Below are 72089 nucleotides of genomic sequence, written 5' to 3'. Positions count from 1 at the left end.
ACTTTGTAAACCTATTGTCAGAGTGGCCTGTGATCTATGTTTAGCACTCACTATACTTGGTACTCCCATCACAAACTTAGCTTGATTTTGATGGAGGGGACACATCCTTGTATATCTGGAGCCAAGTACAAGGTCCGTACATAGTGGATGAATGTTAAATGTAATGAGATAAAAAGAAAGACTTCAACTGTGTTCTGTGGATAGAGTGAGTACCTCTCATCCTTCATGCTCTGTATGTGTAGTTAGCTTTTGTTAGTTCTTATTTGGGTTGCAATCATCTGACAAGGACCTAAGGTCCAGGAATTCTCCAATAGCTGGCTAATGCCCCCATCCATTCAAGAATGCGTTATTCCATAGTCTAGGAAAAATCATTTTGTTTATTTTTTAAAGACTTTCCAACAAGTCTCAATATAGTCTTCTTATCATGCCATGAGAAAGTCTTTTAGCATGCGCTCTACTCAGGAGGACAGCTCCTCTCCTTGGCCTCATTTCTCTAGGTTTACATCCTAACCTGAACTTTACATCTGAATACCGTGATGATGAGTAAAACATCCCGAAGAAAAGGAAGGAGACCAGCTATCTATTTAGACTAACAATCCAGCGATATGGCCTGAATCATTGTTGGACTTGATCTCTGCAAAGCGGCAAATCTCTTTTGTGGGTCCGATGTATAAAGATGAGCCCTGAACACAAAACACTATTTCCTCACAGTTGCCGTCATGGATTGAAACAGTGCCGGCCCCACCACATTTTTCTTTCCCAAATGAATATACACAGGTCTTCACTTCCTAAACTGATCATCTCGATACAGTCATTTATTCCTGAGTATTAATTTGTTTATCTAGAAATGACGGTATCTCACTTCAGCGCTGTTTGTGGGTGGAGGGAAAAAAGGATTATAGCAGACATTTCTGGACCTTAGCCAGTATTCAGAAAGTGTTAATTCTCTTCTCCTAGGAAGCCTTCCCCCCCGCCCCCCGGATTAATTTGCTTTTCCTATTAGATTAATTTGCTTTTTCTATTTATTGGTCACCTTGACCTTAAAAATTTTTTGATATAAACGAAAGGCAGGGGTTAATGGGGAAAATAGGGAAATCAAAAGATCAAAAAGTAATGTTAACTGGATACCTGCCCCAATGACCAGTCATCATCCTTTCCTGTCCAGTCATTCTCCTCTCCTTCTGGAAATCGTTTCTTCATTCTCACTCACTTCCTCTGGGAAACGGTCCTTCTCTTATTTTAGCCACCTAGTCTGAGAGGGAGCTGCCACTTCTTGTAAATCCCAGCTGCACTGAATTATCTGCGGTCAGTAAATAAATCCAGGGACACAACTCATTCCTGACCTTAGCTGAATGGTCTGGGCATGAACCCTTCATTCAAACTGGACAAACTGGAGATCTCCTTCCTGATTGTTTACTTTGAGGAAAGAGACAGCAGGGGTCAGTCATTTTCTGGTGATGGTAATGGGAGATTGAAGATGGAGGTGCTGCCAGATTCTATTTTTCCTGCTAGTGGGAAAACCTTTTTTAAGAAAATAAAGCTGATATGTGGATAGAAGACATGTAATACATTCTGGAGACATGAAGGTTTCTATTCTCAATTGGCCCCTGGGCCATATTTGCTCTTTTTGTGGTTACAAGTCTTCCAATAAGTTTTTATTTGGGGGGCTCAACTAGTTTCTTTATGGCTTGCTGTCATTTTTAATCATGCTTGGTTTAGCCTGCTGTAGATGACATGTAAGTTCAAATATTGAACATAAACCCATCTCCAAATGTGTCATGTTTACTATTTTAACAGTTTTCAGATATTGTCTATATGGTGATTCACTCATACCTACAATCAAGAGGAAAAGGTTGTAGGGTTTTTCAATGGATCTTTAGAACTCAGCATCCAGGGTTATAAATTCACTAATACCATGGTAAGGACTATTGTGTGGAGAATAATAACCATCGTCTTTTAGACGATTAGCCCTTTGGAACAGAAAACACTTTCCAACTTATAATCTTATATAAGTCTTATTGCAATCCTTCGAAGCAGGTAGTATAGCCTTTTTAAGGGTAATAAAATTGAGACTGGAACATTTAATGACTTACCCAAGATTATACATGGGAGTCGTACATAGGAAAGCCAAGATTCATTTCTATTTCTTGTGACTCTTTTGCTTTTCAGTACAATACGACTGCTTCACAGCAAACTGCCTTATCTGCCCTTGGATGAGCTGTCTGGATATCTTACAAATGACAGTAACAACTTCCTCTTAAGGTAGTTTCCTGTTTTCCAATCGTGGTACTGCGTAACTGTCCCAGGACTGAACTTCTTGAAAATAGTTCAGAAATCAAAGACTGAAATGAATTGGGGTGATTTTTCAATTACTTGGTACCAAACTTTTCTTGGTTATGATTCTGTTGTCTAATAATTGATAAACATGACCTAATTTCTATCTGGCAATTTAACTACGTAGTGCTATTTGTCTATGTTAAACTGAGTTAGCCAAATATGTTTATTCTACAACTAGCCAAAGTGTATGCTAAAGTATAGAACTTTTGTAGTTAATTTTGCATGGATAAGGTGGAGGAGAATTTTAAAAATTTGAATCTGTATTGAACTATTTGGATATTTTATTATATTTTAAGAGGTTTTATTTCATTTTTAGACATTATATATTCACCATGAATATATATTTATGTGAATCTGAACAATCTATAGTCATTATTTTTATAGTGATGTGTTTACTTTATTGAACAAATGTCAGGCTAAAAATTCATTAGAGGCTAAAGATAGTCATGTAGGATAATTAGATTGCTTTGTTTTAATTGATCGATAAATTCAGGAAAGAACAAAATATTATAACCTTTATAGGAATAAAACACTTTGCTGATTTAATCAAAGGCATTAGAGAAAGTTAGAATATGCTTATAATTTCAGTCAAGAAAAAAAAATGGGAAATAGAAAAATCGTTGTTTAGCTAGGTTACTTAATAAATAACAAGAAAAAAAGTGAATCTTCTGTATTCATCCAGTGTTATATTACTTCAATTCTCTAAATGGAAATTTTAAATTATGTGTTAAAACACTGTTTGTACCAGGGAATGAATATCATTAGGCTTAACACTTTCTCATTACAGTTTTACATACACATTTATAAGTTAAAAAAAAATAAAAGGAAGCACTTAATCACTTCACACTAGAGAATTTTGAGGAGAGGGGAGCATTAGATAACAACGATTCAACTTAAAAATCTATGACAACTCAATCATTTTAATGTTGGTGCCATTCAGACAGTCCCTTATGGATATGTTCGATCTTCAGCTAATTTGAATTTGTAAAAAGATAAAGGTTTATTGGAAATAATCCTGTTGCAATAGCTGCTTCCTCTGTGACATCGTTATCTGGGAAGGTTATTTGCTAGGGCCTTTTTCTTCAGTCGAGTATGCACAAGACATTTGATTTATTACTTCATTTACATTTGTTATTTACAGGACAAATCTTATAGCAAGGATTTTATGCTTGTAAAGGTCCTCTTGAAATAACTGTTTTGCTAAATTTATAATATTGCAATATACAGTCAGTTTTTCAAATAAAGGCTATGTTAACAGGATAATTATTTACATATGGACTTCATTTATACAGTAGGAAAATTCAAGCCTTTCACATGTTGTATTAGACACAATGACTATGTTACATAATTAAGTCAATAAAACACTGTGCCTATGTATGCTTAAAGTAGAGGTAGTTATAAAAATCTCTTCACAGACATTTGGCCCATATTCAGGGCCTTGGGGAGAGTATCTCAAGGGAAACCAACTACTTTTGGCCTTTTATCCTGTCTTGGAGTGAGTGAGTTATTTGTGGGTTGGATTCCAAATGTTATTGAAGTTGCCTAGCTACCACATTTCAATAGATGGAGAAACTGAGAATTTTGACAGCAATTGGCCGTGTAGCAAATCATCAGCGCCTTTTTTTTTTTTTTTGACAGCTGGGTGGTAGGGAGTTTTCTGTTTCTACCTACAGTATCTCCTCTGAGTAGGCCTGACTGTGTGCAAATGCTGGGGTGAACAGTTCTTCACTGCTCCTGATTCACATTAGGTTTTAGCTTCCAGGCCTTTATGAACCGAGAGTGAGTTACAATGTCAGTGAACAAATATTTTTGAGCCCTAGTGATGCACCAAGATACAGTATGGGGGTATATAATTCCTACTTGATTAGTTAGGTTGCTTAATAAATGGCTCCCTGATCTGAGGGAGTAGGTATAGCAAGGAAAAACTTCTCTGAGGAGGAAATTATTAATCCGAAACATGAAGAGGGTGTTGGCTGTGAGAAGAGGATAAGGCTTGTAGGCAGGAGCAGCTACCAGTATGAGGACTCAAGAGCATCGTATGTTCAAATCCTCCAGAAAGCTAAAAAGGGTTGAAAGACAATGATATTAGAGGAGCAAGAAGTTAGTCTGGGCCAATTCTTACAATTCTTGCAATTATTAAGGATTTAGGGCTTTATTCTAAAATAATAGGAAGGTATCAAAGGGCCTTAACAGAGGAACTTCATTAATCATAATTATGGTTTTAAAGAGATCCTACTGGCCACTATGATGACAGTGGGTCAGTGGTGGCACCAGAGTGGCAATAGTAGATGCAGGAGACCAATTAGAAGGACATTATATTTTCATTATCTTATTCCAGATAGAGGACGATGGAGACATGTATCAAGAAAGAGCAACCAGGGATGGAGAGGAGAATACGGATTCAGTGGATATTTTAGAGGTAGGATGGGCAGCCCTGGCTGACTGGCTGTGCGGAATGGCGAAGGGAAGGTAGGAGTCAAGGATGAAAACATATTCTCGTGAAGGCCCACGAGAAACAGAGGAAGGGCAAGAATTCTTTTGGGGGAAGGTATGGTTGCAGGTGCTTGTGAGAAATCCCATTGGAAAGGCTGAATGGACATTCGGATCAATAATTCATGAACTCATACACAGGTTTAGGTAGGAGATATACATAGTAATGGAAGCTTTGAAAATATTAGTGATTGCCTAAGAAGAGACTACTGGACAAAGTCCCAAGGAACTCCAGGGTCACATTGCTGCTTAGAGGACTGTGGCCCAATAGCAAACAGTAGTGAAATTGAAGAAAGATGGAAAAAATAGAAGAAAAAAGCAAGCGCAGAGGCATCAGGGAAGCCGATTGAAATTCTTGTTTCAATTAAAAAGAAGAAGAAAACCCTCTCCATCGAGTGGAGCTAAGAGATAAGATGAGGACTGAAGAGTATACGTTACTAATGTTTACTCTGAAAAATATACTTTTGGTAATGTTTAAATTATTAGCGACCTGGCAGGAACAATTTTAGTGTAATGGTAAAAGCAGAATAAAAAGTAGAGAATGAGAAGTGAGAAACTACAGGGAGTGAATATAGATAACTCGGAAATTTTGCTATGGAAAGGAAGAGTATAGTAACCAGAAGGGTAGTTAGTCTTGAGGAAGAATAATACACACACACACACACAGACATACATATACACATATACACATACACATACATACATACATGAATGTTTGTGCCCCCAGTCACCCCAGTTCATATGTTGAATCCTAATCCTTATTGTGATGGTTTTGGAAGTGGGCCTTTGTGAGGTGACTGGGTCATGAGGATGTGGCCCTCCTGAACGGGATTAGTGTGCTTTTAAAAGAGACACCAGGGGGCTCTCTTGTCCCTTCTGCCAGGTGAAGATGCAAAAAGACAGTTGTCTATGAACCAGGAAGTGGACATTCATCAGATGCCGAATCTGCTGGTGACTTGATCTTGGACTTCCTAGCCTTTAGACTGTGAGAAATAAACTTTGTTGTTTATATCTACTCAGCTCATAGTGTTTTTGTTGTAATAGCCTGAACAGCCTAAGACAGAATCCATGGAGATAAAGTGAGCAGTGCATCAAAATAGCAATAGAAAATAAACTGGAAATGCTAGGAAAAGCCTCATCATTCAGGGTATTATAGACAAGGGTTAGAAATTTGGATTTTGTTCCAAGTGCAACAGAAAACCATTGTAGGACTTTGAAACAGGTACATATAGTAAGTGACCCAAATGTATGTTTTAAGGATACTTTTTATGTTGTATGGATTTATCGTGGGCAATAGTGGAGAGCGCATGGTTAGGAAGCTCTTGCAGTGATCCAGGAAAGTAATGATGGTCTCTTGGTATGAGGTGGTGGGAGTGGAGATGGAGAGAAGGACATCAATTCCGGATATATTTAAAACGGAATAAGGAAGACTTGATGGCAATGAGTGTGAAGGAATAAAAGGGAAAAAGTGGGAATCGTGATTGCATCCTAGGCTTCATGATAATTCATTCACTGGGTAGGGGAGTTATGCCATTGACTGACCCAAGGATGAGAAAGGAGGAGGCCGGGGGACTGATCTGGGAAGTAATCAAATCAAGTCAGCAGTTCTTTTTAAGACATGCTTAATTTGAGATGTCTACGAGATAATCAGGTATGGACACTCTATCTCAGTGTGGGAACAAATCAGTGTTATTTTTATTATTAATAATAAAAACTTTAATATCTTTTGTTTAGAATGTTTCCTTAGGAATTCTTCATTGAGAACTTAAGATAATCATAAGCGACTTTTCAAAGATCTGGTGATTTCATTTTGGCTAAATATTATTTTACCAAGATTAAATTTCATGTGCTAAATACTTTCTAATCTGTTAACTTTTGAAAACCATGATTTAAAAGAAAATATACAAATAGAAAAAAAAAACATGAATATGAAATCCTGAGTGACCAAATTGAAATGGAGACCTCATTTCATTCAGTCAATAAATCAGTCAATAAAATTGTGCAATTTTGAAAACCAAATGATAGCACACCAGTTTTCATTTTCGTGAATGTATCCCATACTTGAACTGAGTCAATGCGTTTGTGTGAGGATCTCAAATTACTTTAACCGCAGCAAATGGTATAATACCTTTCCCTCACGTCCTAAAACATTTCACCTAAATCAGGATAGAAACAGATCCATTCATTCACACTGTCTCTTAAAAATATAGATACAAGGCCCCAAAGCGAAATCATTCAAAGCTATTGTTCCCTCAGCAATTATAAATTAAGTGTGTTCAGCTGACATTTCTAGAGCGATTGGGCTAGAACGTGGTGCTGCAGAGTCACGTGGCTGCCGCAGGGACTGTAACTGAGAACTAGACGATTCGAAGGTTTGAATTTATTATACCAACAGTACAAGGTGTTGAATTTTTAAAAAAATTTTTTCAAGTAAAGAGATCAAAACTAAAACATACTATTGAACTATATGCGTTACTTTGTCAAAAGATCAAACGCTTGGTTTGACCAATAATGGGTTCATATCCTATTCCCTAGAGGGTGCTAGGCATACATGAGAAAACCGATGAGTACTTTTAAAATTAAATTTACTTAAATCTGCTCATGTATAAGCAGGGGGACAATCTATCCCAGTTCGCTTGGGACTAAGTGGGGTTTTGGCATGTGAGATTCAAGTCTCGGAACTGGGCCTTTCTTGGGCAAACCTATAGGAGTTGTTCACCCTTTAAGGAGTCTGGTTAATGATAATCCTCGAGTGGGGAGAGTGTTGATTTTACATATGTGTATTTTTTAAATTTGTAAGTTCCCCCTCAAAGTCATTCAAAATTGATTCTATTGTTTGTTTATTTATTTCCAGCTTTATTGAACTATAATCGACATAGAACATTGCATAAGTTTAAGGTGTATAATGTGATGATTTGATATATGTATATATCGCAGAATGATTCCTGTAATAATGTTAGTTAACACATCCATCATCTCACACAATTATAACTTTTTGTGTGGTAAGAACTTTTAGAATCTACTCTCGGCAACTTTCAAATATGTAATACTGTCTTGTTAACTCTGATCCCCATATTGTACATTACATCTGTTGATTTTGAGATCTTTAAAAATATTTAATCAACTTTATTGCCCTTTTAAGGCATGTTTCAAGCTGGGGCTGTGTTTTATGCTCTTTATATATGCTTGGTATGTCAGAATAATGCCCACGATAAGCATTTTATACATAATGGTTTAACAGGATGGTGATTCATCAAGAAAATAAGAAAAGGAGACCGATACCACAATGTAAGAGCTGCTTTTCCTTTCTCCAGGCCCCTGACTCTCAGATATACATGGAAATGGAAAATTACTACAATCTTCCCTTTGTAAAATTTATCTTGAGGAAAAAATAGTATGAGAAATTTTTAGTTCCAGGACTGAAGCAGAAAGTTTTATGAACCAGGATACAAGACCTTGGTCATAAAATTATTTTCTTGATCAGAGCCGCAGTCGGTTATGTTTTTGTAAGAAGGCCAATTTGCAGTCCTTCTTTCCTTTTTTTCCCTATTCGATGAAATCACTGTGCTTTAATATATTTTTCAATGTTTAACAGATGCATTAGATACACAGTTTTTAAAGAAACCAAAACGGTTCCTTCTTTTTAATTTTTTTAAAATACATAAAACTAATCAAACCAGTTAGTCGACATTCTTGGTAAAGCATTGTCTGTTTCTTGACATAAGGAAGTAAAAATACATTATATATGTGTTGGATCAACACCACGTACTTTAGTTCTTATGTCGTTACTTGAGACCAAAGATCAGAAAACTCCTACTTTCAGCCTCCATATTCTCATTCAGCCATACATGAAGGAGATGCTATTTTCACCAGTGACGACAGGTAAAGTTTTAGTGTAAATAGGAAAGGGAGCAATGCAGAAATTTTAGTGGGTGGCCTCTCACGTCGTTTGAGAGTGCGGACAGAGTAAAGCTGTTGCATGAGAGAATTAGGTGGGAGATGCCAAGCAAACAGAAAGGTGTGTATTGCCAGTGGAAGGAAAGGCTTCTGCTGCCACTTAGACTTCCCTTGAGAGCAGTGGAATAACAAGACAGTTCTCTCACCATCCATTATATCCTAATTTTTGTAAAATTGAATATGTTTAATAATGGCAGATAATCTCAGATCTTTGGAAATCTTTATATCAAGAATAAGTTACTGGATTTCATTAACCAATGTCATCATAATAAGGAAAGAAAAAAAAATAATGTGCAGGGACCTCATAGTTACTATTTAAAATGTAAAAAAGAAAAAAAGTTTATTTTAAAGTAAAAATCTACTTGCTGGTAGTTTTTCATGCCTACCGCCCAACAAATACACATCTTCCTCCCTACCCTTCCTTTATTTAAGAACTTTGCCTTTAAAAGAGATGTCTGACTTAAAGTATCTTGTATTTGGAGATTATAGTTAAATTAATATGAATTTCTGTGGCAATTTGAAATGCGTTTAGGGAGGCTTTGATGTGTTGTGTCTACCCACGGGCTATTAGAATAAGCCAATTCTGAAAATAATACAATAAAATGTATTAGTTTCCTATTGCTGCTGTAACAAATTAAATTCAGTGACATGAGCAACATAAATTATTTCACAGTTCTGAAAGGCAGGAGTAGTGAAACCATATGTCTGTGTCAATAAACTATGTGAAAACCTTTCCCTCATGTCCTGAAACAGACCTAGAAGGTTGTTTCCTATTATAATAGCCCAAACTGAAATGACATCAGATATTTTTCAGTAGGCGAATGGATAAGCAAATTGTGATACTACCTAGCAATGTAAACTACTGAAACATGTAACTCCATGGATGAATCTCCAAAACATTATGCAGATCAAAAGAAGCAGGACAGAAAAGAGTGTATCCTGTATGCTTGCAGAATAGGCAAAAAAGTTCTAGAATAGGCAAAGCTAATCTATGGCCATCAAAATCAAAATAAGGGTCTCCACAGGTTGGGGCTATTGATTGGAAAGGGATAGAAGGAAACTTTCTGAGGTAATGGAGCAATTTCATATCCTGATTTCTAAAATGGGTGACGTTTAGTGTGTACTAATTGTATTTTAATAAGCAAATAAAAATAATAACACAAACTAAATATACAGTATTATTTTTATTTTATTTTAAATACTATAAGTATATTTTATGTTTTCCACAAATTACTGGAATTAAATAATTTGTGAACAAGATTTATCTTCAAGTGGTAAAATAATCGATATTTTCTGTTTCTTTATACTTTCAATATTTTCTACAATTCATATTTTCTAATAAAGTCACTTAACAAATAATCACACAAATGTCAGGTCTATGATAAAGCATTCTGTAATTTTTTATATCTTGTTTTATACTTACTGGTTTATGTTATTTATTGATAGTATTACATTAAATTTATTTATTATATTATTTTACATTCACATATCTATAATATATTTTTATTTGTTGTATTATATTTATTTTATACATTTATGATATATTAGTTTAAAATTTTTATTACATTTATTTATTATTTTATTCAAATAATGTTTATTGGAATGCAAAGATAATTTATTAGTATAAGGGCTGTTTAATAATTAAGACGAAATAGTGAAGAATGTCTTGAGGAAATCATGCCTTGATGGTGGGAAGCATGGCAGAGCTCCTTAAATGCTCTTATTTCTAGCATTCCCCTCTTTAGGTCCCCGTCTTTTTTCCCACTCTATGTGTACACTTTTGAGTGACTTTAATCACATTCAATACCCACCTCACCCCCAACCTGAAAACGCTCCATATCTTCTTCTACAGGTTTCTATAGGTAGGGGTAATCTCTCTGAGTTTTACTCTTACATATTTACCTGCTTTCTGGGTATCTACAACTGAATGGCATTTACCTCAAATTCAACATTTTCCTACTGGAAACCACTTTCCTAAATCTTGATGCATTTTTAAGGCACACGCTCACTCATGACTTAGCCAGGAACCTGAGTTCCCTTGTTTTTCCCTTGAACCACCTCTGTGCAGCTAATGGATGCTAAATTCTGACCATTCAGTCTCCTAAATAGCTCTGTGTCTGCCTCTCCCTTTTCAGCCCTGCTGCTACACACAGCCACAGATGGACCTCTTATTAGCTCAAGTCCGACCAATGTCAGTCATAACCTGCTGCCTTATTTCTCTGCTCCCCACCTCAGCTTTTACGGTAACTGCATTTGGGCCAGCCGCCAGCATGCCCTCATCTCGTGCAACTTGGCTTCTGAAGAGGATATGGAGCCATCAAACAGTGTGGGCAGCAGAGTCAGCTCGCCTCTGTGCAGGTGAAGATGTACCACTTACGACGTGTAACCTGGGTTGGCTATTAACTTCCACTTCCTCGTCTCCCCAGTGTGGAAATAATAACAGCATCAAAATGCAGTTAGGAACCTTGAGATGGAGCCTCCACATGGCTCCTGCCTTATGTGAAGAGATCAATAAATTACATTTTGCTTAAATATGAATTTATAATGTACATTATATAAACATACATTTAAATATATATATGTGTAAGTTGCATTTATTACCTAAATGTCACTCTGTACTGAAGGTGGCATACAAAGCTGTTCCTGACAGACTTGCTCCATTGGCTGAATTTTCTTGGCTTCTATGTTTGTCACCTTTAGGACTTGATTGCCATTTAATATCAGGAAAGACTTTTGAGTTTTCACTCCATAAAGGACGATGGATGGCTCCACCTTGCTTTATCGTTTCCTGTGTTAGGATCTTCTACTCCCACCTGTTATCCCTAAATTTAGTTTGACTCTGGAATTCTTTAGCATATCTGAAATCTTGGAATAATTTAGTGCCATTTGCTGTTTTTGGTTTATAGAAAGTCATTTCTGGCCATTCTGTACAAGAAACAAGCCTGAAATGAAAAAGAATCAGTGATCAATGGAATGTACTGCGGTGCATATACTGCAGAACCACGCCCAATTAAACCGCCTCTTCCTGCAACAGATGGCGTAACCTAATTTCTAACAGAGTGTTCTGTACTAATGTGTGTTTAACTGGTTCTGGTCAGGAATTAATTAATTAGTGAAATTAATTAATCTCTCCTTCCTCCTCTCTCTCTCTCCCCTTCCCTCCCTATCTCTCACTCTTTCTCTCTTTTTCCGTAAAGATGAAATAGCTTTCCATTTATTTTATAGTACCTATAGAACTAGGCTGTTTCCTTCTCTGTGAAATAGGAATAAAATTGTGTTTATGTAGTAAGGCGATTGTGAGAATGATATAAATTATTACATGTAAAACTCATAGTTCCTGGCACATAGTGAGGACTCAGATGTTTATCTACATTTTATTATCGCTTTGATTGATTGATTGATTGATTGATTTACTTTATGCCTACAGCACCTGGTCTTCCTAGGTGGTCTCCTATCCAAGTATTACCCAGGCCTGACCCTGCTTAGCTTCTGAGATCATACAAACTTGTTCAGGGTGGCATGGCCGTAGACTATTATTGATATTATTATTATTATATTACAAACTCTGAAAATCTAGAGATGGCATCAAAATATACACATGCATACATATTTATATATCAGTATCTGTATATATATATGTACATCATATATATACGCATAACACATATATAAAATATATCAAGGATTTTAGTTAATTTTTTGATGTAGTTTTAATCTCCTTTGCATGTAAAAATTTCTCATATTTTTCATAAATGATTGTAAGGACTTTCATACTGCTTTCTTGTTCATTTTTATTTCATCCATCTGATATTTATTGGGTTGGCTATTATGTGTCAGACATTTTTTTTGTAGTATTGGACATCAAATGGCAAATGATACCATTACATTCCTGCTTTTGTGTGGTTTAGAATCTAGCAGTGAATATAAATATTGGACAAGAGATTACAAGTTTGATTAATGTTATGTTTGGAGAAATGAATGGTACTTTGGGAAAGTAAAACTATTATGTGTTGATTTATAAGTTTCTAGGCAATGCAAAATGTCAGTTGCTTAATTCATTTTAATAGTAGTTTCTCAGACTATATATCCTAAACAGGTACACTTCTGCACTTCTTGCCTAAGTTGTTTTAAAACCAAAATCTTTTGAGCAGTGGACTTATCCTGGTAATCAGACATTTAATTGCTTATAATTAAAGAAAAAGGTTTTGAACCAAACTATTCACAAAGTCATAATATACAGAATTAATGGAAGAAATTTGGATATAAATTCTTCATCACTAAATAATACTTTACTTCCTCAGCACTTAATGAAAGAATAAATGAATTTAGCAAGCAGAATGGAAGTTTAATTTTAAATGTAAAATCCTGAAATATAATTTTTAATTTTAGATTTACCACACATTGACTTTATAACCTTTGAAAAGTCATGTTTTATGTCTTTTACTAAAGTTTTGCTCTTTTAAACCAAAAATAAAAATTAGGAGGAATTAAAATTCTATACTTTAGAGTTTACAAACTGCATCAACTGTTTTGAATGAAAGTAGGTAATATATTATATTATTTATATTATAATAATATAATATATTATATTATATTATTTATATATTATTTAATTTTATGAATTTTAGTTTTATTGCTATTTAAAATACCTATGCTGCCAAATGTTGCAGAAATAAGCAAGCCTTAGATGTCATAATGTATATCACATTCTTCAAAGGAACTACAAAACTCTTCAAGGCAGAAACTGTCTTATTGATCAATTTAACTTAAAGACATTAAATATCTTTGCAAGGAATAAAGTGATTTTGTTATAATTAATTGGGTAACCAACAAAGGATTTTTCCCAATACATTTATCTATATATCTATGCTTATGTTCATCTATATAGCCAGGCAGCCAGCTATGTGTTTTGAGTTTTTATAAGGCTGACAAACGTTCTTTCAATAAGCATTTTTCAAGCATCTGCTATGTACAATGCTAGACTATGTGTAGATGAGAGACAAAGATGAACAAAATTGATCCCTGGTTTCAAACCTTTCATGATTATTATATAAAGATCATTCTCTAAATATCATAAATTGTATTGGTAATTTGCTTGCTAAAAGGCACTAAATTTTTATGGCCAAAAGGTCTTAGTTCATGTAATTTGGAAATACTATAGAATATAGTGTGGGTCAAATATTTCTTCAAATCATTTTCAATGTTTACATTGAAATTCTTTTATAGTTGAAATTTCAGAATATGAACTTTATTACTGCCATCAGTCTAGAATTTCTGAATTGAATTTTTGTTTTGATTTCTTATTCCCATTTTCTTTGTCACATCAAGTATATAAATGTAATTATAATATTCTGTTACAAAATCATAAACTAACAGCCCCTTTATGCTACATGTTTTATACTTTATGCCATGTGTGTGTGGAGTGTGCACACATACACATGCGCACACACTAGTACATATTTCAACATCAAGCACGAGGCTACTTTTGTATGCAGGACACAGAGAGATGCGCAAACATGAGTAAGAGCAAATAAGCAAGCAAGATAGACAGAGAGAAATTAGATTTGCTGAGAATCTTAAGCAGTCGGCAAATAGCACACCTTAGAAAGCCAATGAATTTTACTAAAAGGTGGCTTTAAATTTTCGCTCATTAACTTCAGCTGACACAATTCCTCTTTCCTCCTAAATAAGTCATTGAAATGTAGTGATCAGCCATTGAGATACTAAAGGCATTCAAATAATTGGGAGAAGCTAAGTGGCAACTCAAGAGGAAGAAAGCTAAACAAACAAACAGTCCAGACACCAAAATTCTGGAAGCATGGACATCTGGGTTAGTAAAAAGCTCCAAACACCTTATAAGTTCTCAAGGGATTCTTACTTTGTAATATAATACCATAATTCACATTTATAAAAACCACTTCAACTATCAAAAATTTTTTTACATTTTATATGTGTTTTTTTTTAAGAAAAAATGCAATTATAATAACTCAGTGTATAAAATTTTCCTCTAAAATAGTTAAATTTGTCACTCACTTTTCCTGGGAGATAATCCTATCCATTTTTTTTCTTTCTAAATTTTGTCTATATAATTGCTTCCTCTTGGTAATGAGATTTCCTTAAACAAATGCACTAAGTATCAATAAACAGAAAGATTTACCTCAACTGTGTATTAGGGTGTCACTTTGAGTTTGCCATACTTTGTCATCTTTGGTGACAAAGTCTTTAGAAGTTCTTACCATAGATATTGTATGTTCAAAGTTATTCCACCATTGAGAATATGAGTAGATCATATGATATTCCATTTGCAGTGTGCAATTCCAATTACTTGAGGCTTTTTTGTTAATTCGTTCAATTTCTCTGACTGACTACAGTATTTCTTGGCCGTTGATATCATCAGCCCTTCTGGAAACCTGAAATTTATAAACATGAGACTTTATAAGTTTTTTAAAAATATTATCTACTGTCTGTCTTTCACCTATGTTAATTCTCTAAGCAACCACCAAATTTGATTACGATTTGGTTTTCTATCCATGTTTGGTAGCTAATTGTTTATAGGTTTTAATTTTGTTTTTTCTTTCTTCTTCTTTTGTGTTTCTTCCAGGTCGTTCCCATTCATTGCTCTTTTTCTGTTAACCCCAATTTTCCTCCCCTACTGAATACTATGTTGGTGGGAAGCCCACTAGGGTTTCCTGGCCCTCTAAGCTAACAGATGTCTAAAGCCTCAAAGTCTGAAGTCTAAATTAACATAAATGAGTCATAGGAAATCAGGAAGAGTCTGTATTTTATAATATCCACATGTCGAAGGATTTGCAACAGAGTGTTTATTTCTTCATGTGCTAAATTAGATGATTATCTTTATGAATTATTCTCGTTCTGTTGTAGTGCGGTGGATTCCTCCATGTGAAACGGAAAGGTGTCTGCGACAGCTCAGGTTTCCATCGCCTTTATCGTTTGTACTCTTAGAAGAAGATAGACACAAAATCTCTTCCATCATTCATATTTAAACCTTGGAAAGAAGTGATCGGCCTTGTGCTTGAGTCGCATGTGCGTTCCTGAACCAATCGCAGTGGTTGGGTAAAGCAGTTTATCCGATTGGCCAGCCTAGAGCAAGGCCCCACCCACGCAGAAACAGAGGCAGAGGATCATGCTGGCCAGCCCCTCACAGCTACATGGAAAAAGAAGTTGTTGAGCAAAAACCAAAATCCATTATAGGAGGTGTTTCAGGGCACTATTTTAGTACAAACGTGGCTCTATTTGTAATAGTAAATGTATAAATTCTACATTAAAGAAGTGCTATATTGTGTTAAATGACCATCACCTAGACCTATAACTTTCTAAATGGAACATGGTAAATTGTCACCCTGAACGTAGATTGACTTAAAAAAAAAAAAAAAAGGTAAGTCTGTTCATGGTGCCTAACAATTACAAGCAACAACACATAAACAAGGAACATGAAAATCAAGATTACATAAGAGCAGAATCATTTTAACAGTAGTGCAATCTATTTTAAATCCATTAGAAAAGCTTCAATAGGTACCGGTAATGAGTTTTAAAATACCTAGGTCAGAAACACCAAACAAGCTGCTAGTTCACCACACAGGATTCATTAATCATTCATGTTTCCTACAAAACTGGTTTGCGAAAATGAGCCAAGCACGCACGCCGTGAAAGAGATGCTGACCCGTGAAATTTTCAGACATGAAGTCCGCACCGCTGTTAACCACCAATGATGGCTTCGATAAGAAATTGAAGATTGTTGATACTATGAGGAAGAAAAGATAAAGAAAAATGACTTAGAATAATTCTAGTCAGACGAATGTTTCTCTGTTTAAGGAACCAAGAAAAATGGCCAGATGCTCAGCACAGGACTTCACTAGAAGCCCTTCACTGCCCTTTAAATCTGATTTACTGTTTTCACTGATATACTTTGTCACTTGGTAAATCGCAATGACGTTTTTCCACTGGCCACTGAATTCTTGCAGAGAGCAGACATCATCCTGCATGCCTCAGCTATCACCTGTTGATGTGTGTGCTTACTCAGAGCCAAGAATGTTTGTTCCCAAATCTGTGTTTGCCAGTTTGTTTATTACTATGACAAAATAATTAAATACTAAAAAACTGGGGTAATCATTATAGTAAAAGAGAGTTGTTTCAATGAAAATTAAGTTAAATCCATTGTAAACCCTTGACTAATATAATTTTTGTAATGCTGTATAGTCACGTGAGTGCACCATTTTTAAAGTGGTTGTGATGGCTACCTTGTTTGCCACCTTGGACACATTCTCCTCCGTGTTCCACCTTAGATACCTTCTGATGCCCACCCCCCCCCCCTAAAATTTACTCTTCTTTCTCCTTTCCCCACCTTCTTCTCTTCTTCCGGAAGCTAAACTATAAGAACTTATTCATCAGTGGGCTCTCTTGCTGTCCCGCTTCTACTAGTGTCAGCCAGTGAGATTCACTGGCAGGAGATGGGAGACTTTACTGAGCCTGTATTGCCCCAGTTCCCTCCCCATGGGATCACATCGAGCTGGCTTCAGCCCTGGACCACAATTCTTCTGCCAGGCAGCCTTCTCACTCTGGCTTCTGGTAACCAGCACCTTGTCTTTTTTTTTCAGTCCGACAGGAATGTACAGTGCTCAATGGTTTCCAGCCCTTATGTACTATGTTCTCTCCCGTGTTTTCCCCTATTTTGCCCACATGTTTCATTCATTGTCCCTTTTCAGGACTCGCCTTGACTTATCCATTTTCTGGGCACCAGCTGTTTCTTGTCAGCACCTTGACTAACAGTCTGGAGGAAGAAAAAGAATGTGGGTGCCGGCATGAGACAGTCCCGGATGCAAGTCATGGCTCTACCGAGACGGGGAAAGCAGAGAAAATGTCAAGTGGAGAAAGTAGAGCATCTTTGGTATCTTTTCAAATTCCAATTTCTTCTTTATAAAAATGTGGATAATAATAAATTCTACTTGATAGGCGCACAATCTGCTTCTGCCGCCCCAGGGAGAATCATTTATTTATAGCTTTTTTGTTTAATGCAGTGCCTGGCACATACTAAATGCTTATTATGTTTTGGTAAATGAATAAATTATTTTATGAATGAAAGACAGCATTTGCTCATACAGACTTACTTCCTGGTAAATTTGGCAGTCATCAATTAGACAAGTCCTTTACAGCCTTTAGGAAGAACAGTCTTCGAGTGAGAACCAGATTAGCCTCATCTGAAAAACTTTCACCTGTGTCTCGTCCCGTTGGCTTAGCATACAATGTATAATCAATCGATCGTGCAAAACTGAAGTGAGACAAAATAAAAAGACACAAAATGAGGCATGAGATAACGCATTATTTTGGCTGTAGAGCTATGTGGTCTAGGATATAAAAATATCTGACTTCTTAGTCATTTAGACTTACTATAAAATGGCACGTATGACAATTAGCCCAGTGTGTTCTTCACTGACATGTCAACAATTTGCTATGTAACACTTATATAACCTTATATCACACTTACTGTGTAGCAGGCTTGTTCTAATTATAGATATTAAAATTATACATTATATATTTATATAATAGATTTATATATATATATAATTGTGTGTGTATACACACACACACACACACACACACACACACACATGACCCTCTGATGTAGTTACCCCTTTCATCATTATCCCCATTTTACAGAGAACAAAACTGAAGCACATAGAGGTTAACTCACTTAACGCCCCATGGGCAATACATGGAGAAATCAGAGCCCATGCACTTTACTAGCTAGCTTGTACTGCCTGTGGTAGAGGCAACGTTATGTGTTTGTTACAATATTTCCTTGTCCAGATTACACAGAAAGACTGCATTTTCTAAATTTTGCCCTACAACTCAATAGGGCCCAATGACTGAACTCTGACCAGAAAAATGTAGGCAATGACAACATAGCTCTCTTTTTAGGCATGGCCTTTAAAATCAACCTACACAGCCCCCCAGCTCTCTCATTTGTCTTCTGTGGCAACCTAGAAAGCCAGGGGTTCCACACGGAACCACTATGAGATGGAGAGGCTGCCCAAACCATTGTCAGTCATTATATGAATGAGAAATAAACTTTTATTGCATCAAACCACTATGCTGTGAGGGTACATTGATTTATACATACCTTAGTGTATCCTCACTAATAAAAAAAATGGTATTTTGAATCAAATTGCTTTAAAGTAAAGCTATAATATATGGCACTGGCCTTATTATTAGGCAACGAGAGGGTCAGTATCAGAGAAACTACTTATCCATTGGAATTAGGGAAAATGTGTGAATAGGACAAAGTGTCTACTGGCTGCCTTTGGTAGGGTTATTACAAAATAATAATTGCAGAAAATACTGGCCAGCATATAAGTAGAACTGAAAGAAGATAGAGTCCGGAAATTGGGGTCTTGCTATGTTCAAAGATACCAGAGTTAAAGAAGAGATGTTAGAAGACAAAAAAAAAAAAAGTTCTAATAAAACTTCTCAGTTGAACAAAGTGATCTTGGAGTAAAGATGAGATGAGGAGTGCAGACTTCTCACCTACAGTTCCAGAGAGCTTGGGAGGCGGGGTAGGGCAGGCACGGAGTAAGGAAGCAGAGGTGTGCATCAGGTTGGAGAGTGGTTTCTACCAATGAACAGTTTGTGTGGTTGCTGGCACATGGGACTGAAAGCAAGATCAGAAGCCTACTTAGTTTTGAAGGGATTCCATTGCTGAAGAAACCACAACTCCAGTTTAAAAAAATTCTTTGACTGTATGAGACCTAACACAATCCTTACTCCTCAAACTTTTGAGAAGAAGAGTCAGTGTTCGAAGGCTATTCAACCCCCAAAGGAGTCATGTGTCTAACACCCCCATCAGATGTGGCCAAGGAGAATGATGAAAAATAGTTGGTGGCCTTGTCAAATTGCCAGGTACAATGCCTCGATTTATCAGCAATGTGTTACTTTAAATCATAAAAAAAGCCGTTTTCACCTCAAAGATGTCAACTTGATTAAAAAAAAAAAAAAAAACCAGACCATAAGATCACCATGGACATTATAACAATTTGAAACACCTCGAGGTGGTTGCTTCTCAGAAAACCACAATTGCTAGTTCCCCATTCAGAAAGTTTCTAGTAACTGTCAAAAGACTCAGGGAAATTGAAATTTTTGTAAATATGCAAGTGATACTGGCACAATAGAATTGATTTCTAGCCGCCATATATCCCCCTGATCTTACCATGTTTGGTTTCGGTAAGCACGGCCTTACTTATTGGATTGAGCTATTCAGAGCACGGGCCCGGGAGAAACATTGCCTGAATTTCTCTACCACCAGTTTTCCTTAACTGTCTGGTAGACACATTGTTTTATATTAAAATCACACTCTATGGTGTGGATTAGATTGCAACATTTCAATGAATTTTTGAGATAAGACGTGGAACTGCCAATACATTTATTTTTGCAGCTTTGACGTACTTCAGCTGCCCTGGGCTGAATCACTTGGCAAGAACAAGTTTGTAAGTCTAATTTAACTGAGAAGCTGGGAGGTGAGAGGGAACAGAAGGAGAGAAGGGGTGTAGGAGGCATCTTGCAATTTAACAAGATGGGTATTGCTCCCTGCTGATATTTATATCTAAAATCCCACTAGTCTTAGGCCACTGCATAGAAGAACAAGATTCAGGCCTAGGACTTTTAAGGATGAATAGTCCAAGTAATTGTGAAGTATGCTGTCTCCTGGGCACAGTGAAAGGTGACCGATGGCACACTATGCCCTTGATCCCTTTTAATTTCTTTCCCTTCCTCCCATTCAGCCCTTCAGTTCAATTCAAATCAACATAATTCAAAATGCTATTACTCTATACAAGATGTATCTATTTCTAGGTGGATGGATGAAAAGAGAGAGAGACAGAGCAACAGAGAGACAGAGACAGAGGGAGACAGAGACAGAGACAGAGAGAGATTCCATGAGTTAATGGAATAATTACCTCCTCCTACTCATCCATTCTCTTGTTACAGTGATGGCTACAAAACCAAGACCGAGCTACTTGAGGACAACAAAAGGATGTAGTGTCACAGCCAGCAGGACACGCTGTATTCTCTCAGGAGCTGTAAAGTAGAAGAATGAGGATCTGGGTTTGCAGGTGACCACGTTTCCTGTCATGGGATGAGAGGCTGGAGAAAGAAGCCAAACAAAGGCAAAGAGAACCCAAGAAGGCAGCACCCTGTCCGAATCTGGATCCAGGTGAGCCATGATTCGACTGTGGCCCTAGGACTCCCAGCTTCCTTCGTTGCTACGGCTGGTCTGAGTTGAGTTTTGTTTTTTTTCTCTTAAAAAGTACTGGGCTGAAGCTTGTAGCAGGAGAGCTACAGGCCCAGAACTTGTGGTGCAGGGTAAATGGGAAATGCATTTCTACAGTAACCATTAGACCTTTTTCTTGACTGAGCTGACTGTGATTGAGACTTAAATTCTGGGTCATGCTTTGTGTGTTGAGGTTTGATTAGAATTTAAACAGACTTACAAAAATCAACTTACTAGCAATTTTTTTGGAGAACATAAAAATATAATTAATATAATGATATATAATTACATAGTATATTTAATATAATTAATATGTAATTATATAATTATTAATAATATGTTATCGGATGATATATGGCATTGATAATTATATTAATTATAAAGTTTTATTCTATACATATCACAGAAGCAACCTCAAAGACCTGAGACGCCAGAACACGCCACGGGGTGGCCCACACTCTTGAATTAAAGTACATCTGGCTCCTTTCGCTCTAGAAATTTAGGAAGCTCTTGAAGTTAGGAATCGTATCAGCTTATGCTCGTTAAAAGAAGAGAACTGGATTTTACTCTGTGCTGGATATTTTTGTTTGCCCTTTAACTCCATCTCTATCTGGCTCTACCACGTTCAGGGACTCAGGAGGCTGAATTTTACAGCCCACGACTAGATTCTTACCCTCTGGTTGGTGGTTGGGACTGGCTAACAGAAAGCACTTGAGGGAAAACAGACAGCAGCGGGAGTCACGAGTCAGAAAATGGTCTCTTAGATTCCGGCAGCAGGTTGTTTTCTTACTTCTAAGGCCATCGTTCCTGTCAGGTGACTCACAGGGAGCTCTCTCAGGTCTGCGTACCTGTCTCTCGCATCAGCCCCACAGCCCTGCCGTTGCTGTCCTACATGTTCATCGTCCCTTGACGAGTTCTCTTAACTCTGCACCTTCGTAGAAAGTTTCTCTTTTCGACTTTTCTCAATTACCTCGTTTACACAGGCCATCTCTTTCCTGTAAGGGAAACATTTCTAGTTCCTAAAATGCTGCCTGTACATGGAAGGACTAGGGAGCTCCAGGAGACCTTGAATTCTATTCCTGGATTCACCATTTTATAAGCTAGCTATTAAGCAAACATGTCCTGGTAACTTATCATATCCTGGACACAGTGTCATGCTACAAAGAAGAATAAGGTATAATCCCCGTCCTCAACAGAACATGCCATGACAGGAACATGAAGAGCTATGCTGAGAGACGGCAGTGAAAGGAACCCTGAGGGCCTTCGGGAATCTGAGATGGATGACCTGCGTTTCATTGGATGAGTGAAAGTTTGCTAAGCAGGCAACAGAGAACAATACACAAAGGCAACATACTCCAATCAGAGAGAAGAACCAGTTGTGGAAACTTGCAGTACATATATAGATAGGGAGGTGTGTACCTGGAAGGGGGTGGCAAATAGAAGGGCTGAGAATGTGGGTAGAAGCATTATTACAGCGTGTATTCACTCATCAAATATCTAGGCTTCATAGTATGCTATGTTATGGACTCGTAGCTTTATTCTATAGGACTATGAAAGTAGGAGATAGAATTGGAGGAAAGGCTTTATGACTGTATAGCTGTAAAAGTTAGAAAATTATTGTCATCATGGAATAAGTGAGTTAAATAAAAACAGCCAATCCTGTTATGTACCTCACACATAGAGAAATAGAAGAGGAAGATAGGAGTCATTTAATACTGCTAGGGAGTAGTTTTCTAGTCTACAATCCTATTTTTTGCAGCAGGGACCCAAACGCTTCCAGAATCCCAAACAAAGGACTTGACATCCTCACCACGTGGGCCGCATAGGCCATGCTTCTGTCCAGCAGAACTCACAGTGTCCTTCATGAGGACTCCGCGCTCTCCATCTTCCCGTCTCCCTCCATCCCAGAATCACATTGCTCCAGCCGAGGGGACCGCATTATGTTATTTTTCCTTTTCTCAGTCGGAGTAGTTGCTTCTCAAGGTTCTTTTCAAAAACTTCATCATGTTGACTTTAAGTGTTTTCAAACAGAGCCCCCTGGAACACTTAATCTCTACTAGAATCATTTCCTTTATGTGAAGCTATATTTTCCCTTGACTTCTGAGGGACAGAAAAAAAAATGGGTAGTCTTCAGAATTTTTGAAATATCTATTTGTTCCTTCTGAGAAATGGATGAAATGTTCCCAAGTTTCAAACCTATTCATGACTGCTGGAGGTATAAAATGGTAATGTTTTTGTACAGTTTTTTTTCTTTTTTTCATGCATCCATCAATACGTGTGTTGTACACACAGCTACCAAGCTCAGGCAAGTTAAGTGAGTTGTGAAGACTCACACAGAACACAAGTAGCGAAGCCAGAGCAGAAACTCAGGACCTTCCAAATATGCCCATTATCACAGGGCGTGACAGAACAGTGTAGAAGTTAACAACGCAAATAGTGGACTGGCCTGCCTGCATTGAAATCCCAGCATGATGACTTTACAGGTGATACGTAATCTCTGTACCTCAATTTACTCATAGGTAAAGTGGAGATAATGATAGTATGTGCCCCACAGAGTTGATTTGTGGTTTAAATTAAAACCACATATAAAATGCTTAGCATAGCCCTCATTACATCAGTTATTGCTTTTACTTTGATTGACAATGCCCAACCTCCATTCTTAATCTTAGAGTATGAACTCTCCTTTACAGGCAAGCTTCCTAAAAATATTATCTGTATATATCATCTCTACTTCTTTTGCAGCCCATTTCCCCATTGACACAACTCTATTTTGTCTTTCTGTCTCCCTAATACTTTTGAGACTTTTTTGCTAAGTGCTTTTATGACTTCATGTTGACAAATCCAATAGGTTCTTTTTCATCATTGTTTTTAATTGAACAGAGACATTCAATAAAGTTAACTGCTCCCTTCTTCTTGAAACATTTCTGATTCTATTACTACTACTCTTACCAATCTTAATCAATGTGCCTTAAGAAACACACCCCTTTCTTTCTTCTCAGCCTTCGAAAATTAGAATAACTCGGATCTCAGACCTAGGATATCAGCTCTCCTCACAAAAAAAATTCTTATCCTAAGCAACCTCATCCATTTCTGTGCCTGCAAATTCTATCTCTATGCCCATGATTGCTGTGGTACTCTATAGCCAGACTGCTGATGAAAAGTCTCTTAAAAAATCATAAACAAGGAATGTTTATGTCTTGTGACACAGACTCAAGTAAAGTGAAATTATAAAGTTGCCAGCTCAAAAGAATTCAAGCCCTGGAACCTAGTCTTTAGGAATATATGACATGGCTTGCTGAGCTGCAGGATTAATGTCTTATATAGTACTGTAAGTTGTTTCTGACAAAGTCTTTTGACGAGGAGGAGACTTGACTGCTCAGGACTTCCCAGACAGAGTATTACTTATCCATGTAGCAATGCTGAGCATTATCACTGTCTAGAGTAAATCCTAGCAAGAAATAGAAAGGAAACTAGTTCAGATGTGTCATTGGGTAGATATCACCCCTGGTAACAAATAAAGTATCAATGAGTTGCATTTCTTCAGTCCTAGAATTCATCCTTGATTTCTTTGATGTAGGTTTAAGATGTTTATCATCATGAGCTGGATGGTCAAGATGATCTAATAGCTTACATGGGAGAAAAGGAAACAGGATGGCACATCACTCCCCTCATGTCAGAGTGGGCTGATGTTAAGTCTGGTTCATGGTGGCCAAAGAACCAGAGTCATTGGGCCCATTCATTAATGAGAACAAAGAAATTTAGGCTGATAGAGTCAAAAGGAGGTGAATTAGAGATCAACTTCTCTTTATGGTCCTAGAATAGTTGGAGAAAGCAATTTTGACAGAGAGAAGGACACTGAGAAAGTGAAAGCAGAAATAGAAAGCAGACATCCAGGCCTTCCCCAGTGCCTCAGTAAGTTGATAGAATTGCTGATTACATAGGCGACGGGGCCACTCACCAGGCAATGCTCACCCAAAGCTCACCAGGCAACTTTAAGGAAAATGTAGTTGGTTAAACATGAGACTTTCTAGGCAAGCCCTGAAAGAACTGGGATACAAAAAAAAAAAAAAAGGTCAAATATGGCAAAATCTCAATGATTTAATGCTTGGAGACTTCTAAGGTCCAGTGGGTGCCCCAGAGTTTTTTGCTGTCTACTGCTGAAAGAGTTTTTCCACATCACTCTTCACCACAAGCAGCAGTTTCAGCAAGGTCTTCCAGAAGGAGCATGATGCGAAGTGTTTGAAGCCAAAGCCAGACAGCACACCTCTAAAAATGGCTTTCTTCTAGGACAAATATTTCCACGTGCTGCGGTATCAAGACATCCAGCTTTTGGTTTGGTGAGTTGAGGTGGACTTTATTGAGCTTGAAGGGAAGGAGATACACCAGATCAAAGGCTTAACCAAAGATTACTCATGGTCATAAACCTAAATGAGGGTGGGTTTATGTCCAGCGATCTCTGCACAAAATAAAATGAACTTGCCTTTTGCTCTTCATCACCAGGTGTCAGTGGAAGAAACCATATTAAGAGCGGAGGAACTGAGAACCTATAATCCCAAGAGCTGTGTGGTAGCTGTACTTCTGCAAAGGGTGAGGATGTCTTCCAACCATGGCTAGAAATCTCCAAGAAGTAATGGGCCATAAGGATTATGTTAAATGCAAGGATATTTCAGAATCTCAAGCCTGCAAATGATTCGGGAGCAATTACTGACGATTTGACAGTAATGATTTCCAGGATAAGAAGTTTGCAGACCAGGACCCAGGTACCATGTAACTTCTGTTCATACGGTCTTAGTGAAAAAATATTTATCTAGACTAGTCAGACTTAAAATGTGCGTTATAGTTTTTACACCCTTGCTTAATTTTCTCAAGACTTGGAAAATGTCTGGCCTTTTTATACAACATGACAGAGTTTATGAGTGCTCCATCCTGGAAGTGACATTCTATCAATATATCTATAGGTGGCTTGTAGCCAGTCCTTATCTCCATCCCGTCTCCCAAAGACCCCTCAGCCAGGTTTACACAGAGTGAGGCTTAACTATTGATAAATCAGTCTGTTTCAGGGTTCCAAAGTGAAAAATGCATATGTCAAAGGGTGATATAGCTTAAAAATTGTATGGACGCACATTAATCTGCTTTATCTTCCACCTACAGACACCAATATGGTGATTAATGCGGGGTTGCTGGACTCACATTTTAATAAATTACAAAATGGCTGAATCACTTCTCCTCCCTTCCTCCTACCTGTCCTTATTTTATTATGAAAGTGACAATCAATGGCAAATCTGGGTTTCACTGAATATCAGGTGTAGGTCACGAGGAAAAAAATAAGGCAAGAGAACATTTACCAGGTGTCGGTGCTCACTCTTGCATGACCACAAGAATATATTCTGTCTTGTGAGGAAATGGTGTGGGTGAGCATACATATTGATATGGGAACGTTTCGTTCACATTCAATGAATCAGCCAGAGTGGATGTGCAAAGGTGCTAGAAAAGATGCATCAACGTTTCTCTTCAAGAAAGGGCGATGTGGTACTTTAGAAAAAAAATTGTCCTATGTAACTTATTTCAGTAAATCTCTGAAAAAGTGTTATGTTGAAGAGGAAGGAGGTATCAAAATAGAGTGTTTATAGATTTCATCCCTGGCAATAAATTAAATCTTGGGGCTAAGCGTGTAGGCTGGATGTTTAAAGAGCCTGAGGGAAGTTCTGCCTGGCTAGAAACTTGATCTGTCTTCATTTCCATTGCTTCTCCAGCCCTTATCATGCTGCCACTTAACACATATTAATGCTCCATAAATATATTTGACGAATTAATGAGTTAATGAACTCTACTATCCACCTAAACCAACAATTCACCATGTAGCTTCGTGCACGAGACTCTCATTTTGACTTCATTCTCCTACTGGCACTAGACACCCGCCCTGAACCGTCTCAGTGGGGCCTTACCAAACCATCTACCTCTTAATAGTCTCCTCCCCTGGTAGTTGAACCCTATTTATCTTGTACCCCCTTAATAAAAAAGATTATTTATTATTGAGATGCCCCACATGACTGCGAATACTATTTATGCTCTATATTTGTGCCTCGCATGTCTTTACCAGTTCAAAATTTGAATTTGGTGGATATGGGACTTTCTATCTAGGTTTAGAGAGATGCATAAATCTGGATATCCACCCACCTTAGTAACCAGTCCACAGCGAGGACACTGTTCCCCAATCCATTTGTACTTTTGTTAAGAGCCTGCCCCAGCTTGTCTCAGGGCCAGACCTCTCACAGTTATAAACAGTGAAAGGCAGGACAGTGGGTAGAAATTAGAGAGATGTTCACTATAAGAAAAAACTTTATAATAAGATTAGCAAATTACCAAAAATGTTCATATCTGAACCGCATGACCATCTGTTAGCGGTGCAATAACAGTAATAAGAAAGTCTACTGTTCTTAAAAAGATTTGTGTATACAATTTCTATGTATTCCTACCCGTTAATCTCCATTCAAAAGGACGTGACTCTTTTCTCCCTCAAATTTTAAAGAATTTAGCTAAAGTATAAAGGCCTTATGATCTTAAGGTAATACACGTCTATGGTTTTATTTTTAAGTTTAAAAAATGGTTATTTCTTATGTGCTAAACACTGGTTCAGAGGAATTGCGTCTTAGAGATCGCATAGATGGTTTCAGAATCAAACATGTCCAGTTATGAACCTCAGCTCTGATTTGTATCAGCAGCCCAAAATGGCATATTTGTTCACTACCCTAAAGATAAATGAGCATTAAAAAAGTTACCTTCCTATGTATACAAATACAGATGCACATACACATATAGGTGTATATATACGTGTGTGTGTGTGTGTGTGTGTGTGTGTGTGTGTGTGTGTAGTATAGATGCTGTATACACATTTTTTCTTAGGTAATTTTTTATTTATTTTAAAATATGTCTTGTTTCTTTTCAACATGTAGCCAGTAGTAATGGCTGTTTTATTGTATACATATAACAAGTCTAGCCTCATTCTATATTATATCCTTTATTGGCACAATACTCTTGAAGGAGGAACTATATACAGATTTGGAAAAAAACAAGACTTACAGTATGGAAATTGTTTCTCTAATAGGGTTAGTAAGTGGCCCAGTTGGCACTGAAATTCAAAGTAGTCGTGACATCAGACCTAGATTTTTAATTTCAAAGTGATATACTCAAACGGGTGTAACCTCGCATGGAATCCAATCATGATTCTCTCATCAGAGATAATACCTGCAAACATTTTGCCTGATCTGTTGGTGATGCAGTGGGTGTTACTGTTTAATTAATGTTTCCTATTCCACAGATGTCTTATTGTCTAAAGGTGCACAATCCAGAGGTATAAATTAATTGGGTAATAATCAAAGTAGCTCATATTTGGATAACACAGATCTAAGCAGGACAAAATACTTTTTTCTTTTTTAATGGTAGCCATTTTTGTGGGTGAGTTGTCCAAAGTATAATCAATGGTTGTTATATCTCTCTCAATAAAGGATGTGCACCTTTCTACAGTGTTTGGGCAATGCCTCTGGACATAAGATATTTCCTCTTGCCTGGTTATAGAATATGTTGCTTTGATAAGGCTGTGCTGTGAGATTATGAATACATTATTAAATTTTCTTCTGCAACTTTTTATGTCATCCTCAGAAAGTGTCTAGATTGTAACTGAAAAGTTGAATATAAATTCAACTTTTGAGAATAGAATTGAGTTTAAATGCTAATTATTTAAGGGAATTACCTAGCGAATTCTTTTATGGGGCAAAAAAATTTTGTGGTCATTTTTTTGGGGGGCAAATGTTGATTATCATATATCTGCTTTGCTTTCTCTATGGCTGTAGCTATCTGAAAAACCGTAGTGACACTGAACTAAGTCACCTCCTCAACACTAATGCCACGTATAGACATTCATGAATGAAAAATAAACCAGCGAACACCATGTTTGTAAGGCAAGTTTCTGAATCCCCAGCATCTCCATTAATCCTAATCTCTACCTTTGGAAAGTAATCAAGAGACATTATTTGAGCCTCTGTTATCATGAGGGAATCGTAGATGAACTGCTATTCAATATCAGAACAATGAACAGAGGCTGGAGAGAAAACTGCCTTGGCCGTTTCAATCAGCAGGCTGCAGTCCTGCTTTTTTTTTCCCCAAATGGTTTGATTCTAGTAAATCACTTGGCTTCCTTAGGTCTCCGTATTCTCCTTGGGAAAATGGCAGTTAAAATGTCAGCCCTGTGTACTTCACAAAGTTTATCAGGACCACATGAAAAATGATATGAAAAGTTGTTTGTTTTGTAGAATGCGAAGCAAATTTTATAACAGATCTAATTAATTGTGTGGTGCCTTCAAAATTTCTTCCAGGACAGGTTGCAGGATGAATCCTATTTTTTGAAGCTCTGTCATCTTCTCTTGGAAGCATTGGCAGCAAAGGTGAGTCATGGGAAAAAATGTTATTATAATACTCATAATAGAAATAATAATAGCACTTACAATTCACACAATAAATATTTATCCTGTGAGATCTCAGAACAAATCAGAATATGGATCCTAGTGGAGATCTTATGCAATATTTACTATTCATCCCTCTCTCCTTTCTTCTTTTCCTTTTCTTTTCTTCCAAGTGTCTCTAGATTCTTTTTCCTCATGCTCTCGGCTGGCATTCTACCCAAAGATACTGGTTTTGATATGGCATCCTCTTTGTAATTTTTATTAAACTGCCCTGCCTTCAAAATAGAATATGGCACAGCCTCAAAAGTCTGAATAAGTAACTAGTTTATTAACTTGATGAATGGCAAACATTGAACAAAATCCTGTATTGAGCTGACGGAATGAGGTATTAATGAGAGATCTTGACTTTGATGTCATTGTATCTTAATGTCATTTGATATGTCTAGAACCTTCAGAACTTTCCCAGAGAGGTGAGAAATGGAAAGGTCATGATTTTAGGCTAGCAGACTGTTTTTGCATGACTTAAAATTTGGGTTTAAAAACTGATTAGATGCCAACATTTAAAAATATAAAGATATTTTCTAAGGTTGTAGCCCTCTGATTTCTCTTAAAATATCGGAGCATGTAGCAACATTGGGTCTTCCATGGCAAAAACAGCAGCCTCCGAGGAGCAGCTGGTTCCTTTAGATGGGCAAGCTGTTTTTGGTGTTCTAGGGTCTCCACCTGTTCCACTTCATTTATTTATGTCATCTGTACGGTCCCTGTAGCACTTGAGTTTGTGACCCTCGTTAAACCCACAGAAATAACCTAATTAAATCCTATCTCATAACGAGTTAGTCATGGGTGAAATCATGAACAGATGGTTTAAGGTGAACATATGCTGTTGATCTGTTTCTCTAAGTTCATTAACCATTTTGCCAGCATTTTAATCATTTGTCACAAACTATAACTGGAGCAGCAGTTTAAAAGGGGATAATCTAGAGTTTTGTTGAACTGTTTATTTTTAAATTCCAAACGAAAGCTGCTTAGAGGTTTGATCTGCAGTTCAAAGTGAATTTCATTAGCTCAGTGAATGCAAGTCCCAGGCATGTTGCAAACTCCGCGCCTAATACATTCCTGTGATGTCAGGGTACTAGAGAGGGCATCTCTGGTATGGAGATTTTACAACAGAGTTATGGAGAGTAAAGGGCCTTCTGCGAAATGTCTCCATGAGTGACATATTAGAGGCAGGGGACTCAGAGACTTGATATTGGGAGCACCGTGGAGCTTCTACAGTTTTCCAAAGGCTTCACAAACCCCATCCCTCATTCTCCATGCCTAAGGGAGTCACGTCGATATGGGTAAACTTAAGATGAGGGAAAATGGAGCCATATTAATAGCAGGGGAAATTTAGCAGGAAGATTATAAATAATATTGTTTGGGAACAAACGTTCTTTTTTTTTCCTTTTTAAGTTTTAAAGTTCCTTTTCCTCAAATCAGAGTTAATTATCTGGAGGCCAGGGATTAATTTGTGGGCCCACAGAGATGGGGCCAAGTGCTTGATATTCTTCAGTGAAGATTTTAGATCAGAAGTACAAAAGGAGTGTGTGTGATTCCGTATTCTCTGGAGCAGGTCACGGGGGTAGAAGTTTCTCATGTAGAGGTTGGAGTTGAAAGTGTTTCTATGGTTGTGTGAACAAGAGAACCTTGCAACTGTGGCTGTGGCAATGGTGGATGCCTGGCCAGGGAGCTGGGGGGGCCTTGAATTCAAAGAAAAGTAATATCTTGACACCTCTAACAGAAGGCTCCCCTCCATGTCTGACTTTGGGCAAGCGCAGGTCACCCTAGTCATCACCAACCAGCTGTCCAATGATCCACTGTGCCAGTTAGAGAGAGGTTTAGGGCTCTAGGGAGAGGGGGCAGGGCCAATGTGAAGAGAACATTTTATTTGAGACGTAGACAACCACCTCCCACACAACTAGTAATTCAAGCTCGCTCTCGGGACCCATGTCACTTAGTGAACTATTGACCCAACAAGATATCATGTATGAAAATGTTCAAAATTGTCACGGAGAGCATGGCGATGGATATTCCAAGCCTCAGTTTAGCGTTTCCCACTTGTCTTGAGGCAGAACAAATGTAGCATAACTAGGAAGAAAAGGACAGATAAAAACAACTGCAATGGCAGGCACAGGGGAAAACAGAGGTGCAGTATGAGGGACGTTACTTTTTCTTCTTGACAAACTCACAGACGAAGTACATGGTAAAATGGCACTCAGTATCATTCCACCTGCCCGAGCTCAGCATTTCTACACAGTCCTCCTGCCCGTAGGGGTCGCTGGGCTCGCCCTCCTTCCAGTTGCTGTAGTTCTGCAGTGGCGTGTTGTCCGTGAACACATACTGCCCCTCCCTCTCGAGGTCGTTCACCCCAATGAAGACGCGGAAGAAGCCACTCTTGGCGACATAGTCGGCGATGAGTGTGTTGGCAGCTTCGTCCTTTGGCATGGCCAGCATCCCACCCCGGATCCGGCAGTGGGTCAAGGATTCCCTGTAGTTCTTCTCCTCCTGCACGATGTAGTAGAATTTCTCTTCGGTTTCTCTAATCCCTGCTATGACTTTGCAGAGAGGAAAAGATGAGGGTGATTATGTATCTCAATAGGAGACAAGGCAAGTATATAATATTGCCGGATTTCATTTATTCAGTATTCAATAACTATTTTGCAAGGCCCCGTTAGGAGATAAGCACTGGTTTGATATATTCTCCACCTTTCTAGTTTTCAAATGGAGAACAAACTTCTACTGTCTGTCCTCCCTGCCACTCTTTTTTAACTTCCCACAGAACTCTGAAGCCGAAAGCTGCTTTGACAGACTTGGTATATGAACTGCCACTCAGCTCGTCTCAGACTGTTTCCATCCTCGTTTATGCTCCGGCCGTACTTACAGTCCCATGAACAGACGCTTCTCTCTTTCCCTTCCATGTCTTTCATGCCTAGAAAATTCTTCTCACTGCTCCTCTACCTAGCAAACTCCAATCCATCCTCTAGAGCGCAGTGGAAGCGTTTTCTCCTGTAGGCGCCTACCCAATGCTGAACAGACGCTGGGGGCTCCTGTCCCCTATGTATCCATTGTTCCTTCCACTTCATGGCACGTGACACATTCTGCTCTAATGTTTGTGTGTCTCTTCTACTAAAAGGTGAACAATTTGAAGACAATGACCACGTCTTTGCCTTGATGCTTTTAACATCACGAGGGATGATAAAAGCTTATTGAACTGATATGGGAATAATTCAGAAGTTTTTCCACTTTGTGCCAAATTCCTGGGCTGTGAACATGTACGTCAATCAAAACTTTCTACGCTTCACTCCAAGTACATGAAGTAGACTGAGCTACTGAGTAAGCTTCGAAACAGAAACGCTGACTCAGAATCGACCTGAGGTCACAGTATGGTATATGTGTTTTGGGCTTCAGGGGTGTCTACGTATAATTTTTAGGGTTTATCAATTAAAATTCACAAAGAAATTTGTGACTGCTCATATGTTAAGAACCATTGCTCAATGCTAAACTTCCAGGATCTGTTTGATTCATGAGAGTCCACGCCATGTTAGAGACAGCGTCCTGTGTGTGGGTTATAACCAGAACTATAATAAGGGCAGTTAGTTGATATCAAGCATTTCCTGTGCCTCTATATTACAAGATGAGGATGAACACAAAAGGGCATCTCTGTGCTCCTAATCGTGTACAACAAATATAGCTGGGTTATGACAAAGAAAGTACAACAAAACAGAACCAACTGTAACATTAACTACAATATTTCCCTCATTCATACTGTTTCTGAAGAGATCATCTAAGTCTCATTTTAAGGGCTTTAATGATAACTATAATGGGGAAATAGACAAAGGATAACAATAAAGACTAAAATGAAAAGTGGCAACATTTAGAGAAACGCATAATGTCCCTATTGATTTGCACTGAGGGTAGATGAATCAGCGAGACCTGTATCGAGATCTCTGCTCTAGTTTATTAGCTTTGTATCTATGGGCAAGATAATCTTGCTAAGCTTCAGGTTAATCATAGCACCGATATAATAATAATTATTAATCCAAGACTCAAGAAAGTCGCTATTTTTTTATTTATTACTTTTATTTTTTGAGATGCTAACTCTGTCTGACCCTTTCTGTCCCTTCTTATCCCTCAAGCATGACTTGCCAAAGTCTGCCCTTTTCACCATACCCTTCTCTCCAGAGTGTAGCTTTTCCTACACAGAGTCAGAGCAACATGTATGAACATATGTAGCGGACCCAAAGTGTCCTGGAGCTGGAGCAGATAATTAGCATTTTGAGGGACCTTCTGGTGGCCCTATCTCAGTAGTCCTTGGCCCTACCCAAGGTATTTTCCGTTAGGAATATTAGAATTGTAAAGGACACTAAATTGTAAAGGACACTAAATCGATACATAAATAGCACAAAGCAGAAGAGAATATACTCACCATTCTTGACGAACTTCATAGATGTCTTGAGGCGAGCAACGCTAATATCCAGCTGCCCGACAACTTTTCGGTACCTCCCACAGTCACAGACAGTACCTTTTAAATGACATAAACTGTGAATTCATGTTGAAACACATGCAGGAAGGAGCCAGCACTCTCTTCCCAGGATTTATGATCTTTTTCTAGTCTGGCTATGTCTCTCTGTGAGTTGCTATACTTTTAATCTTTTATTTGAAACTAAGTTTCCAATTTATAGTGTCCTTATGAATTCAGAAAATATCTTTTGAAATACTTTGAGTGACTTAAAACAGTTCTAAGCCATATTTTAAAAAAGAAGAGAAATATGCCAAACCACTGCACACCCGTTGTGAACCATTTAGCATTTTTGTTGCATGCGAGACGTGATTTCCAATCTCAGACTCAAATCTTTACAGCTTTCTTAAAACATATTTCTAGCCAGCCTTCTCTCCTGTTGCCCTGGTCACTCACACACAACCTCCCCAGGACAGGAGAAACTTTTCATGCTGAAATAAAATGTTACTTCTGATGATTCGTTTGGAGTAAAGCTTGTATGTTTCAAGGACTAAGTTTAAATCTTGTGAATAGATCCAATTTACAATTTCAAGAAGCAGTTATCCTATTTATGGATTAGCTATGATTTTAATTTCTGCCATTCATTCCCTCATATACCCTTTTCAACGGCCTACTTTTACTGTGACAGAGAAGGAATCGTAAGGAAAATGATGTGAAATTCAAATAATTTCACTGTTTCTGTTGAATGGCTGCTTCATGACACCATTTGTTTGCTTTTTTCTTAAGCGGTTGAAAAGTAAAAAGAAGATTATTAGCCCAAGTGGATGGGGGTGGGGCAGGATGTGGCTCTATTTCTCTTTATTCTCAGTTAAATATAAGGAATTTAAAACAGCTCTTAGAATTCATCTTCACTGTATCCTTGTAGACAGAAACAAGTGAAGGCCACTAAAACAACTTACTTTCTTTCTCTGCATACAGACTGGAAATAAAACTCTCTTTCAGTGCTCAGGGAGGATCTCCCTGGCTCTCAGAGGTAGGTTCTATAACCACAGGGCCTTCCTGCACCTGGCCAGTTTGCTTCTGGCAAACTGCTGGGCAGTACTTGGTTGAGGTGCTGGTGGAATGTGAGGCTTGCTGACACAGTCCTGCTGCTGAGGCCCTGGGGGATTTTTCTAGGAGAATGAGGGCTGCTTCCTGTTGTGCTGGTTTGCCTCCTTGAAGTAAGCATGCCTGGGATGAAATGCACCATCATCCCCTTCCCTGGGGCTTGGAAAGTCATCAGCAAATGAAAAGGAAAGTTACCTTCTTCCCTTTCTTATACCCAGAGTAAAATAAAGTTAAGCACACTCAAAAGGGTTTTGTTTTCCATTAGAAAATATCTATTTTTGAGATGACTACATTTGAAATAATGCCAGAAATTAAGGAGAAAAATTAGCAATCATACCTGCTTTGCCTTTTCCTCCAGGAATCCCGGGCAAACCCTTTTCCCCTTTGTCACCTGAATAAGAACAAGGGCCGCAAAAAGAACAATAAAATGGTGAATCATTTCAGACAGACAATATCTCACGTAGCTAACTAAAAGCAGAGGAAAGAGTTTTTAAACTTTATTTGTAATATGTCCAAGTAGTATTCCTTAGTTTTATACAAATAATTTAATTTGAGTTGGCCACATAGGTACAACTAATCAAACAAAGCATCAGTGATTTAGATTGAATGTAGAATTTCAGCAGGGTGTATAGAAAACATTTTAATTTCCGTTACCGATCTTAATAACACATGTTTATAATGTGGCTTTCTGAACAAGGCTAATACAATTCTCTGCATGTTTTTCAATTTTAAAAGTACCATTGTTTTGTATATATGGATCAATTGATTAACACCTTGCAGTGCCTTTGGGTTTATTATGCACCCAAATTCTTCCATGTGGCTTTGCCCTTGGATTTTCAAAAACATGTATTGTGCTTTTTCAACTTAATTCAACAAATATTTACTATTTACTTACTCTGTGCAAGACAAAAGGCTTGGCACTTTGAGAGGCTATAAAGAGAGACAAGATTAAACTTCTGACTTGAAAGCATTTTACATATTTTTAGAAGAGATGTGATATGTGCAAAAATCTCTAATATAAAGTTGTGTCAAATATATTATACCGAAATATCAACCTTGATAATTTTCCTTTCTACTCTTCTTTGCATGTGACCATTTTTTTATTTAGTCAGATGCATCCACAAAATAATTCTCAGAGAATCAGGATTATTAAAGCAGAGAGAAAAAAGAGGTTCTTTTTTTTTTTTTTTTTTTTGTACTTCAAAATAAGCTCTTGAAGCCCACATCAGACATAATAACGGAAAGCAAACTTTTTGATTTACGGGAGAAAATGTTTGGCTGAAGTTTTTGAGAATCAAAAGAGAAGACTCTGATAGAAGTTAAATAGAGTTTATGCTTCCATGGTGATCTGAAAACAGAAAAAGAAGGAACTGAGAAGGGATAAATGCAGGATAAAGGTCATCCGGGCTAGAAGAGTATGTGGCTTTCCCTAATAGGACTTTGGTAGCCAGGGAACTGGGTACATGACCTGAGGGGAACAGAGTCTCCACTGTGGTTTTGCCCAACTCCATCTTTAACCACGAAAAGGGAAAAAAAGGGAGCCTCTCCAAAACCTGAGCTTGTCCTGTGTTGCCTGCTCATTAACTATTCTCTTCATCACTGCTGGATCCTTTTTTTTTAAAAAAAAAAATAATGATATATGTTATTTAACCCAATATATTTAACGTGTTGTGATTTCAATAAGTAATCAATATAAAAAATAATAATGGGATATAATTCATTCTTTTTTGATATTCGATCTTCAGAATTTAATGTACACGTTTATACTTAGAGCACATCTCAGTTGGACGAGCCATATTTCAAGTGCTCAAAAACCACATGTTGCTGGTAACTGTGCCACTGGAGAGTTTTGCTGAGTGCTTTATTACGAGTCCTGTACGTACTGACCGATAATCTTCCAGAAAGGCATGCCTGCTGGGGCCCCAAGGATTTGCCGGGCCTTTCCAAAGTGACCCGTGAGATGCCAGACATTCGTGAGCTAGCTCCCCAGACAGAAGGACGGGGTCCTTGAAACCTAGAATGTATTTTAAATACTAGGAGGACACCTCAGAATTTGTACTTGAATGAAATGAGACCATGGCAAAAAAAAATCTATGACTACAGAATGCTACAAACATTGCAGGAAAGACCTAGAACAGAGATGACATACTCTGGGAGAAAGCTAGGAGAGTACTTTTAGCTGGAAGAAAGAAGGAAGTGTCTCCCGAGGAGATGACATTGCAACTCGGTTATGAAACCTTCAGCAGGTGGAGGGAGATGGAGCAAGGTGGGAGATAATGTGCAGCTGGGAAAAAACCATGGAAATATGCCCATCGCCCTGATGAGGGAGACTGACCTACTCATATTTCAGCTGCGTCCTGCAAATTCCTCATCCCTTATATGTAAATTGTAAGAGATAAGAATGGATTTTGAGAATGCGTTAGTGGAAGAAAGGGAATATAGATTTGCTAAGTGCCAATTATTTGTTCAGCGCTGTTCTAGAAACTTTATAGATATTATCATTATAATATTTAGATACATATAGATATTATATTAAACCCAGTGAGCTAGGTACTATCATTATCTTTATTCAACTACTGAGGAGACTGAGGATCTGAAAGAAAAAATTACATACTCAAGAAAATCCAGCAATTCAATGTCACTCCTGGTGCTGAAACCCAGCTGTCTCTGACTCCCCAGTTCATGGTGCTTCCCAAATGAGTTAACTAATGATTTAATGAAGGAAAACAAAATATTCAAAAAATATAATCAAAAATCGAAAGGACTACCAGTCCTCATCATCATCCAAAATAATATGGACTTGAAAGGTCATATGAATATGGCTTAATATTTAAATTATTCTCAAAAAGTGTATTTTTTAAATATGTGAACACATTTCCATTCAATATGGAATGAAAATTGTTTCTAGTTCTGCTATGATCCTAGTTCTCAACTAAGCCCAAATGATGGACATAAAAGAAGTATAAACAAAATATTTGCTTTGGAAAAATGACGGGTTTTTTAAGGAAAATGAAGCACACATAAGGGGGTCAAAGCACTATCCCTCTCACGTATTAACAGTAAAATAAAAAAAAAAATGCCTGGCAGGTATCTGGAGACGGCAAAGAGCGAGAGCCTTTCTTTAGCTGAGTCTTGAATTAACAATTAGCTTTTTTTTCTTTTTTTTTAATCTGAAAAAGTATAAGCCCTGTGATTACTTTCCAGTATTTTGACATGAATTCCTTTCCTTTTTTACAGATGGAAAGGTCAAAACAGTGTGATAGAGTAAAAGACTGTTGAAGTCTGAAAACCTAGGACTTGAATCCTGGCTCTGCTAGACGTGGATAGATTACTTAATTTCTCTAAGCCTCCAGTTTCTCCTTTTAAAGTGGAAATAATGGTATCTAAAATCATAAGATCATTAGGAGGATGGAGTAGATAATGTCATCTTATTATAATCGTCTTTACGCTTAACTCAGAGAGGAAGTACAACCAGTGTTAGCTTCTGCCTCCTAAATCACAGTTATGATAAACAAAAACATATCAAATACTTAGCTAGTTGATGGAGAATGTTTGCTTCCCCCAAACAAATTCTGCTTTAAAGCCATACACAAAAGCTTATTGTGGCCCATAAGCAGAAACATGTTTGTAATAACTGCCTTAAGATTGAAGAATTAGAGGTTGCATGTAAATAAACAAACAATCTAAAAATCCTAATGCTTTCACTGTAAAAGATTACTGACTTCAGTAAAAACCTATATATTGCTATGAAATTAAATTTACCTATACTAAATTATTCTTTCTTCATAAAATGAAATATTGTCATCGGGAAAGCTACCTCGTTCCTGCAAGTGGCAATGTTAAGGTCAGTTCAGAAAGTTGAGATGAATCTAAGTCAGTGAAAAATTTAGGAGGGCCATTGACAAAATGAGGACAATAAATTTCAAAGTGCAGATTAAAAACGAAATTAATCCAGGTGAGCCAGAACACCGAACCTCTATTTTTTTGAAATTCCAGGACATGCTCATAAATTTTGATGGCATCTCTGGAGGAGAAAGAAATCTCAGTCAGTGGTGGAAATTGATGTTAAAGGAAAGTGGTACTTAAATAAAAAATAGAGAAGAGGGCTACATCTAAGGAAATCATCTATTTACCATTCTTTTTTTCATCTTTAATGCAACATCTAGAAATTTTCTACTATAAAATAGGTATTAGGATAAAATGATAAAAAGTAAGGTATTCACATAGAGCTTCTATTTATTTAAGCAAATAGACCCATAAATCTTTATTCATTTGTTCCTTCTAGAAGTTCACAGTCTGTAGGGCAAAACAGACATGCTAATAAGCCATGACGATGAGCAAGGTGATAGATGTATGCACTAGGTGTATATGCACCTGAGTGTGAAATGAGGAATTCTCCTGAAGAAGGTAAAGTTAGTTTACTCTATTATTCCAGACTGTTACTTTTCCAACATTAGTGGAAGTTTATCCACTTCGAGGCCCAGAAAATCATACTAAACTAAAACTCTTGACCCTTCCTTATCTCTGTCATCTACCACCCTCCCAAGTTACTTAGTCTTATTCTGTGAAAGGATTAAAACTTGGCTCAAGATCATTACCTCCAACTCTCGTAGTTGGAGTCTCATCCAGACCGGGCACACCTAAATCTAGGGAAATGCAGCATCTAGAATAACCCATTGAAAAATGTTCTTAAATTTTGAGTGTGTTAATGGCAGCGACTTATCCCCCTCTCCATTTCTGCCCTTTTCAGGGCAAACCTTGGAATCTTAGCCTCATCTAACGTAGCTGCACCTCAGAAATCTTCAAGTTTAACATCCCACTTTCTGGCTATACCTGTCCATCCCTTTAGCCAGTTGTCCAATGAAGCTGATACAGTCAGGAGCAGATCCATGATGAAGTTTATCTGAAGCTTGTACAATTTAAGAAGCACTCTTTAAGAAAAGTAATACTAAATTACAAAGGAAAAATTGGTTTAAACAATGAATGCTTATTTTAAGAAAATATATAAAAAGGAATCACTAAATTTTAAAAGTAGACAACCACCACATTACAAAATTCATCCCAAATCATGACCTTTTAATTAATAAATGAATTGTGTGGCTCTATAATTTTGTTCATGCATTGTGAGCTGCATATATTTGACTGCATTCATGACTATCCAATTGACTTAGCACTATTTATTGATAGGCTCATCATTTTCCATTGCAAAGTAATGTCGACTTTGCGTAAATCAAGTTTGGGAGTCTGTTTCTGCATGCTCTAATCCTTCCATTGATCTACTTGTCTCTGTACTAAATCAACACTATCTTCATAGTTGTAAGTTTATAATGAATGTTTAAATTCAGTGTTTTAAGTCTTCCAGCATTGTTTTTCTTTTTAAAAATCTTCTTTAGGTATTTTTGGTCCTTTTCATTTCCATGTAAATTTTAAATTGGCTTATTAAATTTCAAAAGAACTACTTCTGGGATATTGATTGAGTAGCATTGAATCTATGAATCCATTTAGGGAGAATTGATATCTTAACAGTATTGAGTATTTTAATCATAAATGTAGTTTTACCTACATTTCCTTAGATATTCTTTAATTTCTCTTGTTATTATTCCTACATATTTGATAATTTTGATGCTATAATAAATGGCATCTTTTTCATTTCATTTAAAATTGGTTTCTGAAACCTACATAATTTTATTAACCAATGCCACCCCAATAATTTTAATAAAAAAGTTGGTTCTGGTATGTAGAAACAAAATTTATTTTTGTATGTTAAGCCATCTAAAAAATTTAATAATACTACAATAGCTAATCTGTAGATTCTTTTGTATTTTCTGAGCAGCAATCATGCCATCTGCAAATAGTGACTAATTCATTTCCAATTGTGACTCTTATCTCTTGTTCTAGCATTTTTGCTTTGGCTAGAACTTCTTCTATAATATTGATTAGAACTGGTGATGAAGGCTGCGCTCATCTCATTCCCAGGCTCAGGAGAGAAGTGTTCAATATCTCATTACTGAGTATGATTTTTAAATAGTCCTTTGTTATTGTTGATAGTCCTTCTCATATTTCACATTTTCCTCCATTTCTAGTTTGCTAAGAGTTTTTAAACATGAATGAACATATGTTCATTCATTGAGAACATTTAATTAAATGTTTTCTGGAGTTTCTGAAGTTCTAACTGGAAATTTTCAGTTTTGAAATTTAAAAAAAGGGTGGCATCTCCCGAGGCCAGTCTACTTTGGTAGATCTTGAATACCAATTCTGTTTGAGCAACTTTCTGCTCCAGCCTTTTAGTCTCTTAGTGCTTCCTCACTTAAGAACTGGTGAATGATTTGAGAGGAAAAGTAGTAAGTACAGCATGTATAACTTACCTTAGAGTGGTTCCCTTTTCCTCCAGGTTATGGACCCTACAGTCCTATTCAGTTGGGCATCTTTCTCATGATATATGAGCTGTTAGATTTGAAAAATTTTTCTACAGACTAGCTCTGGACCTATACATTTCAAACCTTTTTTTTCTTTTTTTTCCCACAATCCACATATTTCGTGTGCTAAATGAACCAGGACACATTCATATGATGATCTGATCTCTGCCTCCATACTTTTTCAACATGGCTTTGGATAGATAGTTGTAGGAGTAGTTTTTGAAGCTCTTCCAACATTGGAATTATTAACTGTACATGAAAATAACTGTGAGCTACCTAAAGGTCCCATGAAGTCCAAATAAAACACCCCACTCAAGTTCTTCTTATCTATCTCTCTAAATACGTTTGTCTACTTCCAAAACCACCTACTGTAAGAAGTATGATGGAGAGAAGCTGAAGCAAGAGATATAGTCTGAACCCACCATGCATTCTCATTGAGAAAAAATATCACCTCAAAGATGCAAAAGTCAGTTCTTAAGAGGGGAAGAAATCTTACTCTTTTTAATATATAAATCATAAACACATACCACAATACATAACAAATATGTATAAATAACCTATGGGTGGTATTAAAATTCCATAGGGGAGCAATCAGGAAAAATATGTCTAAACAGCCGCCTCCTCCTCCTCCTCCTCCTCCTCCTCCTCCTCCTCCTCCTCCTCCTCCTCCTTCCTTGGATTTCATGAATAATTGCTTTCCACTACTGAACACACTTTATGGTTATGAAACTCTTTTAATTGGATCAAGGATTATAACCAGCAGATTCCCAAACAGAATCCAATATAGAGATATACCAGAATTTATATTTCATTCTGCCCCTGAATTTCTGCTTAATCTTGCTCAAGGCTTTAAGTTTTTTAGACGTATTGCTTAGGTATGGAAGAAATAGCCAAAAAATAAAGAAAGTGAACACTCATATTTTAAAAGAAAGAAAAGAGATCATTTTTATGACACAAAACCTTCCAGATAAATCAAAGGTATGCTTGATTTGCTTTAAATTGCTGTGAGAGAGAAATAAAACATGGCTTACCCTTTTTGCCAAAGGGCCCAGTCTTGCCAATGTTGCCCTGGTCTCCTGTATCACCAAGCTCTCCCTTAATTCCTGAAAAGAAAAGCGAGTCATCTTTATACCTCAACATTTTATCTTCCCCTTAAAGATGTGGCTAATATGTGATATCCATTTAAAAGAAACAACAAAAAGTGCATTCTTCTATTCGGAGTATATAATATATATCCTGTGCTATTTTATCTATTTAAATAGCATCATGACAGTATGTATTAAAATTAAAATATAGGTGAGTGTGACAGTTCTGGAATTGATGATATTAAAATGTGTACTGATGCAATATATCTAAAGAGACTAAAGCAGATGATGCTTCATCTAAAGATCAGATACGGGGCTGAGTGGAAGAATTCTCATATTTTATTCCTCTCTAGATCCATTTCAGCTGCACTTAGGCATTCTATTGTCATCTCTTTTCAAACCAGGGTTGACTATCTTAGCCACTTTTAAAAAGGGGAGGGAATATACAGCCATAAAACCCAGTGATCAAAGGAACATCAAAGATCATCCCACTAAGTTTATATCTAAAAACAAAATCATCAGGAATCATTAAGTTCCTCCAAAATTGTTAAAAATTTTGTTTCTTTTTCCATGATGACCTAAAAAATTATTTACCAGTTATAAAGCTATATTTTTATGATAACAATTTTACAATCGACTTATAGATTTATAGAATATTATACATATTTATAATATAAAAAGATTTTAAATCGCATTTCTCAAATTAAGATCTCCAAGGCCTGTCAGTGTTTTCCTCTCTTTAAATTACTGAAGATTTTAAAATCCATGGGCTAGGGCCACCAGCGTGTAACAGTTGGCAGGGAATATTTCTAGTCCCTGGAAGAGGCATGCTTACACATCGCAACCCAGAAGCTATGTTTTGGTGAGATTTACTTTTGGCTTTGTGAGTAAACGCGTTCCCTAATAGCCTTTGTATTACTCTCATCTTCTTGGCTCCTGTGCCTCCCATACCCCGCTAGTTCTTGGAGAAAGGTGAGTAAATCAAAGGCCCAAACAACTCTTTCTGTTCCTTCTCATCTTCCTCCTGAAGATAAAGGCCAGCAGTGGCTGCTGAGAGAAAACATTGCTATAACACAGTTGCACTTTCTAAAATGCATAGTTTCTTAGATACTCCCAGAGACTGCTATTTCCTGGGGCTCCAGGAGTGTTCCACTCCAGCCACCCCTGAGGATGAAACTTGAGCAATGTGTCTGAGTCTTGTTGCCCGGCGATGTCGTAAGAACTCTCTGGTGGTGAGTAAATTCATATCTGAAATACATTTCATGCATCTTCGGAGCAGAGGCTGTTACGATGCCTCTAATTTCTAGGGCAAGTCCAGGAGCTAGAGGAGAGCAATTCTAACACCGTAGTGTCGATTTCACATTCTTTTACCTACCTTTCGGCCCCATGCGTCCCACTTTGCCAAGCTTTCCCTCCTCTCCTCGATCTCCTTTTTCACCATCATCTCCTGTGAAAAGGAAAAGCAATGAGTGAAGCAGCTCAGGCAACGCCATACGCACACACTCCCTGGGTTAAGGTCAACGTGGTTGGAGTCCGTCCGTCAGCTCAGAGCGTGCCTTACACCTCCGCGTGGGTGGGCATGGAGGCCCACATGGACTGCACACTCAGGGGAGCAGAAGAAACTCCCTGCGCCTTTTCTCTTTCACTTTTCTCCACATCTAACTCCACGTTTAAAGAAATATCCTGCTGGTGAATCCCTGAGCAGTGTGTTTGGCCTGACAAATCTATATTCTTGCTGGAGAATCTGGCAAACTCCGGAAGCATTTACATGTCTATACATCAATATACATGGAGTATATAGATTACTATATATAATCATATATAATGTATAATATGAATTTATACTTACATATAATTATATAAATATATTAAATTATATAAATATATTATTTTAATAGACATACATTATACTATTTTAATATACCTATATAACATAAAATATTAACTATATTATTTTAAAATTATATATTCTATATATAAATTTATTACTATCTGATTCCATGCTTGGGAACCCCAAAATTGTAGGCAGGTGCCAGAACACTATGAACAGACCAGTAGGAATGGGACAGCTGCAAAGCAGTTCCGTGTGAGCAGTGGCTGCCTTAGTCATAGGTAGGCCCAGCTCCAGCACCTCGCCCGGTCCAGAAGGACTGGATGAGCAGTTTAATGAAAGGTGCCCTGGGCTGTGAATCAGGAGCTCCAGATTTTATGTCATGGTAATCACCAGTGGGTTGAGCAAATCTTGACAAGTCTGTGATTGATTTACTGGCTTTCGAGTAAGACAGATTTGAATTTGAGATTCAGCTCTACTATCTGGAGAAAGTTGGATATGTGACTTCCCTTTCTGAGACTCCCACAAAAGGAGCTAACACCTATTACAAAGGGCTCTCAAGAGGTTTAAATAAGATGATACGCATAGAAGACTTGGGACCTAATTGGTGCTTAGCAATGGTGACTATTTTTATTTCCTTCTTTTTACTTAAGTTTCCTCATCCTTAACCTGGTAATACCTGCCTTCCCTACCTCTCCCAGTTGTTTTAGGATCAACAAGGTATACATGTGAATGTGCTTTGAAAATAAAGAGCACAACACACACGAAAAATTATGACCAGCTACCTGCATTATCACCACAACAATCTCAGGACATGGGGAGTCCATCCATCACCAAAGGAAAGAAGTAAATAAAGTACTTCTAAAGATAAAAATTAAGCGATGGGATTAGATGGTTGAGAGGAAGCTGAGATGTTCATTTATTTATCCAGAAAAAGCATGACCAGCCATTCTCCGGTTTTTCCTGAGAGTAGAATGTAATATATAAATGAAAGCATAGGCGGCATATGGAAGAACTGGATTTTCAGGGTGTGAGACTGGTCAAACTTGAGAATGTTTCACACATGAAGCTTTAGAATCTCTGGGAATGGCTTCCCAAGAAGAATGCACAGATGACTGGTGTGATCAGAACAGAGGGGTGGAGTGGGTTGACTAGGCAGACTGGGCATTTCTCTAGCTAAAGCGAATAGTGAATGTTTATTGAGCAATTATAATGTGTGGCAAGCCCTGTGCTAATGTAATCATCGCTGCATCATTTTTTTGAATGAAAAAACTGAGGCTCAACGAGGTTAGGTCGCTTACCTACTGTCGTAGAGCTTATGAATGGTGGGACTAAGATTCAACAACACGTGTGTCTCTGCCCGTCCAGATCCATGTGGGCAAATGACTATCCCTTCCAGTCTCAGCTTTTGTGACCCTTAGCAGATTGCGGGTTTACAGAACTTGGCACTGTGCCAGATTTTTCAGTGGAAAGGGAGATATAAAAAGAATAATAGTTTTGTTCCCTTTTAAACAAGAAAGATAGTGGGGAATAAAAAAAAAAAACAAACCCAGCTTTTATCTCTGTGACTTCACTCACAGAGGATGTATCCTTGAAGTAGCTTCGACAGTCACCAGCTGAGGGGACTGGGGGAGTCCTTGACCTTTTTTGAGGCTTCTTTCACTCATTTGTAGACTAGACAAAATACCTTTTTTTTTTTTTTCCTTTCCAGAGGGTTTCAAGTAAAGGTAAAGTAAAAAAAAAGTATTTTCCTTCAGGAAGCCCTCTCTAACATCGTCAGGTCAGGCTAAAATTTCCCTCTAATTACCTTCATTGTTTAAAATATCACCTTATACTGAGTGAGTCCGTTTTTCTGTGCTATCCTGGTGCTCTGTGGGATGGCTGAAGTCTCGCGAGTGATTTATTCTAGCATCTCCAGAATTCAGCAAAATGTTTGGCTCTGGTACTTAATAAACATAGTTGAACTGGATCTATTTTGTGAGCCATAAGACATTTTACAAATGTGATGATAGTGTTTATTAAATACTATTGAATGCCGAAGGGTTCCTACTACTTGACATGCATCTGCATCTTATCATTTGATCCCTACAAAACCTTTGAAGTTGATACTATTCTTAGCTCCTTTTTACAGATGAGAAAACAGGGGCAAAGAGAGGTTAAGTAATTTCCCAGGGTCGCACAGCTCCTTAGTAATAAAGCCAGGATTCCAACTGGGGCATCCGCCTTCAAAGCCCATGTTCTGAACAAGCTGTACTAATGGGAACAAATTCCTGCCTTTATATTTCCAGGATCGGGATTGCTGTTCTGTACAATGGGACCAAAGATGTATGTCCCACTCATCGAAAGGCAAGATCAAAGGCAGGCATGAACGTGAAGCACTTTGTGAATCACGAAACCACATGAATGTGAAGTATTGGTGCCTCTCCTCATTCTCCCTCTTCCTATTAGTTGTCCCATTCATTTTCAAGTGAGTATCTAAGTGGAGGCAGTCAGATGAGTGACTTAATCATCTGCTACTCCCTGGTGGCTCCTGATGGAGACCTGGGAGGTTGAAAATAGAATTATTATTCCTCTGACCCGGGTGCCTGCATCTCAGCCTGGCGGTGAGTGGGATGCTGGCAGAAACGAAGTAAACAACTTGTAGCCTTGCCTTCAGCTTCGGTCCCAGATTCATTTGATTTTTGAGACTTGCTTTAATGAAAACGGAAGAGGTATAAAAGCAAGCTTTGGAAAGGATCCCCCACATGGCTCACAGTTGTCTGCTGTTATCCTCTTGGCAATATTTCATTGGATTAGTGGGGCAATTTAGACTTCCTTTTCTCCTTTTAAAAATAGCTACTTACATTTTAAAATTAAATGAAAAACTATCAAGTGAAATGAAGTCATTTCAATTTTACAGAAATGGTTTGTTTCGGCCCCCTCAGGCCACCAGCCTTGCTGTGATAATCTCTCCAGCAGCATTCCAGCAGAGCACACAGCTGACCAATTTTTCTTAGGTAGGGTTTTTTTCCCCCTCTAACAAGCAAAAAGTCTTTTAAAATTGAATTCTAGTTTGAAATGGAATAGCTAAACCTAGGTCAGTACCCCTGCTCAAGGAAAGTAATTATTAAAATTAGCAAATCGGTTTTGCAAATGCTAAAGAAAATTCACTGGAAACTGTAATTTTCCCACTGCCAAAATAATCTTGTGGACCAGGGGGGAGGTTAGCAATCCTTCTCCTGATCAGCCTTAGAATTAAGATAGGTGGTATGGTGTCCTTTATGAACGAGGTGAGACTTCTGCTTAAAATTTACCTTTCCTATCTCTATCACACCTTCCCTCCACATATGCCAATTGCCTCCTCAGTGTTGGAAATTTCAGTTGTCATATCAATTATTCCCTGGACCTCTCATATACACCAGCTACACTAGTACGACCCTAAAGTGGTCCAGCTCTCAGTAAATTCCTCGCCCAATGACAACCTCATCATTTCATTGAAATAGTCAGGCCTCCCTGGGATCAGCTACTATTTGCCTCCTCTCCAGTCACGTAATCTATCAGTCCTTCCTGCCTTCATTCACTGCCCCACACATCCTGAATTCTTTCAGCTCCATCACGTCCTCACAGCTCTCCCTATGGCAGAAAGAAGGCACGGCAGCAAGTCACTTTACGTCTCCGAGTTTCAGTTTTATTCAAAAATGGAGAAATCACCCTTACTACTCAGGATTGGTATGGACTGAAGGAGACAAGACATAAACAGTGTTCTATGCAGTACCTGGTGCTTGGTAAACTCATCTGTTCTTGTTTTGGTTTGTGTTTTTAAACATACAACCACTTTTATAGTTCTTGTTTTAATGAGACCGGAAGGGAGGTATACATATGACTATTATTGTCATCATCATCATCATCACCAAAAGTGACTTCTCTTTTGAACCTTCCTTTGTATTCAGTACCTCAATCCTTATCCCATAATCATTACTTACTTTTTTATTTGACTACATGTTTTGTTACTGTTTACTATGAAAGTTTTCACACAATTAATGAGATGTAGAAATAAATATACAACGATTATTGAGATTTAACAATTAACCTCTTGTCCTTGCTTCATCTACTTATTTTTACTAGTGTTTTTTAAAAAGTAAATTATAGACATCATGGCATATCTTCCTTGAATACTTTAGCAGGTGTCTCTAAAAGGTAAGACCATTCTCCTATGTAAACATAATATCACAATATCAATCTTACTTTTTAATGAGCTGTAGGGATTTGCTAAAGTCATCTTCATAGAGTTCTGTGAGCCCTACTACTGTGCTATACATAACTTAAGAAAAAAGAGGTGAGCACTTAGGAAGAGAAGCAGACATTCAGAGGAGTAAACTTAGGTTTCTCTAAAAACAAATACTGACAAATAATTTCACTTTGTCTTCTGAAAGGACTACTAACGGATCAAAAGACTGCCATGACCAGAGTGGTTGGAATAAGATGAATTTCCATTGTCTTTTTCCAGCAAGAAGATTCCAATCGAATCTTCATTCGCAGACAACAGTGGTTCCTGGGAATCTGGGATGATACACTGATCCTGAGCTCAAGTCCTTATTAAATCACTTTCAAGATTTGTGAACTTAGGTGTGATATTTAACCTCTCAAATTTTCTGTTTTATCTATAACTGGAAATAATTAGAGTCTCTACCTATTCTAAAGTCTCCCGAATTGAGGGTTGTTTCCTAACTCTGAGTGAGACACATGGTCTTTTGATTCATTTTAATAGCTTAGTGATGGAACTGCAGGTAAAGGCAGCTTATCTGTAGACAAGGGAGATGCAGACCTACCTTGGCCAACTTTGCTTAAGAACAGTCAACAACAATATGAGTCTTGTGAATAGAAAACATATTTACATGTTCACAAAATATTATTTATTTCTGGTCCTACAGTAGGGATATGGTTATAAAAGAACCAAGTTCATCTTAGTTCCTTAGAAACTGCATGTCTTTAAGAAGAAAAGCAGTCCCAGGGGGAATCTTATGCAGAACATAGCATCTTTTAACCAAGATACTGTTCGTTGAGGGACTCAGCCTTCAGAACCACAGGTCTGTTCAACTTGGATGAGTGACAGGACACTCATTCTAATTTCTTCTGGAAGCTTGGTGCAATGGACAGAACAGTAGTTTTGTATCCTTTTGTGGGCTGAATTGTGTCCTCCCTTTCAAATATATATGTTGAAGCCCCAGTACTTCAGAATGTGATCGTATTTGGAGATAAGGCCTTTAAAGAGGTGATTAAGTTAAATTGTGGCCATTAGTATGGTTCTGTTTTTCTGTTTCAATCTGGCTGATGTCTGTATGAGAAGAGAAAATTTGGACACCCAAAGGGACACAAGAGATGTGTGCACACCCCTGAAAAGACTATGAGAGGACAGAGTGAGAAGACGGCCACTTGCAAACCAAGGAAAGAGGTCTTAGCTAAGAGGGATCAAATCTGCTGACTACTTGACCTTGGCTTCTAGGCTCTGGAACTGTAATGACAATGAATGTTTGTTGTTTAAGTCCTCTGGTTTGTGGTATTTTGTTATAGTGATTGAATTCGTAGCCACAGAGACCTAGGCTTAAATCTTAAATCTCCACTTAACAGCTCTTTTAATCTTATACTAAACAATTACTCTCTCTTCTTCAATTTTCTATCCTGAAAATTGAGATAGTTACATTTTTCTCATGAAGTTACTTGAACATTAAATAATATTATGAATGGTGACATTTATAGAAGAGGCTCTTGCATCAAGTGTGTGCTCATTGATCCACTACATATCGAGTGGATTGTGGGTACCTATTGCTTTTGCTTACCTGATACCTTCTGCCTGTGCTTCTGGTAACAGTGCCCCAATTTTCCACAGGAAGCCACATTTGCTCACTTGCAATTCATGGGATTTGAACCTTATCCACAGTAATCGGTTTGGCAATGGACGTGTGACCCAGTAAGAGCCAATAAGTCTCATTTTGTAGATAAGTCTCCTCAGTAATTCAAGCAGTTTTAAAAACGGAGACTTGCTTTTTCTTCAGGGGTGGTGAAAGAATAGATGATCACGGAGGTATCTGAGTCACCATGAAGGGTGACCCTTCTTTAGCAGGAAGTCATTAAAGAGGAAAGCAGAACCAAGTGTGAAGGCTGAGTCTTGACCACATCTCTGGAGCCTGACTATAGCTCAGCTTGAATCCTTCCTTGCTAAGTGACTCTATAAATTCCCTTTCTCTCTTAGGTCTGTTTGTTTGATTAACCAGTTTAAGTATAGTTTGTGTCTGGTTTCTTTTGCTTGCAAACACAAGCTTCCTTACTAATATAACTAGTAGACGCTGATCAGGGGAATAAGAGCCTTGCTATGAGATCAAAACCTCAAGAGAAGATGTATGCATTGTATGCACGTAAGCATACAATGACTCTGCTAAATGTCAGAAGAGTAGCTATTATGGGAGTATAAAGAAAGAAACACCTAAATACCTGCCCAAGACTAACTGCCCCTATCACCATCCTCTCTCAGGAAGAAGTAAATAGGATCCCTTGCATTGGGCCCAGCAGAATAAACGTATATCTCAAGGAAAATGAAAAAGAAAATAAGCTAAAATACAAAATGTCATCCTAGTCAGGCAGGCTGGTACTAAGATGTTCTCATCAATAAAAGTTTATGTGGATTTTTATCTTCTGTCCAACTCCATACACTCTATAGGCCCAGCTCTTGTGCCACCTCCTTTACCCGGGAGTCTTCTATATTCAGACTTTCCTGCTCCCATCTCCATCTCCTTCTAGAACAGTCAGGATTCATCCCTTTCTTTGAAGGGAAATCCCTCACACTTCACAGCATCCACCACATTGAGTCACAGATAATGCGACAGGTCAGGGATGACATATTATTTTCTCTGTATCCCCCGTATTTGGCAATAGGTGCTTTCTCAATAAAGATTTGCAAAATAAAAGGAATAACACCCTTAAAGACAAGATGAATGAATGTGAGCTTAATGACAATACAGACAAATAAATTAGTAATTGATTGAAATGTCGTTCTCAATAATGGCTGATTAATGAACTGACTTCAGCTTGTTGGGACATCTGTGGTGATGGCTTATAATCTAGTAAAGCAGCCCAGGCAAATACACAAATCTTCCTTACTGCTCCCTCCACCTTTTTTTTTTTTTTTCCTTTTTCTAATTTGCTCATGTATACCAACATTACTGCCATGCTCTAATCTCCCAGGCTCAATAGCCTAACTGGTTTTGACTGTTCATCCTTCCTCACTCTCATCTTGACTCTTAGTTTTTTCTCACATCCATCTTTTCTTTTTCTGCAATACCTACTTTCTTTATCTTACCTTCATTTTACCTAGTGCTCATATTCTAACCCCTGCTAAATGGTCCCTAAATAGTCTTCACGGTGTTTTATTCTCTGGTGATTCCAAGTGCCTAGAATAATATCTGTTCAATAAATAGTTGCTGAAATATTGGTTTCCTTGGATCAGAACTTCGCTTTTCCAAATCATCTTGCAAATTAATCTTTATAAAATAATATTTTCATTATAAAACTGGCCCATTCAGAATGTTTCAGCAGTTCATCTATGTTTATAGGCCAAGTCCAAACTAATCAGTCCAGCATTTGGACCTTCACGGACTGGTTCCAAAGGAATTTTCTGGCTTTATTTTCTGACATTGACTTGCACGACCTTCTATTCCTGTCCAACTTATTTATTCATTGTTCATTAACATGTCTTTCATTTCATGCCTCCATGAATGGCATATGCTCTTCTCTCCTTTTGAAATTCATCTCTTCAGAGAAAAAAAAGTTATAAAAGAAAAGATAGATATATATGACCATATAAGAAATGAAAAGTTTTTACATGATAAAAGATGCCACATAAATATATAAAATTTATAAACAAATATATGATAGACAAGGAAAAAAACCAAACACTAAGACATAAGAATTATTAACGTTCTTAATATGCAAAGAACTTTCTCAAAGACAATAAATAAAAAGGTGATATACAAATATAAATAATAAATGATAGATGAAAAATGTCCAGGCTCACCAAAAAAATATATATGTAAATGTCTGTCATAGTTTGCTATCAGATTTAGTAATAATTTTAAAGATCTAATCACATCCCAAGATGCCATATATACGAAACGCATTAATCATTGTTTTTGGCAATGTAAATTGCTACCGTGTTTCTGGATAATAACCTGTCGATATAATTAAAATAAAAAACCTACACACTATTTTAGGAAATCTAATTTACAGGAATAATTATAAGAATAAATGTATATATGAGATCGCTTGTAGTGGCAAAAAACAAAAACCATGAACAATCAGAAAGCTTAGCACTATGGGACTGATGAAAATACAAGCTGGAATATTATGCAGCTACTAAAAATAATAGGATGAGTGAGTTAAAAAAGATCTTTGGATAAAGAGTGAGTTCTGTGTTATACTATGCAAAGAAGGTCTCTTGGAGAATCACGTACATGTAAATGAGCAGAATAAATATAGAGATACGTGTTAATACCAAGCTATTAATGATGGTTACATGGGAGAAGTGGGTCTGGAAAGGGAAAGGTCACAGTGAAAAGTGAAATCAATAACTTTGTTTTTGTATATATTTTGTACATATTTATACATGTTATTCATTATAAGAAGCATGAAATAGTCTTGAAATTAAAAAATAAGTTATGAATAATATAGAGGAACTATGTCCTTCTTTCCCCTAAAAGTCCTACCCATGAAACTTATCTCAAGTTAAATTATAAATTCTCTGAACTTATGGAAAGAATTATTTCCTTAGCAATTCACCATTGGGTTCCTTGTTACTGCTTCTTAGTCGATGCCTTGAAGTATTATTTAAAAACGCGTCAGTATATAATTTTTTGTATAATGTCAACTAATTAGAGTGTAAGTTCCTTGTAATAAGGGTAGATATTTCACATTTTATTCTCTAACGCTATTAAGAACTTCACAACTGGTTCACTCATTCGTTCCTTGAACAAATATTTATTGAGTTTCTACTAGCTATCAAGTCTTGTAACAGGTTCTAGGGACACAGCACTATCTCAGAAAAGACGTGATCTAAGCCTAAAAGTTTGGTGGGAAGGAGGCGCCAAACAAGGTCTTAAAAATGTCATGAATGTTACTAAAGGGAAATTGTGTTTTGTTGGCGGCTAGTAAGGTGAGCTTTTGGAAAGATCAGTGATGTAGGGGTGGAAAGACTTGGCCTTTACTCATGAATACTCCTCTCTCCTCAAATGACAAGATAACATATCAAATAAGGAAATAAAATGAAAGCGCTTTTTCAATACTACTGTGCTTAAACAGATGCAAGGAATGTAATCCATAATGAGATACATTGTGATTAATTTATTTAACAATAATATCACTGCTGATAATGATAACAGCTAAAAATTTCAGGTGTTTACAACTATGGCCCGAGCCAGGTTGTTAATATGTATGACCATGACGTCAACCAATCTCGTTTGGTTCCCATCAGTTCTAGGGACCCGTGAACTTCATTCACCCTTCAGCTTGTCTCTGTGTAACCTAGCAAAAAAAAAAGTGAGGGTTTCGTGAAAACTACAATCTTTCCTACTTGAATTACAAAGAACCTATGCTTTGTCTTCAGGCTTATTTGATTTAAAAAAAAAAAAAAAAAACATAGCACTTGGGGCCTGCAATCTTTTGCAGTCACTGCATGTCTTAGTAAACAGGGAAGAAAAAAACCCCTAACATTGTACTTAATGAAAAATACAACAATAAGGTTTGTTAGGCAGGTTTTCTTCTGCCTACATATATCATTCATTATTAAAATGCATGCACAGCCAAGTCAGTAGAAACGAATGCAAGGAAAAATCCATCCACCCAGGACTAAGTGGCACACTTCTGTAATACGATGCAGTGATTAGGAGCACCCGATCTGGGATCAGAGTGCTTGGTTCAGGTGCTGGCTCCCTCACTCACTGGCTCTGACACTTTAGTAACCCACTTAAATTCTTCAAGCCTTAGTTTCGTCGTCAGAAAATTTGAATCATGAAATAGCTCTCTCCCAGTGCTATTGAGAGGAGCAAATGTGATAATGCAGACGAAGGGCTGAATGGTGACTGGAATGGGCTGTGAATGCTCGAGAAATATTGCAGTATGACAGTATCGTCCAAAAGGCCACCCAAAATTTCTAGCCACTTGAAATTAGAGGGATAAAAAGACACCAAGGGAAAGCGATGTCTCTTCTGGCCCATGCCGTAGCTGTGCAGATTTGCAACAACCAGGCCGATGCATATTTTTGCTCCCAGAGATTTGTGTTTCCGGCACTGAAATGTGTACAACACTCTATAGCTGTAACACACAATATTCTGCCTCAAAAGCTTCTCAGTATAAAGTGGGGCAAAACAAATTTAAAGAAAAGAGTAGTATTGTTATTAAGTATAAGTAATAACTGTGTAATCCATGGACATCCCAACACTCTGTGAGAATGGCAATGTCCTCCTTGGGGACTGTAACTAAATGACAAAATATACAAACTATGACTCAAGACTGTAGGTCATGTGATCGGCGTCTGTAGAAAAGAAATGCCTAATAAAAATTTATGACACCTATTTCCAACTGCCCACTAAACCCTTCCATCTGAATGTCTACAGGCAGCTCGACTCATTATATGCTACCAATTTTGCTTCTGAAATCTCTCTCCAATATACTCCCTCCCTTCTATTCCAAAAGCCCCGATTCATCCCTTGTTTTTAATTCACATTCCGTCAGGAGCTTCTCTCATCCTTCAGTCTATCTCCAACCCTGCAAGAGATTTATCGGCCAAAAAAAAAATAATAATAATTATGTCATTCTCCTACTCAAAAACTTCCATGGGCTCCTCTAGTTTAAACTATCATATGGCGGGTCAAACTTGATATAATCTCACAACTTCTACAAAACAGCTATGAAAACAGGAAAAAAAAAAAGATAAAGAAAAGGAAAGGAAAGAAAGCCCAAGATACAATGAAAATTAGGCTAGCCAAGTGTATTGAGTTTCTGTTTACACTGAAGCCACTGGAGCTAGAATAGGGAAAATAATCCTGTGTTCTATCTATCTTATTAAAGGATCGATCCTATTTACCTAAAGGAGGTAAACTAACACTTAGCTCCTCTTCCTGAGGACACCCCTTCTCTGAGATGCAGTCTTTACTGATCGGATAATTGATTTAATAACTTTTTTGCATTAATGATGGTTTTTAACATGGCAGAGTGCTGTGCCCTAACCTCCTACCCCACTCAGATTTCTAATTCCAAAAAGTAAGACAGGAAGATATATAGGAGAACAGGCTGTGACATGATACATTTTGGGAGATTCAGTTCCCACTAATTAAGCCTTTACAGGCAGGTGTGGAAACACCTTGGCAGCAGTAAATGCTGGAAATTATGATTTTGCATATATGTTCATCTGTTCAGACTAAAAATATTATAGAATCAGGAAGAGGGAGCAAGAAAACAGTTCTATATTAGTACAGTTGGGTCACATTAGAATAATAGCAACACGGTATTGGCTGCCTTGATCATGAGAAAACATAAAAAATATGTAAATTAATAAAAAATTTGAGCCCATCTTAATTTGGAAACTAAAATGTCACTTTAGGTTACTCCAATCTAGAAGCAGGTCATATCTCTTGCTTTGAACACTCTACATGAACTTTATTTCAGTGTGTCTGGCTTGTATCTATGGTCTAGTACCAGCTTTGCTCCAAGATCACCGGAGGCATTGTCCAGCCTTGCTATTCAAACGCTAGGGTGACACCGATAAATCGTTTTGACATAATCAGTTCCAGCGACCCTCCTCTATGGTATATCAAAGTCTCCCAGTCTCTCTGGGGACTGTCACTTCAGTCTGAAGCATACTGTCAACACTTGCTGCCACTCCATCTCCCAACTTCCCACTGGATATATAGGCTTCCGCCTCTTGATTGGTCTGTCATTTTGCCATTCAGTATATGATATGACGAGAGAGAGAGATGCCACCTTTGTCAGCTTTTGGACATGAATGTCAAAATATTTTTCCTAGATATTTGTTATCTCAGGCCAGACAGAACAATGCCGTTTAGACTGTTTGCAACTGCACCTAATAGTATAATGTTTTGCACACGACACACCTCCGAATCTCATAGTTCTTGAAGTGCAGAGAATAATGAGTCACTTCTTAAAGAAATTTGATATCTACAGGTTGTCTGACCTCTTATTGAGGTATGGCTGATTTTGCCTAAGATCATTTAAGAGATTTTAGCTCATCTCAGTGACTGAGTTGATTAATGTTACTTCCTTCACAGTTAGGGTAGTCCAACAGGCGTAGGATTTCTCTTCAGAATACTTGCTCATAGCTGTGAAGCTAGATCACATGCAAAGGTAATGTGCTTTTGTTTTTTTCTCTTTAAATAAGGATAATAATTTCTACAGTATGTCAGTAGAGCTAAAGCAAAATAATGGATAAATCCTTTATACATTCTAAAGACTCACATTTGTATAATTTTTTTGGACAGATAAAAGTATTGTCTAGTGGCCACAAGAGACATTAAATGATGCTTCCAAAGATTTCAAATCAAGAACAATCACAATAAATAATTTAAAAACAATGAAACTATTTAGATGCTACTTTACTTGAGTTTCAGAGTGTCAGGTTTTTACTCTGTATATTTATAACTCATAAAAGAGCAGAAAAAGCTATAAAATATAATTTATAGAATTTTGTAAAATTATAAGGTATTGCAAATCAAATGTAGTACAAAAACCAGACAGACTGGTTATGGGTTAGAATATCCTGAAAAGATATGGAGAGGACAAATAAAATCATTTCTAACAGGATCGAGAGTTTCCAGAAGTAGCATCACATGAAGACAAATGAGAAAGGTGAGAGACAGATAAGTCCTGTCTGGTCTATGCGTATTGTCAATGACCCACGGTCAACAGAACTGCCTACTTGTGGCACGGACAATAGCTAAAGGAAAACATTCCTTAAAGAAAGGAAACAAACAAACAAACAAAAAAACACAGGAAAAACATTCTCATTCTCCCTTTGGGTTTTGCTAATATATGGTTTGCTGATATTTACAGAGTCCTTGACAATGTGTCAAGGACAGTGCTAAATGCCTTATGTGGCTTAACTCATTCCTTCTCACCACAACTCTCTGCAGTGGTCACACTATTATCATCCCATGCTACCGATGAGAAAACTGATGCCCCGTTTTGTGTGTCTTAACTCATTTAATCTTATTACATCCTTCGTTCCCAATTGACTGATAAGCAACACCAGGCTCAGTTGGAGAACTACAGAAAGATGGTAACATTAGTGAAAAGAACAGGCGGTCTCGAGTTTGTGAGCTATTGATGAATAAAGGTTGACTTTGCAGTGGGACTAAAAACAGGGAGGAAATTGCAACAAGGACCAGAGATGGCGGCATTTCCCTGGTACAGTTCTATTTGTTGAACCAACTTTATAATCCGTGAGCCTTTCTTTAGGGATGTGGGGAGCGAGGAAGCTTATGGTGACTAGTAGTAGCAATGGAAGCTAATAAAAGAAATAATGGTAACTAAGCTATACACTAAACATGTTTTAATTTTCAACATAAACATTCCAGATGGGCGGTATCATTACTGCCACTTAAAAAATGAGGATGTTGAAGCTCGAGATCTCATACATAGTAAGTGGCGGTGTTCTAATTTGAAACCATATATTCTGTGTCCAAACCCCATGATCTTTACCAAAGTGCAAGTACCTATTACTATGGTCTTTAATAGTGATTGATATATAGCCAAATTATTATGTAAGAGAGTTGAAGAAAAAAATGGCATGAGTAAAGGATATAATCTTACTAAACTGAAACAAACTTTTTTTTTTTTTTGGTCATTACTGGTCACTACCTCCTGACTCATCTTTGCCCACACTTTGATTGACTGGAGTTTTTCTTCCCTTCCTGACATAACCTTGAAATATTTTCTTGGCATCTACCCAAATAGAAAAGGAGAGAAAAAATGGTTTTGTACACCCACACAGCGAAAATACAAAGTTAAAAGAAGACAAGCCACTTAACAATCTGGTCTCTCCTTATGCATAAAATACATAATAAAACTCATAAGGAAAGAGTCCATTAATTAATATAATTAACATACAGGTTTGGGGAAAATACCCACTTCCTTAACCTCTCTGATAAAGTCACCAGAAAGAAATCAGCAGCTTAATTTCTATCAAGGTGACCGAGTTAAAACCATTCTGTACTATGTTTATATATCGACCTCACAGAACTTCTTTTCTAATATTAATTTATAGCAGTGAAGGATGGATCATTTCATGCCTAATGAAAACAATAAGACGTGAGAACAATGATATAACGCGGCGGAATGGAGCTGTGAGTGGCTTGGGAATCTGGAATACCCGCTCTAGTTCTAGCCCTGCCACCGGTTGGCAGCTGTGTGACATAGAACAAGTTATTTTACTTCTCTGGGCTTTAGTTTCCACAAACATAAAATAACGGGGGTGAAAACGAATGATCTCTGAGAGTTACTTTACAGGGAACTGAGACTCCCGATATGAGCGTGAAAACGAGTGATCCTGACGTTTCTGGCCATCTGTTTGCGGACGTCACAAGAAGGCCCGTTTGGAGTCTGAGAAGGCTTCTGGGAAATAACTCAAGTTGTGTCAGTTGCTGAGAGCCAGAGCCATGTTCAAGAAAATGGGGGGGGGGGGGCGGGGGCGGGGCAGATAGAAGCCCATTTCCTGGAGGCTAAAGGGTTTGCTGAGAAAGAAATTATTCCAGTCGGAGCGTTGCTCCATGCACTTCGTGTCGTCTGGCACTCACGTGTGTCACCTGGTCCGCCTATGCGTGAGCTCCATGGTGACCAAAACGAGCTTTAAGTAGAAAAACTGAGGTAGCTCTTCCATCCTCCCTGTGAAATATCATGATGCTGTCAGCACTGCTTAGGGGACCGATGGTTAGAGGGTTTAGCGGGTGGATTGGAGCATGGAGTCAACCAGAATCGCACCGAGTTCCCACCTGCCACCTTCTAACTGTGTGGCCTTACCCTAGTGGCTTCTTAGTTCTGAACCTCAGTTTCTTCATCTGTCAAATGATAATTACCATGGTTTCTTTCTCAAAGTCAACCAAGGTAATTAAATTTAAAAACGCCATGAAGCGCCCACATTGTGCCTGGGGAATGCAACTCTTCAGTATGTGTTGGTATTGCTGATCCCACCACCGCCACTGAGGCTGTCTGTCCATCAGAGTCATGCCGAAGGGAAGAGGCAGCTTCCCCATGAGTCTGTCACGGGCCACTGGGTGGAGGAGCCCTCATGCTCAAAGTAGGAGTTTGCAGTATCTTCAGAAGCGATGGAAACCTCGACTTACTGAGTGACACGGTGCCGGGTTAGCAGCCAGGCTAGGCTGACACAGGGGCATCAGCCAAGCTGTGGCACTCTGTAGTTGCGGAAAATCAGTGGCCGCTGGTGAGGAAATTCTTAGACCATTAAAGAAGTGGTGTAGAAACAGTGCGACCCCAGTTCAGTTCTCCTTTTGGAAACATGAGCGTAAAAGTAGCAGGTGCTTTTTCCGGAAATGTAGGATATCTGTGCAGAGTGTCTTTGAGGAACTATATTGATAGGTCAGGGGAACAGGCTAAAATGTTGGGGAACTTGAAAATTTGGGGTTTATTTATTTAATCAAAAATATTTATTGAGCACCCACTATGCATCCGGAACTCTCATAGGTAGTAGGGGACCATGCTCAGTTTTCGTGAGGCTCACCTTCTAGGACTGATGATAAACATATAAACACACAAGAGATTTTGATTTAGTGAGAAGTCCATGAAAATAACAAAATGTCTTGGAAAGTATGACAGAGAGTGAGGGAGCAGTCGGGCAGGACCTCGCTGTGCAAATGGCATTTGAGCTAAAATCCGAATGAGAAGGAACTATCCTTGGTAAGATGTGGGGTAAGACTGGGCCAGACAGATGGAAAGTTAAGAGCAAACATCCTGGCTCGAGAATGAGATACAAGGAAAGGATGCCCTGACGAACTACAAGTGGACAAAAGGTTTGAAATGACATTGGAAAAGTAGGGAGAAGCAAGGTAGGTCGCACAGGACCTTTTAGAACCCCCCCCCCACACACACACACCACACACACACACACACACACACACACGCACGCACGCACACACACAAATGCTCTTGAAAACAAAAGCTCCTAAACTAAAAAGCTAACAGAAGGCAAAAGAAGCCAAAATAAGCAATAGGGTGAAATATAGTTAATTTCCAAGCAGGCGAATGGAGTAATGAAGTTAATTATCAAAGAGGAGGCACATCATCACTTTCAGCATGTGTTAGCATCCAGGACCACGATGAGCTGAGAGGTTGCAAGAACTGCACGTTCTTTGGCATCGCCTTTTCCATTTCTTATCAAAAAGGGGTCAGTGGAGTGTGTTTCCACGACATTGTAGTGGGTGTCATGGAATGACACTGGACTCAGAGTCACACGGCATGACTGCTCTGCACCTTCTTGCAAGACTGCAGCCACTCTCCTTGGCCTCTGGGTTGTTGTTTCCTTATCTTTCCTTTACATTTAAAGCAATTGCTACCATGCTGGACAATTGTGAAAATTCAACAAGATAGTGTATTTCAAAGATTCTTGGAAATCGTAAAGCATCACCTAAATAAATATCTCTTACTAGCTTTAAAATTCTTTTGAACATTTCTTGTTAACATGTCCTACCATTGTTGTTTTTAACTAAAACCACTAGAGGTCAGAATTTCACATAAATTGTTTAAGGATCCTACCAAGGTAGGAAAGAAAAGAGCACATTTTCCTACAAAGCAGCATAAAATAATAAATTTAAGGCCTAGAAAGAAAAATAAAGATGGCCTTCAACAAAGAAGTTTTGATAACTGGAACAATGCTTATTCTTAAAATTGTTATTCAACAGACTTAGGGAGAGGAAGGAAAGGTAAACAGAATTTAGGTACCTATTCATGATGTCTAACACAGCTTCGCGTTTATATTGAATCCCTTATTCTTAAAACAGGTCTATGATGAAGGCCTATTTTACAAAGAAAGAAACTGAAACATCAATAGATGGAATAACACATCAAAGATCAAACAGATTCAATCCCATGTCTTTCCGCTAAGTCATGCCTGGGAAATAATGCAGTGAAATGTTGGTATCTCTCCATTGGACAGCAGATTATATGGCAGGTTAGCCTAATTGGCTCCCCATCTGCAACTCTTAATAATTTTTTTTTTTTAGTTCACAATCTTCCAAATGAATTTAGAGAAAACTTCTTGTAATGTGTGTTTCTCAGAATATCTAGAAGTTTCTGAGCACAGCGCTGGTAAATATGATATTGCAATAATTAGCCATGGAGAAAAGTATAGACCAGTTTCATTGTAGGAAAAATATATTGAGCAGAAGAAACAGTCCTTTAAAATGTTTAGTTGGCCATCAAGGGTTTTTTTGTTTGTTTTTGGTTTGTTTGTTTGTTTTTCAGTTTTAGAACTAAATATACAAATCTGCCTTGTTCAGGGATGGGGAAAGGCTATTGCTATGCTTACAAAGGAATTAGGTAGGGCAGATGGCAGTTTATAACCCGATAGGAGATTTTTAAAAAGCACAATGACTACATCTTGTTTTTCACTGTATGTCTAACATCTAACACAAGGCCTGGAGCAGAGGAATGGTGGTGAAGCACATTCTCATGCTGTTCCATGTGCATACACAGGCAATTTGCAAAGGGAAAATGGAGTTAACTGTGTCCTGACCCCACGGGTTTGCAATCTAACACCCAGCTGGAAGTAGAGATATACGTTCTAGGACACGTTCTTTCTTAGTTTGAAACCTTCAGCATCTCACATGATGCTTGGGGCTTAGCAGATAGCCAGCACAATCCAAAATCGTGGAATTGCTGCAAAGTCCCCAGGCTCTGGGGGAAGAAGAAGAGATCGTACCAGATCAATAACAGATCTGGTGCTGACATTCAGGGTTCGAGAGGCCCCTTTCCTAAGTCTCGCTTAGGAGTGCTCGCTTCCTTACTCTGTCACATTTCTGGCTTGTAATCGTCGTGTAATTTCTACACAGGCTCAGGAAGGGAGATAAAGAGGTTTCCATTGTTTGAAATCTTAACAGGGTTTTTAATGGGAAGGTGGAGGTTTTGTGGTAAGTAATGAAATGAAGGTAGGAAGACTCATGGTGGACGCCCTGCTGGTATCCAACAAATTTTATTTGTCCTCTGTTTTCTCTCCTAAATCATTTATTTCTCCGTTGCTCATGACACTAATATATATTATTTAATGCATCTCTTGTGCCTAAAACGGTGCTTGGCACTTAGTAGGTATTCAATGTGTGTTGGCTGAGCTGGAATTAATAGAATTGTCAGATTGGAATGCATTATAATGTGAACACTATTTTAATAACATTTCATCCATTTTTTTTCCAGTTTGAAAGTTACAGTTTCTCTGCAAGAAAAATTGTTTTAACAGTGCAGCTCTCAATTGTTTTTTTTCCATTTGCGAAAACAAGGAAAATTTTAAGTTTTAGCATTTTCCATGACACTCTGGGAATAATGCGAAGCTTCCTATACTCCATGGAAAGTCAGTAATAGTTTTAAGTAATTTACTTTAGTTCTAATCAAAACCTTCTTTTCTAAACATTTGCCCTCACATTATTCATTTATTCACCCAAGAAATTATTTGGAAGCCCCAAGGTCTCATTGTTCTCCCTGCATTTATTTTATGGTATCAAAGGTTAAAACTTGGATTGCAATCCTAGGAGGAAATTAATTCACTGATTAAGAAAAATGCACTTTAAGCAATACACATTTAAATAACTGACAAGCTTGGGCGATGTGTTTCTGATTTTTTTGAAAGACCTTTTTTTCTACTTAAAATTTTAAGCATCTGCAATTCTCTCACCCTATAGCCTGGAGAAATAGCATGAATTACTAATGAGGGAATACCAATTTGCACTGCAGTGACCACTTTTAAACCAATGGGTCAGAGCCGAAACCAGGAAAACAGCAGCATTTTTTATTAACCAGTTGCTTGAAGCACATTTAGACCTTGGCTCTACTTGAAAAAAGTTTTGCAGTATTCTATCATCCTTCAGCTGAAGGCACTTGGCCCCAAAGACTCCACTTGCAAATAAAGGAATGTCGATTTGTACACTACCTCCCAACCTTGAAGAAATTTTTCCTCTGCACCGAAACCCAGGAGCCCATTAATTTATGAATCATACAAAAGATTTAATATTTTCTTTACTGAGATTTTTGCCTAGTACCTTTACCAGAATCAGTATGAGAAAGGAGTTGGAATAAAAACAACCCAAGATGCTTTAAAGGAAAGGATTCCCGAAGACTAATGTCTTGCCGTGGATCTGCCCTAGAGCAGAACAAAAAAGGGACCTGGGTCAGCTCCATCACATCCCTGCCCTGGGGTTCCACCCCCTCCACACATTCTCTTACCTAACATCAAAGGAGATTGAAAACATAAGTAACAGGCCATTGATTTTCCAAAACAGAAGGCAAGTGGGAGGAACTTGAGAGGGGAGGAGAGAAAGTCGTGGAGGACCAGAACGGGGTTGAGAGGCGAAGGAAGAGAGCTTACTTATTATAGATTAAAATTGTATTTTTCTTTCCTCACCTTTGGGTCCTGGTGAAATCGTGTGTGTGGCACAGACTTCAGTGGTAGGACGACTATCCATGTCCAGACCCAGACTTTGAATTTGCAAGAGAAAGAGTCCCAGGAGGATGAACTGGTTTCTTCGAAGTGGGGCTCCAAAGCCACCCATTGCTGTGGTTCTTCAAAAAAGGGTCACCCAGAAGTGCCAAATAAAAGGCTTTATTTTAATTGAAAGCTTTGCTTTGGGGAAGAGAGTAGAGTCTCTGGAGCACACATTCCTGAAAGGGCTGCAAAGACAAGAAGGAAGCACATCCCAGGTCGTTTATTTTCTCAGTATTCCAAATGGACCTTACATTGTCCAGACTGTTTATTTTCAAGTGACAACAGTTTATTGAAAACGACCCCTGAGCTAAACATTCAAGTGTGCAGGTCAGTAGAAACATTCCACAGAACAGAGACGATAGAGATGCTTTCTGCTCAGTACACGAGCTGACAATTTAATTCTCGATATTGCATTTAAGTAGTAGGCTTCCATGAGCCAGAGAGTTCTTGAATTACCCACATGTGTTATTTAAGCACTATGCATGGCTCTGAGCTTTTTCATAAGGAAATATTCATTACTTGTTTGTGACAGTTGAACAGCAAAGCTCTCACTGCTCTCCATGACCTTCTATCCTTCTCTGGCTACAAAGAATTGTCTTGGGATTAAACCCCAAGGCAAAGAACACCAGCTTTACTGCAAAGCAATTCGGCAATATGTATCAAGAATATTAAAAATATTTATAGGCTTTGGCCTAGTAATTGCTTTTCTGGTGCACTACCTCAAGGAAATATTCTGAAATGTGGATAAAGCTTGATCTGAAAACATATGGCGAAAGGGGGGGAGGGGCATCGATTGCCTAACAATACGTTAATGGCGGGCAAATCTTAGTAAATACAAACATGTGAGAGAGTATGACATGACAATTTTATTAAAATGATGTTTGTAGCAAGTTTTTGATAAAATGAAAAAAGCTCGTGGTATTATGTTTATTAAAAAGCAGGACAGATATAGATAATATAACGACAGACACAGGTATATGTACAATGATAGAAATAGAGATTTCTCTCTACGTTTATCTATAGTCCATGTATCTATATAATCATCCATCCATCCATTCATCCATCCATTCATCTGCCTACTTATCTGTTTTGTTAACTCATGACCTGTATAAATAACTTAGACTTAGTAAGATACTGAAAAACTAGAATCAGAATCACATACAGCAGGGAGATACCTTCTCTATTCTTGAAGAGGCATGTTGGGCCTAAAGAATTTTGGAACTACTTTTCTTGAAATTGGAAAAGAAGGACCTTATAGATCCTGGTAAGAACCAATAGTTATCCTTAAGATATGTCATTACAAATAATGGTCAATCTAAGAAATACAAATGAATTTGTTTCCTAGAATTCCTGTAACAAAGAACCACAAACTGGGTGGTTTAAACAACTAAAGTGTATCATCTCACAATTCGGGAGGCTGGAAGTCTGAGATCAAGGTGCTGGCAAGGCCATGATTCTTGTGAAGGTGCAAGGAAAGGGTCTGTTCCAGGCCCCTCTCATAGCTCCTGGGAATTCCTTTGCTTCTGATAGTGTAACTCCAATCTCCATATGGAGCTGTGTGTGTGTGTGTGTGTGTGTGTGTGTGTGTGTCCCTGTATCCAATTTTTTTTTTTTTTAAGGAACATGCCATTCATAATGGATTCATTAGTGCTCACTCTAATGATCTCATTTTAACTCGATTTCCCCTGTAACAAGCTTGTCTCTACATATGACTACGTTATGAGGTACTGAAGGTTAGGACTTCAATGTATTAATTTTTTCGGCTGGGGAGACAGAGTTCAACTCGTACCAGTAGACTTATAATATGACTTAACCGATCCTATCGTGAGTAATACAAGGACAGGGAGGGAAAGAAACTGACATTGATTGAATAGTCATTATGTGCAAGGGTGGGATTAGTTTCTTAATTTATCTTATTTATACCATAAAATAGTGCTGTGGAATATATATAAGTAATCTCTTCTTTTTGGAGACAAAATACCCCAGGCTCACAAAAGTTAAGCAGTTGGCTTAAGGTCACTGCGATGGTTAATTTTATATGTCAACTTGCCAAGTATTTGGCTAAGTGTAATTTCCGCAAGTCTGCTAGGGTGTTTCTGGAGGCGATTAACATTTGAACTGGTGGACTGATTAAAGCAGAGGGCCACCCCACCCTCCTCCCCCCAAAAAGTGTGGGTGGGCCTCACTCAATCCTTTGAGGGTCTGAATAGAACAAAAAGATGCAGAAGGTCTCTGCCTGACCATGAAATTGGGACTTTGGTTTTCTCTGGCACTTGGACTTGAGCTCACAGCATCATCTCCCCTGGTTTTTGGAAGAAATTTACTCCATTTCCTCCCCTTATTCTCAGGCCTCTGGGCTCAGACTGAAACTCTGCCGCCAGTTTTCCTGGGCCTTCAGCTTGCACACGTAGGTTGTGAGATTCTCTCTCGGCCTCCATAATCACGTGAGCCAAGTCATTATAACAAATATTTCTCTCTCTAGATACATAGATGTAGGTATGTAAATATATTCAGATATAGCTATTAATATAGATATATCCTGTTCTGTTTCTCTGAAAAACTCTAAGTTACCCATTGAAAAAGGGATAAAAAGAAATTTGAATACAAATTATTTCCAAAAATCCCTGCTTTAAAATGCTATTTGGTTTCCACAAAAGTGAATATTCCTAAGCTTTGAGGATGGATTAATTTTCACACATGCTTTTGTCATGTTAACAGTGATAGGAAAATAATGGGAATTAGTAGAATGGTGTCAGAAGCCTCAAATTCCACATTTGTTGTAAACAGATACCATGACAGCACATTACTCACCTTCAATTGCCACAAAGCATATAAAGTAAGTTTGACTTGATATTTAATGAACATTCTGAATTCTAGGATTCTTTGAAAATAGGTATTCTTTAAGTTTTTTTTGTGGACTATTCTAAATCTATTTCTTTCATTTCTTTTTCAAGCATCCTTGGCTCATGAAAATACATTCATTACATTTATATATAGAAATCCACTGGTAACAGTTTGAAGCACTATTTTTCCTTGAGATGTCCTATTCCTGTTCTTTTCAGTCTCCTATTTTAAGACCCAACAATGCATATAAATAGCTTACCATATTAATGAATAGACTGTTACACCAAAATTTAAATTGGTATAGATTATTCATCACGTATTTTATACATAAAATATTACCTAACATTGGGAATTTAAAATTTCTAATATTATTAATATAAATAACACTATGATGAACACCTTCATAGGTCAATCTGTGTGTCTGTAACCTCTGAGCACTGAAGAAGACAAATGCACTTGGCAACTCACTAAATACTGAGAGCAACAGAATATAAAAAATTAAAAGAAAATACAAAAATAATTCCTATATATTGTAGCCACATAGTGCTCTTCTTTCTATAGAGACTATGGTCTCCAGGATTTATTTTTTCTCGTCTGACTTAGAAACTACAGTTTCCTTTCTTCCTTACTGATAAATATGGGGAGCTTGTAAGTAGGTCCAAATTCAGAGAAGAGGACTTTCATAGACCGTCGATGAATGCCCTACTTTTAGCTAGGGTTTACCAAGAAACGTGATCTTAAAAATCACTTTTCGGCTTCAATCTGCATGACTGGAAAAACACTACTGTCACTAAGAAACCTTGGTCAGAGAAAGAAGTAGTTTTGAGGGGAAATAATGAGGCTAGTAAGTTGAGAGGTCAGGGAAATGACAGGATGGAGATTACAGGGAGCAGACTGGAACACAGGCATTGGTTCTAGGGGAAAATCTAGAAGCTTAGATTTAGATGTGAGAGTCGTAGGAATGGAGATTATAGATAAAGGTAGTTCAAGAGTATAAATGAAGCTCAAGAGTATAAATGTTGAGAGAGTGTATATTCAGGGCCAGAAGGTAAAGGAAAGGCTAGCAAATAAGTCAGAGAGAGAGAGCAAAATGTCATGTAAGCTAAAGGACAAGAAATTTTAAACATATAATAGATGCTAATTAATGCACGGAGGTATCAGATGAAGGTTGAGAACAAGCCATGGAATTTTGGCATCAAACATTTATAAATAGAATCTTATGAATGAAAGAGATCATTCAGTGGAGAGATTTCATAAAAAGGAAAGGGAAGGAGTGACAAAGAGTCCCATGTCTACTTGGAAAGCCATTATTGAACAGTTATAATAATTTTAAAAAATTAATCATAATGACACTTTTACAGACTCAGGTCTCTCTTACTTATTATCAGCACCTAGGAACTTTCTATATGTCTAAACAGTGCTTAAACATGAGTGCAGTTAAAACTGAATGGTGTGGCAGGTGAGCTAATGGGACCGGATTAATTTTTTAAGAAATTTGTTGATGAAGAAGAGAAAAATAATATGGGAAGTATTAAGAGAACCCTATCCATGAATAATTGAAGGAACTGGTGTGTAATAAAAATTGTGAGCCGGCTGCTTACAATTTTAAAAACTTTGTAGAGGTTCCTTGATAACTCGATAAATATGGGATGAAACAAATAAAATAAATTTTAAAATAGAAGAGAGGATGAAATTAATAAAAGGAAGTTGTCGAATTATGTTAAATGTATTCTTCTTAGTGTGTAAAAAATATCTAATGTCCACCAGAAAGATTTCTATTGAGACTTAAGAGTTTACTCTCAACTAGAAAATGAAGTCATTGAGAACAAGTCAACTTGTTAACACATATTTTTAAAATAGACAATTAACCAATGATTTTTCTTTAAAACATAGTTTTAAAATAGACAATAAGCAAATCAAATCTTTAGTGCCAAATTGAAAGAGGTTAATGGTAAATCTAAAAAGACAAGAATCACTGGCTGATTTATGAAGTTGTCTGTATAATTCCACAGTTTTCTGAATTGTTCATCTTCCATTTCTCAAGGCATTGAAATTGTAAGCTTAGCTTTTTGCTTATCCAAATATGTCATGTCACTAAAGTGAATAACAAGTGATATTTTCCCCATTACTCTTCTACCCATTTTTCAGGTGTCGAATGGTGGCTCCATTAACTACATGTTTTCACTCTGATCACCAGAACTTGTAATAGTGACCTTATTTGGCAAAAGGGTCTTTGCAGATGTAATTAAGCTAAGGATCTCAAGAAGAAATAATCCTGGGTTATCTGAGTGGGCCGTAAACCCAATGACAAATGTCCTTATAAGAGACACATGAAGACGAGACAGGAGGGGACAAACAAAAGACTGCTGAAGACAGAGGCAGGGGCTGAAGTTATGCAGCCACAAGCCGAGGGGTACCCGAAGCCACCAGAGACTGGAAGAGGCAAGAAACGTCTTCCCTTGAGCCTTCAGAAGGAGCTCAGCACTGCTGACACCTTGATTTTGTACTTCTGGCCTTCAGAACTGTGAGATAATAAATTGGTGTTGTTTTAAGCCAACAAGTCTGTGGCGATTTGTTATGGCAGCCTAGGAAACTAATACACCATTCTTCTGATATTCATCCAGTTACTGGAAGGAATGACACATCAAAACATTTACGCAGTGCCTGACAGAGACCCAGCAACATCTGTTCCTGTGCATTTTAATTATCATGCAACCAGCTTAGAAGATATCTAGAGGGAAATAAAATACAGGATATGAAACAAGCAAGCGTATCCTAAGGCAAAGTGTTTACCAGTTAACATAGGATAGCAACTAAACGACAACCCCTTACCTCTTAAAGGAATTTCCTGACAAACTGATATAACTCAACTCCAGACTTGGTTTTGTCTTTGTCCATTTATCTAAGTATCTTATTGGATTAAAGTTCTTTCTTGTGAATTAATTTAATTAAATGCAATTTGTAAAAAAAAAAAAAAAAGGAAATTGGTAGAATGGCTTTATAATGATGCATGTTTAGAAAACAACATGCTAACAAACACACTCATAAAATTACTTTAGTTTTTACATTTGAAATTTGCTGATAACAAGCATATTTTTAAAAACTCAAATGGTTTTAACAAGCTTATGAGTTTAAACAGAAAGCTCATGCTATTCCTGCCCCATTTCTGATTTTTATTCCCATAAGAAAATGATTTTAATAGTTTTAGTATGTCTCCTTTTATTTCTTCCATATTTTTAAATAACAAATTTATACTGATGTTCTTGATTGTAATTTTTTTCCAATTTAGAGAATCATTGACTTCTTAATGTGAAAGTTTGTTATTTCTTTGTCTTTCATCCCTAGCCCTACAACCTCTTCCACGCATATTTCCTTTTCTTTCTCTTCGTAATTTAATAGTATCATTTTAATACAATAGTTAATGTTTATAGTATAATGAATCTATAACAATAATTCATAGCAGAATCAAATATGCGTTATGATTATGTTTCGTTTCTTGTACTAATTTCGTATTCACAAGATTTAATAATTGTATTTTCTTTTGCATAGCTTTCTACGTATGCAGCCCACATAATGGGTTGTACTCAGCCCATAAAACTAATTCTCTGTGATTTGTCATTTCTGTGGAAAATGTAGAATATTCAATTAGTTTCCATTGTTTTTCTTAGAAATGTCTTCTGAAACCCTCAAGCTTCTTGCTCCATCTGGATCTGATATTTTTTTAAGCCTGTGTAGAGCTGTAATCTTAGGACTCATCTTTACCATCTATTGTCTGTGAATCTGTGTTACAACTCCTTTTTCTGTATCCACATCTTTTTTTTTTTTTTAAATTGGTTTCATCTCTGATTTTTAGCATGTCTTCCAGTAATTTCCTGAGAGAGAGTGAAGCTGCAGATACATTTTTGAGACACTGCATGTCTGCAAATATAGTAATTCTAGCTCTAAAGTATATAATATTTTGGCTGGGTATAGAATCCCAAGTCGAAAGTAATTTTCACTCTGAGGTGTAAAAATGTTGGTCTATTTTCTTCTAGTCTCCAGGGCTGTTGTTGAGAAGTTTGATTCATTCAAATTCTCTGCACTTTATACAAAATATTTTTTCCTCTCTCTGTAAGCTTTTAGGAGCATTTCTTTATAACTTATGCTCAAAATTTTAGTACTTTGTCCTTAATGCGGGCCTTTCTGCATTCACCACATTGGATTATCTAGAGTTACTTTTCTGTCGCTCCTTCTATTCTCTCTGTCATTGTGAATTTTTTTTTTATTCGATTCCTGTAATTTCGGTGACATTCTGGAGGGAATAGAGCATAAACATGTAGATTCAATCTACCATATGGAATCGGATATTCCACAGACTACTTTATAATATACGTTCAAACAACTTCTACGTATAGGTATGCTAAGATGAGGTTCAACAAGCATATTCTTCGCCCTTCTTACAATCTTGGGGAGGGAGTTCCAAGCATGGCCATGTGAAGGGAGGAGAGCATCCTTTTCACATAACATGAATAAAACTTGACAAAAGGATTAAAAATAACTATTTCAGGGCTCTGAAAATTAACCAAAGCAGACTGCAAGTTTAGAAATATTTATTCTTGAAAAACGTCATGACATTTTGTAAAAACAGGGGCAGTATGAGGCTTTCATGCACGAAGCCAGCTCTATCTACCACCACCCCCGCCCTCCACCTCAGTTTAGTCAGCACAGGGATGGTCAAAAAATCTAGCAACTTTGCTGCCATGGGCAGACTCAATATGGAGTGGGGTATAAAAACACGCTAATACGTTAACGTAACCAACTAGTGAATACAGAAATCAATCCTTACAATGACTTTTGACAAAGACACCAAGGCCAGTCAGTGGCAGAAATGAGAGTCTTTTCAACAAATGGTGCTACTGGAAAACTGCATAGACACATGAAATCGAATATACTCAGAACCATACCTCGCTGTATATAAAAATTAACTCGAACCAGATCAAAGACTTAAATATAAGAGACAAAAGTATAAAACTTACAGAAGAAAACATAAGAGAAGATTTTTTGT

At 37.6% G+C, this 72089-nt stretch overlaps 1 protein-coding gene across 1 annotated transcript; it reads right to left on the bottom strand.

The window, feature by feature from the left end:
- Positions 1-31584: 31584 nt before the first annotated feature.
- On the bottom strand, positions 31585-64416 carry COLEC10 (collectin subfamily member 10). Its single transcript, XM_016147584.2, has 6 exons — positions 64121-64416; positions 44005-44076; positions 42576-42647; positions 35466-35519; positions 33989-34084; positions 31585-32117 (listed from the first exon to the last, which is right to left on the bottom strand). Exons 1-6 carry the CDS (start codon positions 64266-64268, stop codon positions 31726-31728), a joined length of 834 nt encoding a protein of 277 aa, XP_016003070.1. The 5' UTR covers positions 64269-64416; the 3' UTR covers positions 31585-31725.
- Between the last annotated feature and the right edge of the window lie 7673 nt (positions 64417-72089).

Source organism: Rousettus aegyptiacus, unplaced genomic scaffold (assembly GCF_014176215.1).
Source record: "Rousettus aegyptiacus isolate mRouAeg1 unplaced genomic scaffold, mRouAeg1.p scaffold_m13_p_15, whole genome shotgun sequence".
In the NCBI taxonomy this organism is placed as follows: Eukaryota; Metazoa; Chordata; class Mammalia; order Chiroptera; family Pteropodidae; genus Rousettus; species Rousettus aegyptiacus.
Note: the sequence above shows the minus strand (reverse complement) of the source record. Positions and strands in the feature narration are given on the sequence as shown.

What these genes read in the sequence shown, in the direction of transcription:
- COLEC10 (XM_016147584.2), bottom strand. Translation starts at nt 64,268, where the DNA reads ATGGGTGGCTTTGGAGCCCCACTTCGAAGAAACCAGTTCATCCTCCTG. An exon ending in TGGAGGAAAAGGCAAAGCAG is followed by an intron (nt 34,085 to 35,465) that starts GTATGATTGCTA and finishes GTCATTTAAAAG; the next exon opens with GTACTGTCTGTGACTGTGGG. An exon ending in TATGAAGTTCGTCAAGAATG is followed by an intron (nt 32,118 to 33,988) that starts GTGAGTATATTC and finishes CTCTCTGCAAAG; the next exon opens with TCATAGCAGGGATTAGAGAA.